Consider the following 72,089-nt stretch of genomic DNA (forward strand, 5'->3'; position numbering starts at 1 on the left):
TGGAGCAAATGACCCTAGTCTTTCAGCTGGGCACATTTGCACTGTGCTGCTGTGATTGTTTGACTTCCCACTGTTAGCCTGACAAACAAACACTGCCTAATGCCATGGCCAGGGCTGCAGCATGACAACATTTTCCTGCTTGAGTATTTTCTCCAATCATTAATAATTTCTTTCAGTCTTGCCTGCATTGGAAACAAGCATACAATGTATGCAAGCATGCACCTGAATTTATTAGCTATATTCTAACACCAGGTTTATTGCTACTGGATCCACTAGCCTGTATTCTTTTCCCAAAATTCTAGATTAATTTCTGAATCTAGTGTTACTCAGAGATATTTTTCAGATTTACTACTGTTCTGATTCGTATGTTTTGGCCAAATGGGTTGTATTCACTATTTCTAGATGTAAAAGACTACATTTTGCAAAGTTGAACTGTGATTTTGAGGTTTGGCTTCCACAAAAAACCTGTCATGTCCCCTTGCCCATTTGTTAGCCATTTCTTGAACTTTTTGGTATGCACCTTATTGATACTATGTAATACTGATTTCTAGTCATATTTTGTCACATTGCAGTACATCAAATACCTTAGAGAGCTGTATGAATTACATCTGCTTAGTTATTTTTAATCATCAAAGAAATGCAATTAGGTTTGACAAATCTGATGCATTTCCCATATACCATGTTGACTGACTGACTGATTCCTGCAATTCTTAATCAATTAAATCACATACCATTTCCTCCTTGAATTTATCTAGGAGCGAGATCATGCAAAATTATGCTCTTTCTGAATCCTTTTCTTTTTTTGTTTTGCCAACACTTCTTACCAAGAAACCTATAATAGTCAGGACGTTTGTATAGAGCAGCTGGGTAGTTGAAAATGCATTAATTAGTATATTATAGCAGTGACACTTATTATTTATTATGCCATCATCAGAGAACACAATTAAATTATTGTAGAGTTGCTATGGTTTCCAAAGGAGATACAGTGCAGACTAATTACCTCAAGATGCCAGATGGTGCTGAATAATTCCTGAGCAAATTCCTTACCACCTCTGCCTATCCATGTTTGCATAGTAAACAAAACATGAATAAAATGGAGGCTGAGAATGTAGTGATTTCCCTTTAAAGGTCTCCACAGGTTTGTGTTTGCCCTGAGCATATTTACATTCTTCAGAATATATTGTCTAAATTTCTCCCATCTGTGCAGATATCCTAATGAATGAACTGCACAAAAAAAAAAACAAAAAAAAAAACCAAAAAAAAAACAACAAGTAAGAAAACTCTGCTGCTGGACATCATGACTCAAAATGTTTCATCTGTACTCTACTTGCAGTTTCAGTATTGTTTGCCACATGTATCCTAAGAATAGGTCAGATAGAAAGATAATTTATCCTGTCCTTAGGGCAAGTAAGCTCTAAGAGACACTTTAAGCACAGTCTATACCCAGGATTTCTATTTAGCCTAAAAACTTTGCAGACCATGTGGACATCCTGAACTGCAGCAATGCAGATGAACATCATTTGGACTGCAAGCCTACAGGGTGCTTCACATAGCAGTGTACATGCAATCACTGGGAATCAAAAACATTACAAAGCTTAAGGGTACTGATGTTTGAGGCCACTCAATCTTACAGACAAGATTTTTTTGTAGATGTGTGCCTGATCTCATGAATGTTTTCTTTTATTTTTCACTGATCACAGTTTGAGTATCTGTAAAACCTTTCATTATGCAACCTGAGAGACATAACTAGTAGCTCCAGGTCTGCACATGCAGTAAGTATCAAACTATAACTTTGCCATCAAGGGATGCAGCAATATGTAAGGCCACAGAGAAAAGTCTTTGTGATATTGTGTCAGAGAGACACATGTCATAGTCCAAAATTTCTGTCTGTCTGTAATGTCAGTGTGTATAACCTGAAGCATTAGGTCAATACAATAAATAGGTCAGGCTTTGGGCAAAGGCCTTTATGCCCTATTTCTTCTACCAGTATCATAGGATTGCAAACACATGGCCATAAGAAAAAGCCTTTTAATTTAGTATATTTGGTATATATTTTGAATTTAAATTCAGAATTGCAGGGTGGTTGGTCTAGGAAAACAACCATAGAAAAACATAGCAGCAAATGTTACCCCTCCAAATTCAGAGCTTACCAATACAGAGATTGCTTAGGCTTTTCCAGATATTTACAGTTATCTAACTGATATTTCACTTTTACAATGCTTCATGGGGCTTGGTTTTCTGAGCGCTGATCAAGCTGTTGGGACTCTGTGTCCTTTTAGCTATCCTGCAGGGTTGCCATGATTCCTGCTATGGGGATGCTAATGGGCACAGCTAACAGAGGCAGATGTGCTAGTTCTGCTTAGGGAGCTTCTGGGCCTTCTGGGGACAAGATCCAGGATCAGTGGCAATGGCTGTGAAACCTCTGAGAAACTTAAGGGTGCCTGCTGCTGTCAGGTGAGGGTAAGATAAGAGGGATAAAAGGGTGCACAGTGTCCACACCTAGTCCTAAGGTAAGTGCAACTTCTGTCGAAGTGAAAGGATGGAACCTGGTGACTTCTAGCACCAAGAGGAAGGATCCTACACTACCTAGGGCTTACAAGTAGAAGACAGGTCCACTATACTCAAAGGTGAAGAGGAGCCAGATATGCCTTCAAGCAAAAGATCTGGTCCACCTCTGGCTCACAAGGAAGAGTTTGGTCAATGGAAAGGAGATGTAAGAGTGGTAAAAAGGTGGTTCTGAAAATAGAAGAAACTGGAATAAGGGGTCAAAACAGGTAAGGAGCTCAGGAGGGGGTGAATCTACTGACGCCAGGAGCAAAGATATCTACAAGCAGTGAAGCTGACTTGTAAACTGAGGTCTTGGCCCATCTTCTGGGGTGCTGGAGGGAGCTCTCCTAGAAAACCCACAGTGTTTTTTCATCATGTCTGTGTCTGAAAGCCTTGGTGTAGGATATGGTAAAGAGAGATGAACTTGCATCCATGTACTAAGTGTTGGTGGGAGGAAAAGGGGGTGATAATTCAACAGTTGTGTGTGTTTCATAATGCTTGAGTGATGATAACTTTAAAATTGTATGCAATAATTATCCAGAATTATGCAGCTAAGTCAGTAATAGTGATATGCCTATTATTTAATTATATTATTAGGCAGTTACTTTCTTAGCAGTGTATTGCTGCATCAGTAAGTGTTTAATCATTATTTCAATGTTATGTATTTCAATCCTGCAATTAAGAGTGTTAGATGCATAAAACAACAGTGTCCAAAGGAAAACATATGTAAAGCAGAAAAGATATAAATATCAGCTCTTACTTTGCAGTGTTGGTCTTTAAGTACAAAATTACTCTTTTCCTTGTCAGACTGTTTGAATATTTAGACAAGAAATTAGCTTAATCAATGGGCATAGCAATCATTGCCTCAGTTCAAGCTACATTTCTAAATGTAATTTAATTTCTTATTCCTGCATAATTTTTCTTTTGTTCTTTATTTCAGCAAAGGAAACAATAATTGAAATGCCCAGATCAAATGAAATATTACACTTTTCCCCTTAAATACTAGGTTGTTAGGAACACTGAAGACAGATAACTTTCTCAGGTCAAACTGTAAAAAAAAAAGCACTGTTAAAGAATCAGCAAATTCAATAGGAATACGTATGTTTCCCAAGATAACACATGCAGCTCTACAGTTAGGTTGAGGATAATACATATAATTCTGGTATAATAAAACTCTTTTATTACAGGACCCAGAGAGGTATGAAATCACTTCTTGCATTACACCATCTATTGATCATGAAACAGCAAATTGCATAGTTTGGAAATTTGGTGGAAAATAACTTGGCTGTGATCCATCTTATTCCAGTCAGAGGAGCGATGCATTTCTTTTACATAGCTGATAAATCAGAACTTACTGAAAAGAAATATGTATATTGATAAAAGTTTACCAGATAGACATTCTAAATAATTTTATTTTACTCTAAAAAGTAGTGTGGAGATTTCAAGAAAGGATCAACAAAAGGCAAAGGCAAAAAAGGCAAAACAGTAAGGCTTGAGTGGTGGGGAAGCGGATGAGCAGAGGATCAGAGCAGTGAAGAAAAAAAAGGACAGTGAAAACTTTGCTTAATATGCAAATATTTCTCCTATGACTACTCTATTTGCCAGGAGTTTTGAATTTGATTAAAAGGCTTTCAGAGAGTTTGCCATAATAAAATATTTGCTTTGAATGAAATCATTGCATATGAAAAAAAATGGAAAATATTATACCAATTAATATCTTTCTCACTCTGCTTGATTTTCTTGTTAATAGTGCCTGAAGGTTAGAGAAAAATGTTTCAAACTGAGGGAAGTTTGGACAGGGAAAGGGAGATGAGATAAAAGGACTTCAAATTTGGCACTGAAACACACATGCAAATAGTTCATTGTATTGAATGACATATGACGAAGAGGTTGTGATACACATGTGAAATACATCAGTATGTGTTGGTTAAAAATGAAAGAACACCAGTATTATTAATTTACTCTAAGGTGAAGTGAGACTTGACTCCAGCTGATGGCACCAAATTCAATTTCTGTGCACCAAGGAAACCTATTAGCTCTTGAAATCTGTTGTCTCATATGCTGCCTAGTGTAGTCTTATGAAGTAAGGGCTGCAACTATGCATCAACAGAAAGGAAACAATCTTAGTTTTCTTTCAAAAAGAAAAATAACAAGATACATTCACTCATTTCCTTCCAGTGAGTATGCATGTGTGTACATCTACTCCAGCTGTAGTCACATGAAACCAAAACTGGGATTTAACCTTCATGTTTATTCAAATCAATTACTTATCAGTATAAAACAGCATTTTACAGCACATAAATATTTTTAGTAATGCAATCATGGTGTTCTTGTGTGGTAAGTTATACCATCACACCATATGCTGACTTTTATCTGAGAATGAACGTTTTTTCAGGACTATAAATGATATCAAATGGTAGGTAATAAGTCCTAAGAAACAGAAATATGCAGAGCCAAAAGTGCACAGATTTCTAAAGTGTTCAGATACGGTGTTTGCTTAAAGCATTCCTTGTATAATTGGGGGCATAATATGAGTTAAAATTGACATCCCTGTCTGTCGGGAAAGAAATTAAGCTGTATTACATGAACAAATAATGGTAATACAGAGCTCATAAAAGCATGGAAAGGCATTCTGTGAGAATTTACTTTTTTTCCTCCAGATTTGACAAATATTATTTTTTTAAAAGTAGCATTTTAACAAAATCTTAAGGCAAATACGTTGTTAAAACTGTAGCTGGGATTCCAAAACAAAAGAACCCTGCCCTTTGTTCTTGTCAGTGTTTCTGGCAGGAATTTTATCCCATTTGCTCGTGTAAATAATAACTTGATTCCCTGATCTACTCTGTGTTTCCCTCCACTGTCAAGCTGCTGAAGGGAGAGAGAACAAAAAGTCCCCACTTCAACCACTTGGCCCTCTGTTGACTCAGTGAGGCTTTAACCCTGTGCTTTACTGGGTGCCTGTGATATTTTAAAGGAAAGAGGGATGGGAACAGCAAAAATAAAATTTGACAGTGGTCCAGAGTTCAACTTTTTCATCATGAAAGACTGGTCCAGCCCTCTGAGCAGTAATAGTGGCCTGGTTCAGGTAAATGCCATACAGTACCACAGTTACTGTGCAGCCTTTGAGCTACTCAGAAACTCCATCTCCTATTATGAGATTTAGGTCTGTCCAAGAAGACTGAAGTGCCTGAGTGTGTCACCGAGGGCCAGGGAAATAGCACAGAATCTGTGTTTGCTTCAACAATCAGAGTGCTTGCTCCATGAGCTGCTGGCATGCATATTGTGTTCACACAACCTTCACAAATCTCCCCTACACCTGTAGCAGGCATTGTGAGCATCCCTCTGAGAAAGGTCTGTGTTGACTTGGGCTGTAATGAAATGTGAAAATTCTATCAATGAAATACTAGGTAGGGCAATAAGGGACACGTGAGCTATAGATTGTTCTGTATCCAACTTCTGCAAAGAATTTCACCCATGAGGTCACTCCTCATCTGGAGTCGTTCCACAGCAAGGGGTGGCAACTTGCCATCCAGCTGTTTCCTGATTAAACAATGTGGATGGCTGATGAATGCTTTTGCATCACATTGTGAAGATATTCTAAAATAAGGTTAGGTGCTTATCCACTGTGGGAATACGGACCTGGCAAGAGCTGATAGTGGAAATCCATGTAAGGAGGTGGCTGATGGATTATCAGATGGCAAGTTGAGATCTCACTGAAGAGAGTAAGTTTTGCTGTGTGAGTTAATGGCTGTATCCTTTGCTGGCCTATCCTTACACAACAGACTGTATGGAAGAGGTTCAAGAGAGACATAAGGTGCTGTGTGCACCCTTTTGCAACTCACCATAAGATCCTAGTTTTGACAGTTCTTGCAATTTTGCTGTATCACAATCACTAGTGACCTTCAGCACGAGATTGAAAAATTTCATTACTCAAAACCTGACTGGACATGGTCATGGACAACTGTATAACTGCTGAAATAAAAGGATTGCATGGAGATCTTAGCTTCTCTGAAAAAATATGGTGGTTCTCCATGTTTTTGCAAGGAAAGGTTTTAAAATAACAAATGATTTTGAGATCAAAGAGAAAAGAAATATGCACCTTTAAAAATCGTGCAATATTTACCCAGTCTTCGGATTTTAAGGGACCTGATTCAGTAGTTTTGAGCAATTAGGAAATGTCATTGATATCTAAGATTCATTTGTGTCACTCACTGGGTCATCCTTAAATAATCTGATCTCTGTGCTAGAGATAAGACATCAAAATGTTTCACTTTTTGAAAAAGTCTTCACCTGCCCAGCTGATTTAGCTTTCATCTGGGTTATTTTTAGACAAAGCCTGCTGCAGGAAAATGAGAAACTCTCCCTCAAAATGTAAGATACAGAAAGATTTGTGAGGGCAAATCTCACAAATTATTTGGCCTGGAATTGAAGTCCCAGAGAAAGGTGATTTTTTGGATGTAATAAATACATGCCTTTGGAGACCACAGTAAGGCATTCTAGTGACAGAACACGTCTATGAAAATTCACTGCAGTAACAGACATCCCAGGTGCCTATTTTATCAGGAATCATTATGCTGCTCAGTGTTCCAGGGACAGTTCTGGACAATGAAATAGCCTTTGCATTCAATGAGGTGACATTTAGTCACCAGGCATAAAGGCCACTGCTTGTGAACAGGGTTTGTTTGAGACGTGTGTGGTTAACTGGAGACTAAGGGTAAATTTTAAAATTAGATGTGCTGCAGCTCAGTCAATATCTTGAGCTCAACATCATTAATGGGGGCTGAGGAGGCAGTTTGAGTTCCTGCTAAGCCTGCTTAGAATTAGGACTGCCACAAAACCTCACCAAAAATGTTGTTTGAAATTGAGCCTTTGAGAATACTTACTTCAAAATGTAAAAACTCAATAAAATGAGACTGTGCATCTGAATTTATCTCTGATGAATACACATCACAAAAGAAATAGTCATTTTTATATGTGTGTTCAGCTGAAGGCTGCATCCTTTGGGAACTGATATAATTCAACTCCATGGAGCAAAGAAATAAGAAATAGCAAGTTAACAGTTCAATTAAAACTTATAAACCCAAACCAATTCAGGACAAAACAAAAAGCCCTTCCAAAAGGCACTCTAACTAGAAAGCCATTTATAAATGAAGCAATCTCACACTCACAGAAAGAATCTTATAACTAAAAGGTGGAAAGGCAATGTCATTAGAGTAATGCTGTGGGGCTGGCAACATTGGAAAAGGCTTGTACAGGCAGGCTCAGGATACAGCCCTCAGACAAGGCTTCTGGAAACAGTGCTGAATGCTGTCACTGTCTCCCAGCAGTGACAAATCAAGGTAGAGCTGGAAATACAAAGATTCAGATAGAGAAATATTATTTGTTTTGAAACAGATTTAGGATAAATAAAAAAAAAGAAAAAGCAATATTTAGGATATAAGCCTTTTGTCAAGTCAATAATTATTTCTAAGGATTTGACCAGAAAGCCTATAGAGAAAATCACATGCAATTTAGTATTTAGTGGAGGAAAAAGAATCACAATTTTCCTTCAGTTTCTTTGCCACTTTTTTTCACCTATTGGATCCTATTTTGGGTTGCAAGTATAAGAAATCAGACTGATGTTGCAGCAGAAGCTCCTGAGATTTCAACATCCAGAGGCCATTTATGGCACTGAGAATTTCTGTGGAGATACACTGTCTTCCCCTTTCATTTGCAGTCTGGTTAATGAGCCTGTAAATTGAACTAACTCAGCTGAAGTGCTCAAAATCCAAGTTGCAATGAAAAGAAAACAAGATAAGAGTGGAGTATGGCAGCTATACTTGGTAAATAAGACTGAAATAATAATAATAATAATAATAATAATAATAATAATAATAATAATATAAACAACAGAAATATGTGACTGAAGATATATATTCATTATATTGTACAAAGCAAACTATTAAAAAGTGTTTAAATGTCAGAGTGGTGAGTACTCAGTGCATCAGTGTTTCCCAGTTCTAAAGAGCAGTCTCTAAAGAGATTGAGTAACTAAGGGGAAAGGATTTATATTTTAATTTTTTCCCTGGTGCTATTGTATGTGCATATCATTTTGGACAATGTTTGGCATCTTTTTTTTAAATACCATATGAATGGCCCAGGGAAGTGACTGCAAATTGGAATCGTAAATAACTAGATTTATGATAGCAACAGTGCATTCAAGTGTGGGGAAAAAGCTGGCTCTCATTGCATCACTTCTTCCAAATGGTTTTGAAACAATCAGTGCCAGAAGAAAAAAAAAAAAAAGTAATCTGTGCTTCCAAGTTTTTCCTTCTTCTATAGATCAAGAGGTGCTTGTTTCTCTGTTGGCAAAGAGGAAAGGAAAGCCTTCCTCCTCTGTTGGTGCCTCTCCAGCCCCGCTGCCCCTGCCTGGGGATGCTGTGTCAGAGCCCGGCTCTGACTGAACCTGGCAGCCCTGCCCCAGCCCTGCCCCAGTGCGTGAATCTCTGCCCGGGCTGCTCCTCTGCACGGACCACGCTCTGAATTTCTGTTGGCATACGGCACTGATTTCACCCAGCTTCAGAGTGGTTTCATCAGTCAGTCCAGACAAGCGCTTGCTGACATTGTTTCCCTGCTCACAATAAGGGTTTCTCCGAGTCAGACTGAGGTGATTCCCCATTTGTTTGCTGAGAAAACGAGCCTAAGTGACTTAATGATTCATCCCTCTTGCAATTACCTCAGCCATTAAGCAGACCAATACCTACTATCTGGTCTTTCTGTGTTTGCCTCTAGAACTCAGTTATGGTTCACTCTCAGGTGGAAAAGTCAAACCAGTCACACCTCTTCTGTGTCCATGAATGGTTCTTCTGCCTCCAGTTGCCATAAGGATTTACCTTTGGAAAGTCATGGCTATTAAACTCTTCCCAGAGGCATGCAAGTGGTATCAGCCTTCTGATATCCTGAAGGCAGTATGAAACGCCATCTGGGAGTGAATATATCTGTATATACATAAATATTTCTGTCACAAAAAATGATACCCACCTTAAGTTAAAAACAGCACAGCACCTCAGGGATTGGATGACATTTCTTATCAGCTGATGGCTGCATGGGGAAACACGGTGTATGCAAATAATCTTCTTTATATAGAAGTCAATGTAATGTTATGTTCAACAACATTTGGAAAAAAAACAACTTCACAAAATTTTTTCTAGTCTCAGCTGAAAAAAAAAATGAAGACACAGAGAACAAACAGAGATTTATCAAGTTTTGAATGAAAGAAACCTGCAGCAAGAATACAAGCAGTGACATTAGATAGTAAAAATAGAGCTAAATGAAAGTCCTTTATCTTGTTTTCATCACTTTTATTTCTCGGTATGAAATGAGACCTCAACTACATTATTATATATTATTATTGCTAGAGTATCTGCTATCTGCTATCACAATAATGATGTGGTCTTCTGGGGAGAAAAAAATGATAACAAGAAAGCACTGAATGTATTTTTTTCTCCCTTGAAAGCCATAAATGACTAGTAGTCATGTTTTTGGCTCAAAAATAAATGTCAAAAATTGTACATAGTGGAATGGTTGAGAGGGGCATGCAAGATATGTGCTTCAAGTCAGATTGAGGGTTTTGGTAAATATTTGGATACTCAGCAGCAGAATTTTCCATCTTGTTAAGATCTAGTTATTAAAATTATTAGAGAGATGTCTCTGTCCTAATTAAGGTGCAAATGAGATTATATACCAAAGTCAATAGTACAGATTTTAATTTAACAGTAAATGTGAGGTAGAGAGGGAGAGGGAGAAAGAAATAGGAAAAAAGAGACTGCGGATCCTGTGGATCCTGTCCTGTTTGTCCCCTTCTTTTGGTCTTAGTGGTGAGTGTCCCAGTATTGTCAAAATGCTGGGCTCTGTCTTGATGGGGTGGAGGAAGCTGAAGAAACACAGAGTTCTGTGGGATTATATTCACTCAAGTTCGCGTGGGAATGCCCAGGTACCTCCCCTGAGATGGGGAGCTTCACATTGGATGTTACTTTGGGTCATGGGACACTTCAGGAGTCTGATGGTTTAGGGCATCTCCTAAGACATCCTAGCCCTCTCCCGTTAGGGAAATTGAGTCAGTCATGGCTCATTATAGCCCATCAGCAGGGATGGATACCTTCGGGCACTCTGCTGAGGGGAGTTTTACCACAGTATGTATGTATGCGTGTCTGTCTGTCTGTCTCTGTGTGTGTACCTATCTATGGGAGTTTTCAGCCATTCTGTAAGGGAGGACATTGGCATGATGAAAAGCACTATCCCACCTCGCAGGATTTTCCTCTTGGCAGCCTTTTCCCTTACCTTGTTCACAACCAGCTGTAGCCTCCAGCCAAGGTGGGCACCTCTTCATCTGAGCTGTTAAATGGTCCATTGTTTGAGACATTAAACATTAACAGCCCAGTCTCTCCAAGTCTGCAAGCAGTAACTACCACAGAAGAATAAATCTGACCCAAAAGGGATCTTACAGCTTACATGATGTTTGCATTGCTTCCCTCAGAGTGAGAGACCCAAAATAACTTTTGCACATCCAAAAAATCTGGTTGGATATAAACCAACCTAAAAAGATTTCTATAACCTAAGAATAAAATTTAAGAATACATAAGCCTACTCACAGTACTTATAAATCCTTTTAATTTCTCTATAAGAATCTCCGAGTAATTAAATTCAAACTATATAATTAAACTTTTGTTGCCTCCTAGGAATATTTGGGAGATATATTTAAATGAGGCGAATCAATAATGAAGTTTAGAGCTCAGCAATAGAACTCAGAAGCTGTTTAACAGAACAAAACAATGTGTGTGGGAAAGACTACCACCTTCAGAATTTAACTGTGCAGCATTCAATGATCTACTTGGAGTTTGTCCAAAATGTTGAAAGCAACATGTAGGCCTAACATACCTACCTTATAAAAAGAGCTATAAGGATTTTGTGTCTGATATGTGCACATATTTATGAGTCAAAAGATGGCAGAAGTTTGACAGAATTTGAAACTTTATTTAGATGATACTACCCAGACAAGATATCCACAAACATGGATAACCTGGAAAGTGTACTTGTGTTACTTAATAAATGGTTATGAATCACATGAGAAAGAACAGCGCTAAACTGAATTTCACTAGAGTGTTAGTTCTTTCCAACGTAACAGAATTCCAGGTCCTTTTATTCCTTATACTTGTCTTATTTATGTATTTCAATCAGCCAAACACAGAAAGATAACCTTTATCTCTAGTGGGAGATAAGAGAAAAAGATGTATGAGGAATTTCAGGACAGATTTCAGGAATCTCTGTTGCTGCTGAAAAGGTTTCATGTGGACCTCTGAGAATGGAAATGTCTCTAAGAAATTTTCATGTTGATTTTTTCATCTTTCTTTGCAATGAACAGGGACTGTTTGCAGTACTTGAAAACTGTCATTAGTCACTTTACAAGCAAAGAGTATATCTCTTCTTAAAGTTCCTGGTTGTTCCTTAGTCATTGAAACAATAATAAATGCAGTATGGATACAGGAGGGAATATTCTTCCAAGTGAATCAGTGCTTCCTGTAGTTCTTCTTCTGAAGCTTTGGTACTTGGGCTGGGACATGTGATGGAGAAGTGGTATCAGATTTTAGGTCAGATTTCAAACAAAGGTGTCGTAAACTAACCAGAAATTATGGGAAGACATTTTCACATTTAGGAAATGTAAGCAGAACTTACAAGAATTAATATTATAATATTTATAATTCATATAATCTTAGAAGATAATTGTTCTGCTATTTTCTTCTAAGCCAAATTGCTTTCTTTCTCAACCCAGGCCTACCTATAGTTTCCAGTGTAAATGACAGTGAATCCAAGCTCAGAAGAGTTTGGACAGAGCAACTGGAAGCATCAGACAGAAAATAACTTTTTTTTTTTTTTTTTAATGGTTGTTCCACAGCCTAGCAATCCTTTAGCTGGCTCTCAGATGTGTTCTGTGCTAGATTCTGGCATCCAGATCTCCTTGCCTGGGACTTGCCTGTCAGCAAGGAGGTGGATTGGTGGAGAAGTGCACGCTCTGTACTTAATCCTACCCCCAAGCAGGATGTCTTGACTGCATGTGTGGCCCCAGAAACTGGTGGTGTTACCTGGGTGGGTGGAGCTAAATGTCTATTTTAATATCTGGCCTGTGCATTACATAAAGGAACAGTCTAGCTGAGTCCATCTTACAACATGCTGTTTTTTGTTCTCTGATGAATTGTTTTTTTTCCCCCCCTGAACTTCTTACATATCCAACGATTTTTTATCACAACAAGGTTTTTCTTTCCTCTATAAATTGCTGCTGTAATGGAAATATTTTTCTGTCATTATTTTTTCCTATTCAACTAGAATACAGGAATATATATAAGAGAGGTTTTAATGGAGCTCAGCATAGGAATTCAGTTGTAATCTCAACTGTAAAATTTGTGTCTACCAAAAACTTTGGCATGTAGCTACAGGCTAGAGCTTCTGGAGAAACAGCTAATGTTTACACATCTCTTATGGGGACCACTTACATGACTAAAAAAAAAAAAAAAAACTACAAACAATGAATTTTTATACCAGCTAGATAAGAGAAGTAATAAAAAAAGAATGCTTGCAATCAGCTATCTGACATGGATCAAAATTTCCAACTGCTATTCTTACTCCTATAGTCAGTAGGTTATAAGTGTTTTCCAGGCCCTCCTGAAGGAAAACTGGTCTTTGCCTTGCATGACTCAGATAAAATGTAACATATTTAAGAGCTGACTTTTCACTCTGTCCAGGGTAAATAAACTAATTATGTTTGGAAGTACCAGATAATGACAGAAGCTTTTCATGTACTGCTGCATCTATGTTTAGTTCAGCAGCTTGACTCCTGCGGAAACCTACTGTGGGAAAAATAGAAATAAATGAACTGCTGAAATGGCTGTGAATGTCAAGTTCAGGATACTAACTGATTGTATTTCCAAATGCTGTGTAGAGCATTCCTCTCTAAAGATTTTGGAAATGGATGCTTTCTGCTCGCCCTAGCAGCAAGGATAGCAGAAAGTTTCCATTTGTCTCCCTAGTCCTTGTGCACTTGTGTGCATGGCCTAGACACAGGTCTTGATTTCCTCATTCATTTAATTCCTTCATTATATAAATGAACAAAAAAAGTACCCAATTCAGTAATGTCAACAGAAATATAGACATAAATATCTTGACATTCTGTCTAACAATTGTTTAACAGAAGTTAAATTAAATCTCCAAATAAAGTGAAATGAGAGTGTAAAGCGCTTGTCATGTGAATAATGAGGTATTACAATACCAACAGTATGCTTAGTTTGCTTTTGTCTGCATTATTTCAATTTAGCAGCTGCTACACCTGACAAAAAATTGCCAGATGCAAGAGTTCTCCAATGGGAACCTGAACATGCTCTGAGTGTCCTCATGAACTTTACTACAGTTAAAAAGTTATTCTGGACCTGCAGAAAAGTAGCAAGATGTTTTACTGATTTAGCAAATGGGAATATTCCTTCTCCAAACAAGCAGGAAATGCACTAAATCTGTCTCACATAGAAACAATTTTGTTAGCATTCTCTGTTCAAATTCTCTGCTTTTGTAATCTCTAAAGTGAGAGCATGCTGTTCACAAACTTTACTTACTTGTAGCAAAACAAATTCAGTTTACACATGCTTTTACAAACCAAAACACCTGCTCCCCGACAACAGGAGGGAAATCCAGGTCTTTTGAATATCTGTGTCCTGATGATTACTCTGCTAATTTTGCATTAAGAATTAGAGGTTGCAAAATATGCTTCTAATTACTACCAGTGTAATAGAGCTGGAGACATTTGCAAACAGTCTTTTGTAGAGTAAAAAAAAAAAAAAAATCATTATCACGAGACATGTCCCTGTGAATTCATACCATCTGTCTAATGATGAATGACACCAGTGTGGATGGTATCAAGTCAGCCTACAGATTGGATATATATACTTAGGAACCTGCAAATACATTGCACAAAATGGCCCTGCACACACTGTGCATCAAAACAGAGGATATAATGTTTTGTGGTAAACTGGTCTATTAAAATGGTAATGTGTTCAGAAATGAAGAAGGCAGTTGCTGATTTCAGCCCATTTTATTTCTTTTTTTGACATTTTTTCTCATGAAGTCTCATTTTGTGATTCAGGTTCTATTTTGCTGCTATTTGAATGCTATGAATTCTATAATTTTTTATACCTTTTATTCTCTGATCCATGGGAATGTCACGAGGTACATTTTTTATAGTGATTTCAAGCAGCACACTCTATACTTCTTCAGCAAAGTGCAAACAATCTTTGCTTCTTAATAAGTTTCTATTCTTTCAAACATTTTGCTACAGTTCAGTGTTATTGATTTGTGGTTCTTTCCTGAGGTGAAGCTCGTAGTGCTCCAAACTTAGTAAAATGGAACACCTCCAACAGATTCTTTACTTGTGTAAGCCGTAGAAATTGAAGCATGCATATGTATGATGAACTCTGACAGCAAGATTTACCTATATATTAAAGAAATTACATCAGAATTATAAATGAGATTAGAGTTTCCTTCTATTCTCTTCTGCTCTTTTCCTTCCTGGTACAGCTGTAATGATCTCACTTGGCATAATATGATTGCTACTTTAGCTTTGTTTTTTCATGATAAAAGTATTAAAGGCTTTGCCTCACTTGACCTAATATCAGTGATTTAAAAAGTAAATATTGAGACTAAGTTTATTACCTAGACTTCCCTACTTTGTCATGGATGAAAGAGGTGGTGAGTTGCCTCTGCAGGTACCTTCTTTCATGGAGTGTGAAGTCTCAGATGTGAGTCTCAAAGTGAATGTTTTTCTTTCAACTTGCCAAGTACATCATCTGCCCCGTGGTCTTTATCCAGTACTGGTATCTTAGTTCTCTGTCAAGCAGAAGCATCAGAAGTCATCAGCTAGGAGAAGCATCATCTTCTTTGTTCCTCTCAATGTGGTGATGTATTGAACATGATAAAATATGTGGATTTTATTGGCAGCCATATTATTTATCACAGCATCAAGGTAATGGGTTGGTCCAGTTCCTTGTGAGATGAAACAAAGTCAGATAAAAAGCAATGGATGATATAGCTTATTTACAAGTGGTTTTTTTTTTTGTTTTTTTTTTTTTTACACAGTGCCTCTCTATTCAGGTGAGATCTCTCTAGAAACACTTTATTTCCTGTGTGCTTTGACTTTATGGTTGCTGGACCCCCTGGCCTCAAATTAATCTGTGGCAGAACATTAGAAGCAAACTAAGCAGAAACAAAATCTAACAATAACCAAATGATTCAGGACAAGAAATATCTCACTGATGCAAAACTCTGCCACATTAGTTTTTAATAGATACTGTTCATTAAATGAGATAAGCCTATGAATGAAAAGAAGTGTGTATAAGAAGGCTAAAAATGATAAGCAGAAATATAATGTTGGTCGGGTGCAGAATCAAACTGCACAAATGGAGTTAGTTTAAGCATTTAAATCAGTTTTAGTCTACAGGAGGAGCCGGGATGCTTAGTCAAGTTTTATCTTTTCTGCTGCTGTTGAGAACATGCACCCAGGCAGCTGGTACAAATATGTGCATCTCAGGTTTTTGAACTCTCAAATGTCTTATGTCATGAATACAACCTGTTTAGAGTCTGTAATCTGTTTACTACTGGATATGTGCACTTAGCCCCAAAGTCACACATTTGCTCACAGAAAGTTCACAGGTGGAACACTAGGATGGAATCTTATGTATGTAAATTCTTGTTCAAGAGGCACACTCCACTTTGCTTAATTTTTTTATTTATTTTTTTTTTAAGAGAAAATTGTGCATATGCTTTCTTACTTGTCATAACCAGATAGAAAAATATTTCCCAGTGAATAATTGAATATTGGAATTGAATAATGGAATTGCCATGAATAATGGAATAATGTAATGGAATTGCCATGAGACTAAACAATAAGCTAATTTCCTACTAACAGAGGACAAGATGTGAACAGTGGAGTGTTTTTAAAATTTGGTAATTAATCAATATTAATTCTGCATTTATTCAACACTACATTAACTTTTTAAGTCACTCAGATAGCATTAAATCTTTTGCACTCCAGACAATACAAGCCTCCTCATTGCCTGCAACAGCAGTAAAATGGTTTCTGTTATAGTGCCAGTTGGAGAAGATAAAATTATTACAACATTTTTGTGCAAAATATTTCTGTTATAGAAGCTCAGACTTTTTAATGTGTGGCAATTAATTGAAAAACATTTGGGTTGCATTATTTAAATAAAAATTAACATTAACAAAGTGAATTACTGCAAGTATCCAAGCCACTCAGATAATCATGGAAATACTATGATAGAGTTAACTTTGGCATAGGTAGCAAGCTAAATAATTTCTCCAGGTATCTTGCAGCCCTGCTTAGATAATTTCATAAACGATACTATGTAATATTCATTCTTCTACAGAATGTTCTTTGTTATGAGTCATATTTTAATAATAACTAACTATATTTCTTGTCAAAACTCTTGTGGGCAAGTGGCTATGGCACAATCAGAGTGATTCAGCATCCTCCTCCTCAAATGAATTTCACGAAGATTCTTATAACTTTATTCAATATTAGTACAGACTTTGATATTTGATGTTTCTCTTCTTTGAAAGATAAGTAAGAATGTATTTTAACTCTTGTAACTTATTATTTCTACCTATTTTTTCTTCATTGATTATAGTAGTTAATAAAACATTGAATCATCTTATTTAGAAAGAAGTGTTGCAAACACTAGTGCTATGAAATGCCACTAATAATTTTATTTCCATTCTGTGGATGGGAAATAAGATTTGAGCCTGCATTTCTGAAATCTTGACCAGAAAGTCTCAGATGCTGGAAGCTCTGCAGCTGCTTGTGAGTGCAGACATTACCATTCTGGGTTGGCTGAGCATCTAGGGACTCATTTCATGCCTACACCTGTCAGGGGGCCACAGCCTTCAGGAAGCAATTCAGTATTCATGAGTATACAGAGAAAATGAAGCTGTAGAGAGTGTCTAGGGAATGTTTGCCAGGAAAGAGAGAAGGGGACTGAGTTCTTAATGCTGCATTTTTCTTTAAATGAAGAAAACACAGAAATAGCACTGTAAGTAGGAATCATCATGCAAACTCAGAAGCAGCTTGGGGGTTTAAGGTGCTACTACATGATATTGAGTAGACATAGCCAGAAACTTCAAGTGTGGGTTGGTTATTTTTACATCTAGAGCTGGGTGCTGAACACTGGCAACCACTGTGATTCCCTGTGGATGAATCCATGTTACCCTACTTCTTATTGTTTATCCTTGTCGCCTCAATTAATTAGCTTTCTCTTACTCCTTGCTCACATTCCCAGTCTGCGACAAAACAGAACATACGCCGTGGTTGTTGTGTGGTACTAGGGACGGCTCAGTTTTATTTAATAACATTGTGTTACTCTGTGCAACAAATTCTGACTAATTGCTTCTCCACTGCTCTGTCAGTCTGTGAAAAGGTCAGCATCGGAAACCATCAAGTTGGAGCTCCCTGCTGAATCTGCATAAGGTTGTGCAAAAAGAAAACTTTGGTGAATGAGATTTTGCTGCTAGGCAAGTTAAGTGTTTTGATGAAAGAGGTGTGCTCGTCGTTGATTCAGGTGCTGAAGTTGTTAATTTTCCCCCCAGGTACTATGAACACAAACAGTTTTAACTTCATAGATCTTGCGAAAAACTCTTCCTCTTTGCCTTGTTTTTAGCAAACTAAACTGTTTTCATATAAACTTGTGTAATTGCTGTTATTCGGTTTATCACAGAATCAGAGAATATGAGTTGAAAGGGACCTATCAAAGTCCAACTCCTGGCCCTGTGCAGGACACCCCAAAGGTCACACCTTGTGCCTGAGAGCATTGTCCAAATGCTTCTTTAACTCCCTTCCCTTCCCTTCCCTTCCCTTCCCTTCCCTTCCCTTCCCTTCCCTTCCCTTCCCTTCCCTTCCCTTCCCTTCCCTTCCCTTCCCTTCCCTTCCCTTCCCTTCCCTTCCCTTCCCTTCCCTTCCCTTCCCTTCCCTTCCCTTCCCTTCCCTTCCCTTCCCTTCCCTTCCCTTCCCTTCCCTTCCCTTCCCTTCCCTTCCTTTCCCATGGAATATAATTTCTCCCTTTCTTGCTTTCTTCCTTAGTGCTAAAAAGTACACAATGTCTTTTTAATATTTAATTAACGAGATCACTTTACAGGTTTTAGTTTAAAGGTAACCATAGCACAAATGCATCCATTATTAACTGCAGAACAGCAGTGGTTTCTTGGGCACCCTCTTTAGTTTAATATGAGAACCCCTGTCAACAGAAAACAGCGCTGATATTGTTGTTAAGTGTGACAAACTGGCAAATGCAATGGGCACCACGCTGGAACAATGCAAACTGCTGATATCAATGGAAGAGACGATGTTCAAAGGCGAGGTGAAGGTGGACAGCGAGAGGCTGCTGAGGAAGGTTCGGTTCCGCGTCGCGTCCTCGCACAGCGGGCGGGTGCTGAAGGAGGTGTACGCTGATGGCGAGGCTGCCGACTCGCTGGACTCCGAGTATGCCAGCAGCTCAGAGACTGACCAAACCAGCCGGCTGAGCGAAGTGGACGGGCAGCAGAACGGACACGTAGGGTCGGAATGTGATGAAAATGATAATGAGCAGGATGACTTGCTCATTTTAGTCAGAGCCACCAAAGAGAAGGGGTTTGGTACAAAGAGAGTCAACATCCTCAGCAAAAATGGCACAGTCAGGGGAGTCAAGCATAAAGTCAGCGCCGGTCAAGCCCTTTTTGACAATTTGGCAAAAGTATTTCAGGTAGGTGATGCAGATCTGCTGGCTGTAAGCTGTCTCTCTTTGTCCCTTTTAACTGCAGACATTGTTCTTCCCTTTGTTTAAACAGCTCTCGTTTAGGATTTCTCAGTATTCTGTCTCATTCCCATTGCTATCCACTTGTACAAGAGGGGCCCACAGGTCCTTCTAGTATAAAACAGCTCCACACTCCATATTGATTATGAACTTTGCTTTTCAAAATTGACCTAATGTTTGCTGGATAGAAACATGTGTGTTGTATTTCCCATGTCTGGATTAAGAAAGAAACATAACAGAGAATTTAACTGGGGCTTTGCTGGAGGTCTATACAGGTCTCCTATACAGGGATGGGTCATGTTTCCACCCATATTATATTAATTCCAATGAGTTTAGGATGTTATCTACTAGTAAATATGTATACTTGCAAATTCCATTCTGTTTAATCTGCAAAGTAGATCAAACTAGGTGCAGGGTGGCAGCAATGATGGTTTTCCCACATGAAAATTTCAGGGGAATGAAATCTGAGTCGGAGGTCTCTTTTATTAATGGCTGTTTTCTATTTGTTTCGTAGAAGGAGCAGAATATCTGTATATGAAACAGTATATGCCACACTAATGCCTTAGTCAGAGAAACACAGGCCTTCAGAAAAATCAAGATAAAAGTTCTAAAATATTTATCTCATATATATAATTTATCTGTATATGTTATTCAACCCTTTCATTCATTAATATTCACACAGATAGCAGCAGGTGTGCAACCAGACTCTTTCTTAAGTACTTAGAATCCAGAATTATTACTTTCAATTAAATTATCCTGTGACGATTTCGGGCCATTATTTTAAAACTTTTATACAGTTTTAAATCATGGGGGATTTGATATTAATGACAAACCTTTTTGCATTTTGAAATTACTTTGAAATGAGGTAATTTCATATTACATTAATAAATGGCAATAGATTAACATTCTCTTACTTCTGGAAATTAATTTATCCTCTATTTTGTACCTAAATTAACAGTCTTTTTGTCAATATGAATGTTCCTGTAGAAGCTGAAGTTTCAGAGAAGAATTTCCTGTTCATTTTTGTTCTTTATGTCTCATCATATAGCACTCAAGTAGTTTGCTGTCTTTCAAGCTACTCATGGAAGAGTTTGTCCTTAATTCCTTCTTCTGATAAAATTTACAACAAACTCACTTTTTAAAAGTAGATTTGAATTAGCAAGTATTAACTGAGACATGTTTTGGCACTTCTTCAACTTCAATTCCACTGTTCTGTGCTATTTCACTACACAGAGTGCCCAATTTCACCCCACTAGCCTCATTCCCTTCTAAAAGCTGTCTTCTACTACATTAGTAACACTAAACTAGGAAATTTGAATCAGCTAAATGAACAGACCCATCTGAAAATCTTAGTTATATGCATCTTAATTAGTGTCCCTGCCTTATTGATTTTTCTATCCCCAGGTTTAGGCTGGAAGTTCTTCAGGAAAGGCCTGTGGACTGAAATCAATGTACTTTGATTCTTGTATTCCTAGCAGAGCTAATGGTGGGACCAGTGTTATTTCCATGAAGTGTTTTGACAGAAGAAAGTATTTTCTTGAAAGCAGGCCTATCCATCTTATAACTTCAGAAAATTACATGTATCCAAGTCTAACATAGAATTCCTTAATTAAAACATGTAAAATAATGACTAGTTTAAAAAGTGGTAAGGGCTTTTTTATTGACAATATTTTACTGTGAAAGAAAGGAGAAAAATTAAATTATCAGATAAAAACAAACCAAACAGTTTTACATACAGCATATAATTACAATGAAGAACTCTCTGCTACAGGGCTTGAACAGCCCATAAGAAAAGGCAGGTTTTGAAAGTGGATAAGGAAAATATATGTGGAACTGAGAAGTTTCTTCCTAGGCAGGTCTAGATTAGTGATTACCAGAAAAACTGTATATTCTTACATTAAGCACCTACTGGATCAAAGATATCTATATATTCAACAATACAGAGAATATAATAATTTGAAGTTTCTACACAAATTCCCATTTCCCCAGAGATAAATTTCTAAGCCTAGTGAAAAGAATTTTTTGCATATCTTCTATGCCATAATCAGCCAATTCTGTATGCCACACGGTGAGCACAGAGGAGAGCAAAACACAAAGATTTGCTTTGAGATGGATTTGAAACAGCTCAATCCTAATGAGAAATATGATTGAAACACATCCAATTACAAATGAAATAATGGCCTTTAGAATGTGATTAGAGGATGAGTTCTAGTTTTCTGTAAGCATGTCTCAGGCAATTAATTGAGCTGTAATACCAGTTAGAGAACAATAGGAGTTCTTCTTTCAAAGATTTAGTTCACTAAGTTATATAGAAAGATGTCTGTGTTAGCAGGTACAACACAGAATCTCTTGATCTGGGCATTTTTCTAAGTTACCCCCTTGATTATGTGAAGTCATCTCCAGTTACATGTTTCTCCTAGATGAGCAGCAGCAAATGTGTAACAGCAGTCAAGAGGAGAGTGCCCCTCCCTGAGGAGAGTCCATCTCTGCCCCTTTGATTATTCAGCAGCAGGAACTTGTATGAGATGAATTCATTGTATATTTCTCAGTCTTAAGTGCCAAATCAGTACTTTTGATCTCAGGGTATGCACATGAACTCTTGACAATCCTTTGTTCTAAGCACTGATAAATTCTTGTATGCAAATGTTTCTTATTTAGTTTTTACTATAACACTTCCTAACTAAAACGTGCATGTAAAAAGTCAAATACTGAGTGAGCCTGATTGTCCTGTGACCCTGAAACTAGGGGTTATTTCTTACTGTAGCATCAGCATTCTGATTCTTCTGACTCTATCTGCAAACTCCTTTTATATGATATTTCCCCAAATCCCTAGAGGCTCCCTGTGATAGAGCAGAGATTCTTTAAAGCAAATCACTTTACTCAGATATTTTATGGTTAAGCAGGGATTCATTAACTGGGCTTCATTATGTTGTGTAGTCAGGACCTTTGATTTTGTCTGTTCAAATACCTGTGCTAAAAGCACTCATGTATTTTAATGTTCTATGGAAATATTTGGATTTGTGAATTTTTTTTTTCACACTTTCTTACTACAGCCTTTCTACAGAATTGGTTCAGACACTTTCTTCCCGCAACAAACTTATCTGGAAAAAAAAAAAAACCCACACCTTCTGGAGCTTATTTCAATTTTAGGAGAGTGATGTAATGAAGGAAATATTTCTAGAAGGAAAGGTCTTTTTGGGTGTTGCTGCTATATGATACAAGCCCGGTCTGAGAACTCGTATCTAGTAGAGGTGTGTCCCCTGCTACATCTTCCCACAGTCACACACTCAGCACTTCCCTCACCCATTCAGTCCATGACCTCTCGTTTCCACTGTTCCCTGGGGAGCTGAGTCCTTCACATCACTGTCCAAGGTCTGTCTGTGTCCCCAGAGGAGAGCTGCTCCAGCGCTGCGGCAGTGAAAGGTCTCCCTTTAGGTCACCCCAGCACACCCTGGGGAAGCTGCTGCCAGGTGAGTGGGAGCAGCTGTGGCAGCGAGGCCAGCACAGCCATGGGGATGGAATGTGGGACAGAGCAGGACATGTCCAGGGATTTCCTCAGCTTCAAGGCAGCGGGGGGAAAAGAGGTGAGGAAGAGACCAGCTCTATGGATGCTTCAGGACAGCATGGTTTCCATGGCAACACCTCCAGCCTTTTCCTCCTTGGGGTGGATGCTGCAAAGAGACTGTTGACATAGCAACCACATCCAGGCGGGGTGAGGGAGTGGTGCGTGGGGTGGTGATGGGTGTTGACACAACAACCGCTCTGGGTGGGGAAGGTGGGAGGGAGGTCACTGGTGGTCATCTGCGGAGGGCAGGGATAGTCACATGTGCCACCAGCCTCAACTAGCACCTAACTTGGGCCTGGGGGTAGTCTCCCACAGTGCTGGAAATACAGGTGTCAGACAGCTGGGAGCAGTTTATTTGTGAGAAACACACACTACTGAAAATCCCGAAAAGCAGGAGGGAGCTGAAGCTCCCAATCTCCCTGTTCATGCACCTCCTTGGTATGAATTTTCCCTGCTGAGACTCTAAAACTGACAGCATTGGCAGCTCTGAAGCTGGGTACGTGACTTGCCAATTGTGTCAGAAGCATAAGCCCCTTCTCTGCATATCTGAAGTAATTGTGGTTTTATTTCAGTATACTACCACAAAATTCGCGTTCTAGTATTACAGTACTGTTTAAATGCAAATGGATATGAGTATTTCCTGAAATTTCTGTAAAAAGAGTAGAGAAATAGATCTTTTTTCCTAGAAAAAAATATAATTCTCTTCACAACCAATTTTTATGACTAAACCATTCCTCTGTCTATGACCGAGTCATATAGAGCAAAAATCCTTGGGTTGTCTAATATATTACTAGGTAGTGCAATGATCATTTTATGCCAAACTGGGTTTCCATGCCAATGTACAATGTAATGGAGCTCAGCCAAAGGTTTTACACAGGTCTCTCCTCCTTTTCCATGTTTCAGCCTGGGTATTTTTCCTCCATTGCCATACTTACACACTCCACTGACCTTCCAGCCTCCTCTGAAAGGTCAGGTTCTGCTGAATTAGCTGCAGAACTCATTCTCAGGCAAGGCTTGCTGACGTCTATTGCGAAAGAGCAGGCGTGGTTAACAAACCTGATGAATGTCTGTGAGCATTGCTTCAGAGAGGATACAGGTGAAGAGTCAGACATAACACACTCGATCTTTACAAGGTTTCCAAGCACAGTTTCTCAGGTAGAGCTCACATTTAAGGTTGTGAGGTGCAGGTTATTATTCAGCCTGATGAAGAGTGAGCTTATTAATGTTTAGAGAGAAAGGCAGGAAAGAATAAAGAATCATGTGGAAGTTTGTTAAGAGGAGAGTTTTGGGGTGGTTAAGAGCACTTTCATCTTTCTTCATTTGTAGGTGACCTGGAAAAGTGAATACACAGCAGGACTTGCAGAGCTTACAAACTGATAGGGTTAGCTAGTACCACAAAAAAAAAAAAGTGAAATACAGCAGCAAAAACAGCCGTCTTTCAAAGAAGTCAGAGGATGCAAAGTGATGTTAAGGAAAGGTTCTTGTATAGCAGTACAAGCAAAGGTTTTTAGGGTGGGTGGCATGCTGTATATCTCTTCAACCTCTGGAGCATATATCACTACAATCCCCAAAAGTCTGGGGAGATGAGAAAGAGATTTGTGTTTTCACTGGAGAAGTCTTGACAAGACTTGAAGACTTGATAAAGAGATGTGTCTCTCTCACTGATCAGCTGATGATCGGTGCTGACACTCCAGGAATCGTTGGACTATTTGAATTAAAAATCCTCTTCGAGGACTGGACAAAGACTGTAAAAACTCTCTTGAACTTTGGTTCATATTGTCCTCCATACACGCTACTCTGACTTCCAAATGGACATAGCTTACAAAAGAAAACTATGGACTGGATTGATTGTATAGAACATTTGGTGTAGTCATGTCCCTTACATAGATAGAGATAAATACCAGTGAGCTGCAGGTATCTGAGTTACAAACTTCTAGTGTATTTTCCTAGTGTTAGCAAGTCTGGAAGATGAATTATTGAACAGTGTTGAACTGAAATCCACTGGAGAACAGAAAAAATTGCAATGACATGGAGGATCAAGGGATTATGAAAAGCAGATTTTTGAGTGTTACAGGAAATTCAGTTAGAAGTACAACTGGATCACTACTGGAATGGGCATAGCATTGCTTCACCACTTGCTTTGTACCTTCAGAAGAGCTTTGATCTGCAACCACACTGTATGGGACAGTGATTCAGCTAATGCTGTTGATTATGTCACAATTATTAAAAGTGGTTTCCAGAGCAGATGTCTGAAGACACACACTGAATTAAAAAGAGAGATTGTCATGTCTGTGAGCTTTTAACTGGAACCTGGATTTGGTCAGTTCTGAGGATATTGGTTTTTATTTTTCCCATGTTGTAGAAATCATTTGTAAAACACTGAGGTCAGACAAGTCTATTACTAGACTATTCAGGACATTTTAGGATTTCTGTTGGACTTGAAATATATATTTGTCATACACTTGATAGGATCAGTAAATAGATTTTTAAGTACCTAAACCTCTGAAAGTGATATACAAGTTTTAAGTTAAAAAAGATTGGGCTGTCTCATTTTCAAAAAGTGTAGATATGGGATGTCTTGACTTCTCAATATACTCAACATTGGGAAGCTTACCAACAAAACTGTGGTTAAAGCATCACATTTTTAAGACTGAATCAATAACTGAAGGAAAAAACAAAACCTATAGGCTTTTATGCTGGCAGCCTGACCAACAAGTACTGGACATCTGTCTAACCTTCCAGTGCACTGCATGGCTTCAAAATTATTCTTGCCCTGAAGAGTCTTGAACCTTGTCAAAAAGAATGAAAAAAAGGATCCATAAATGTGATCAGTGTTCTTGAGACACTGGCCTTGTTCTTTGCTTGGGAAAGAGCATGGCAAAGAAGGAGTGGTGTTACTGCAGTAAATTTGTATATACAGAATATGTAGTACTAGAGTGAATCAAGACTTTAGGTATAGATTCAAAAAACTCACAGGCCTCTGAGGAAGGAGTTAGACATCCAGCTTCAAAACTAAGATTCTCCAAACCTCTCTTGGTGCCACCTTGCCTCGAAGGCACCGAGAGCCTTTCCTTAATGAAAATTTTCCCTAATGCTCTGCCTTGGCCTCGTACGTCAGCATGTCAGGATTGACAGCACCTGAAAGTTACTTCCTACTTGTGTCCTATGGGATCCATAAAATAAGGGTTTCATTGTCTCTTCCACCTCCATGATTTCATGCAGTAGGTGTTCCATGAGCATTACTGGTGGATTGGCTCCTACACATACTGCACATAAGCAGATGCTACTTTTTACAAATTGTGTCTGCAGGAGGCAGTGGTGTGAAATGTACTTTGAAATACAGTCACAAGACAGCAAGTGAAAGTTGTTGGAGCAGGAATAGAACACAGACTTGCTGATTCTGAACTTGCCATATCAAATACTACTGTGCTCTTCAGCATCATGCCTTCCTTCCCTCCCTCCCTCCCTCCCTCCCTTTATCTCTTAAGCACTATAGTGATCACATTGCTCCCGCATGGAGGTATCCTAGAAAAACTTGCAGCCTGTGACTTCCTTGTTAGGGAAAAGAGGTAGAAGGGAAGAGAGGAGGTTGAATCTGGTATTCAAGACATAAGAGATTTCAAACAATCATGTTCTGCCACCTTGTTTAATCCTCTCTCTTTAAACTGAAAAATAGATTTGCTTACTTTTTGAAAGAATGAGTACAAATGCCAAGTGGAGGAAAAGGCTTCCTGGTTGTACTAAGTGGGATTCCTAAGTCATATTGGCCTCAGGAAATTCTCTGAGCTGAAAACAGTCATAAAATGAAACAGTATTATTAGGAAATGCCATATATGCTTTCCAGACTCTTACTTTTAATCATCTATGTGGTAGATGACCTGGAATACCAGACGAGCACTGGGTCTCATCCTATGTACTGCTCTGGGACTCTTACATAATATCCCCTTGTGGGGCTGCTCAATATGGTGTTCATCCTTTGAATTAACATGGAATCGTACTTCATCTTACTTCAAACTAACTTGGGAAAAGGTCATGTTACACAAGAAGCCTATCAAAAATATCTTAAGATGCTTGCACAGAATTTTTTTCTACTTATTCTAAGAGTAGAATTTTTTTTCCTGAATTGGCCTCTTACAACAGAGATGAAAAAGATTAACTGATTAGTCTTAATCATTAATTAGTAGCAGTAACTCTTCTCTTTTTGCTATCTCTGAAGCTCAGCTTGGTAACTCAGCAGGAAAAATAGGAGAAAATGTGTTTAGAAGTATTCTTATAACTAGGACTATCAAGAAAATTTGGGGCTATTTTTTTTTACATGACAACCTGCTTGCCAGTTTATTGACCCTGAATCTTTGCATGATTTCAACACAGCAAATACAAATTTTGTGGAACACATAAAGATGAAATAAATTACCTGTGTGCTTAATTCTTAGCTCATACTTGGTCATTGACCCTTAATTTTGTGTACAAAGAAATTACTCTGCAATCAAATATTCCATGACTCTCACTTGAGTGTCTTAGGTTAAGTATGTTTTACTTAAAACTTTACAAACATGGAAACAAATATTTGGCTACATTGGGCCAATTTGTTGGCAGAGTGCACAGCTGTGCAATTGCAAAAATATGATAATAATGAAGTTGAGAAACAACTTCTTTATTAAAAATTTAAAAAAATTCTAACAAGTGCATTAAAATCCCATTATTGAGTTTAGAGATCTCAAAACTGTTACAGTTCTGATCTGTGATTTGAAAATACACTAAGCTAGAAAATATAAATGTATATGTGCCACAGGTATTGTGTTGGTAGACTGCTCGAGTCTGTCAACAGATTGCTGTGATATTTGTCTACAGGGGTTGGCAGTTTAATACATACTGCACCAAAACAAGGTGCATGATTAACAGCTTGACAGACAGAAATGGTCAAAAAGACAGTTTTTTTTCTTGCCTAGCACTTTTGCCTGTAACTGCAATGTCTTGTGGCATCATAATTTTGTAGTTGAAATATAATAAAACATTCTTTAGAATGGAATTTGCAAAAAGAAGGAAAAGGGTATGGCTTTCATCCATGAGCACCTTTCCTGTTGCTGCAACATCCATTACAAACTAGTACAAAACAAGAAGTACAAAACATGAAAATCAAACCTCAATGTATTTTTTCCAAAGCTTGTAAGAGGAATAATAGATAGGACAGCATCCACAGCCTGTTGATTTTGAAAAGAAGCTGTAAAGTTATAACTCCCCATCCAAACAGGCAATCTTGTGGTTTTGCTTGATGCAGTAGTTATATTGTGGAGAAGCTGCCACAGCACGACTCTTTATAGCCTCCATCATAGAAAGCAACAGAAATGGTCACAGATGAGCAGCTGGAGTCTCTGAGGTAGAGACTCATTTCACGCATGACAAGAAAGAAGACAGAACAAACATCATTCATTGCTGGTATGAATTGTGGAAAGCATTTTAACAACCTTAGTACCATTATGCTTTGGAACTTTATCTAGAGACATCATCCATCAATGTCAGATGAGCATATCTTCTATATTGCAGTAAAACCACACACAGACTCCTTCTTTCTCCATTTCTCAAAAAGAACTATAAAAAACCTTTCTGGGCAGTATATGCTCACATTTATAACACCATGCAGTGTTATGAGCTTCACTGACAAATTAGCCAACGCTGCTACAAAGGCAAAGAAAGTTTCTTTGGAATTCACCCTTTTTTCAAATACTACTGATTGCTAATTATCTAACAAACTTTACAACTATTAGGAATTGTAAGGAATCACACATTGCTATCTAAGAAAATCTTGTTTCCCCTTGAAAATTCAATAAGACAGAAGGAACTCTGTCTCTGAAGAACTTACAGCTTTTTAAAGGAAGCAGTATTGTTCTGCCCAGCTGCTCATGTCTTGCTATTTGTTTACTACATCTAAATGCAAAGCACCCTCCCTCCTAGCCCTACAGGCAACTACAAAACATTTCATTGTTGTTCAAGTGGAGAATGTCCTAAGAGGCAGACTGATAGACACAGTGAAAAAGGAGAGCTTTAAGCATTATTGCTTCTTTCCACCTGTCACAGGTCATAATTTGCACCTTGAGAACTTCCCTTTCCAGGTGCTGGCTGATGAGATCTCTGGTGAGACCCTACCTGCAGTGCTGCATCCAGCTTGGGGATTCTCAACACAGGAGGGAAATGGACCTATTGGAGCAAGTCCAGAGGAGGGCCACCAAGTTGATCAGACTCTCTTATAGGGAAAGGTGGAGAGAATTTGGTTTGTTCAGCCCAGAAAAGAGGGGCTTTGGGGTGATCTGATTGATCTGATTGTGGACGTCGTGTACCTGGAAGGAACTTAGAGGAAAGATGGAGCAAGACTCTTCACAAGAGCATGCAGTAACAGACAAGGGGGAATTCTTCAAATATAGATATAGATATAGAATTAGATATTAGGGAAAGATTCTTTACTGTGGGGGTACTGAGGCATTAGAAGTGCTCAAGACCAGATTGGATAAGTCTCTGAATAACCTGATCTAGTTGAAAGTATCCTGCAAATGAATTCTGTGATGCTTTCAATCAGATTCACCCGCATGCAGTAGGTAAATAGGGTTGTTCTTTCAAATCCCACAGTGATTCAAAAATATAAGCACCTACTCAGACCCTTCAAGTTCAAACTTAAACTGTCATAAGGATTTGAAAAGCTCCATTTCTAAAGGACTTGTTCAGGAAATACATTCCCTTCATCTAACTGGTAAAATATTGCCATGACAGCTGTTGTATCTGCTGCATGGTCAAGCCTTTTGCAAACCTGTCTGCTCAGTGGATGATACTCTTTTGCATCCTCATGTGGATGACTGTGGGGTGGAAGGACACTTTTACTGGCCAATATTTAAGCTGAATGCAGAAAATTAATACTATAGGATTTTTTGTTTATTTGTTTTTATTTTTATTTTTTTTAGCTGCTCCCTCCTGTCTGGGAGAAGTCTTGAATCATGTAGCTCCTTCAGACAGGTGGTTTCATAATCAGCCACTCCAGCAGCTCTCTTTTGAAGAGATAAAGGCAAGAGGTTTCTAAAAAGGAGAGCAGTCTAGTGAAGTTTCTGACCTGTTTTTTATGTTGTCTCAAATCTCATTTTGGAAGAAGGTGGTTCAGCTGGCAGAAATGTAATCAAGTATGGTGTTTCAGCATTGTTTGAAGACATGATAGAAATTAGAGTAAATGGTGTTATTGATTTTTCTTGCTGCACCGTATTAAATGATATCTGTGCAAAGAAGCCATTGAAATGTTATTCCAAAAGAAAAAGCAAACAAATTATTTAATAATCTCAGCTTCTTCATTTGTAGTCTTATTCCTGGAACAGAACACATTTAATTCTATGATATGATATAGATTCTAGCCCCACTGTAACAACATTATTATATGAAAATTATGATTATATGAAAATTTTATTTAAAAAATACACATCTCTGAGCAAAATCTTCAATCAGACTAGAACATACAGCTGCTTACACTGTCCTTGGTAAAATATTAGTCCAGCTGCTGGTGTGATATATACAGAATAACTAACTTGGTAGCTCTTTTGAACAGCAGGTTTAGGAGCTGGTATAAAGCATGCAGCATGCTATATTATGATTTTCAGACATCATATCTATATGGTTGAAAACCAAAAGAAAACAAAAGTTTATAACTTAGAGCGTTTCCAGCAATGAAGTCTATAATTCTGCTTCATGAAGTTGTCTTGTATTTTGCTCACAAAGGTCTGTCCCCTTTCATACAAGCCCAGCAGCCACAGTATGGGCTATTCTAAGGTAGAGCTGGTTTATGTATGCTGTCTAGGAGTTGTATCTGCATAAAAATCTCATGCTGTCTGCCTTTTAAAAAATTTATTGCTCACAAAGAAATGAAGCACTTTAAGTGTGCAATGTAGATGGATCTTTAATTTAAAAAATGGATATTGATTATATAAGTAATAATTAACTACTCAGAGTTTGAAGATGAAGCTACCAAATTTCTAGGTATTATTAAGTAATGAGATAGCTGAGAGCATAGTTCCAATTAGGTTAAGTAATATAGAGGGGAAACAAGGTCCTTCATCACTCAGTGCTAATGCAGGACAAAGTAGTGGTATAACCACAAAATACTCCCATGTATTGAGTGATAGGGCTTTCTGAGAAGTAGGGGTTGAATCAGCACTTTGGTGCACTAATCACACCATAACTTTAGGTCTCTGCCTCATTCAAAGACCTGTGCAGAATTCATGACTGGTTGCAGAGTGCTTTGTGATCCCAGGTGAGATAATGCTCCACGCCCATCTGACAAATGGTTGTCCTTTTCCTTTACTGTAGTGCAAATAACAACTCCAACCTTCACACAATAGCCTGTTTTTATCTCCACCCACGTGAGTAACAATTTCAGCTACACTTCAAGTTGTATGAAGTGTCAGGAAAGAAAAAGTACATAATGTGTTGGGTGTTTGCAACTGAAAACTGAGGGAGAGGTGTGGTTTCCCTGATTTGCTCACCATTCCCTGGGAGTTTCAGGATTTTAGTGCGTCTCATTTCAACTTCCGTTTGTAGGAGTACAGTAAAAGACAAAATAACTTTTGACAGAAAGCTGCTTGTTGGCTGAACATGAAACTACAGGGTGTATCCCAAATCAAAACCAGAATTAATTTAACCCTTTCCTCTCATTTTATTGTTTAGAAAGGTAAATTGTGAAGAATAGTAATTTTCAAATTTTCTCTGCTGATTACGGTTGACAATGACACTTTATTTCATTTATGCTGTTACCTTCTTTAGTTGTTTTTTGAGTGAACAGTTCTGTTATACATAACAGACTGACTGTAGGGTGAAATTAATCCATGAGAGTCTGAAACATTTTTCAAATGAAATGCAGGCTATTTTTGACTGAGCTAAGTGTGACTGATCAGAACTTTCCTGAATACCAGTTTTCACTTGCTGATTCTCTCTAGCACTAGGAAAATCACCAGTTGCAACACTGCTGCAAATATTAAGAAGTAGTGGAATATTCTGTTGTGTCCTGTGATATTCTGGTATACTGAAAGTAAGTCTTGGGAAAACAGGCCCACTTACCACACAAAGCAGAGCTGACAAAGAAGGAAAAGCCATGTGATATCATGAGCAGGATCTCACCAGCTCTTTTATTGTCCAGTCAGATATATGATGAATGGCATTAGTAAGAAGCTCAACAGATTAGAATGCAGTTTTCATAGACCTCTAATGCCTGTTAATTAACCAAACGAATTGACATTTGGGAACTATAAATGGGATCACTGCATGCATTAACTGCACCTGGCAATGTTTAAATGTAAAATGAGTCAGAGATCCCTGTATGTATGTGTTACTATTATGTTATTATTAGCATTTATCAGTCTCTACAGCAGTCTAAGGACAAGAAGGGAATATTTCAGACAGAATAAGGAATAGGTGAAAGAGAAAGAGGGAAGGGGTAGAAATTCTTTTTTAAAACTTTATCTACCTGCCAGAAAGCACTATACAGGGTATTCCAAAGCTGCTGCCAAGTTAAAAATAAATGCAGACATTGTAATTTCCATGAAAGCCATTTGCTGCTGATTGTACAAGTCTGTTTCTCTGCAGTATGGAATGGTCTATTGAGTAAAGTAGTGCTTACAGACAGATGGGGTCAGGGTTCACAAACTAGGGCTTACTCAGTCATGCTGTTTCCTAACTTTTCCACATGATCTGAGACATCAAACACTTTTATCTTTATCTGTCTATCCTCAGCAAGGCCTGTTCTAGTTCACTTCTGACTAAAGCCATTCTTACATACAGAATATTCTCAAAGAGGATGTGAGGTGGCCAATTTTTGTCCCCAGATAGACAACCTAGGTTCAAACACCTAGAACAGTGTGATAAATAACAAGCAAAATGAAAAGCTGCTCATGACAAGAGAAAATAGGATTTGAGCTCCATAACTGCTGCTTCAGGCAAATGTATTTTGTTTCTTTTTCTAACAATTCATGATGTCATCATGGGAAATGGTACATAAGTAAACAGCATAATTACCACCAAATCTGAGTATGTAGTAGGATTAAACATTCCCTCCCAAGAGAAGTAAACATATTTGAAAAATCTTATTTACATTATTAGAGAGAAATCTCCAAAATAATTTAAAATGTCAACTGACAGTATGAAAAACAACTATGCCACAAAAATAGCTAGTAATTTATTCAAATATTTCATACATACATCCAAATATAAGCAAGTCTAGAGATGTTTAAAAGCTCATTTTGGTCAAGTGACCAAACATTAAGCATTTAACAGAACACTTTCAAGTGAGCTTACATGCTCCCTTCTTTATTTCCAGCCTGTCTTGTTTTGAGTAGTACCAGAAAGCAGAAAGGCCCAGAAGGAAAAAAAAAAAGGCAAAAATTGAACAATGTTTTTTAAACTTGAGAAAAAGTTCAATTTTATCAAAGTTCAAATTGAATTTCACTCAGTCTATTTATTCCTGTTGCTAGTGGTAAAAAATTGAAATTAAATAAACACTGATCGTCAGTTGAATAATAATTATTTTCTTACTTCTACATATAACTTATCACCAAGTGGTAACTCGTAACTGTAAAGCAATAGGAAATTAAATTATGCAATCTAGGACAAATCTTCTAAGAATGGACACTTATTCTCAGATTTCTGGGGACTGTAACTTTTTCAGAATTGTGTAATTAATACTAACATTCTTCTCATGACCCATCTGGGATCCCTTGTTTCAGTTCTTTGGTCTTCCACACTATTTACAGGCACAGCTTCAGGCAGGCAGATGCTATGCAGCTCAAGACATACATTTTTAATTTACTGATAGCAGCATTTCCTTAGTTGACATGCTGTAGACTTTCCCCCCCTCTTTTACATTAATTAGTTTCTTTTTGCAAGGTACACTGAAATAACAATGACCTTCCAGTTTGCCTGTTCTCTGTGTTGTCTCTTAGTAGACACAGAAAACATAAGAATGATAAAGTGTGAATGATTTTTGCTTTCACGTTAATTTGATTTCCCAATTTCCAGACACTTTAAAATGCCTGTGTGTTACTCATGTCCAAGGCATGTTGCATAAACTGCTATGCTGCTGTTCTGTGAGCAAAATTTTCAGTAAGCTGTCTCCAGATAAACAGCTGAAAATAGTCAAAGTAGAAATTCAGCTCTTTCCTTGTCCTTTATCACTGATGTAATTAAGTCATAAACCCTCCCTGGGATAATTTAAAAACTGGGTCCCCTTAGTTCCACATAGATCAGAGAAGTTACTGTAGCCACAATGAGTCTAATATGTAATGAAAATTCAAGCCAAAATTTAGTCCTAAATTAACATATCTCCAAATGCTCACAGGATTCATACAACAACATAATGTTTGTGTAGACATCACAACTGTGTGCAGGCCTGTCACAACATCAGCCATATCTGCATTCTTCTTGCACAAGAGGGAACTTGCAGTTTGACCATTAATATGGAATGCTTCATAGCAGATTTCTTTGGACTGGGTGTGAATTTACAGCAAATTATTATATATAATCAAGTACTTAATGACTTTTGTAAATTTTGTATCTGATGATTTTTAAAGGAATTCAACTTACATCAATCAGTACAGGAGATGAGATAGAAAATGATGATGAGTGGATATTGGGATTTAAAGGGTAAAACACAGTAGGTTATTGGTGGAGGAAGCAATCCTCTCCTCTCCTCTCCTCTCCTCTCCTCTCCTCTCCTCTCCTCTCCTCTCCTCTCCTCTCCTCTCCTCTCCTCTCCTCTCCTCTCCTCTCCTCTCCTCTCCTCTCCTCTCCTCTCCTCTCCTCTCCTCTCCTCTCCTCTCCTCTCCTCTCCTCTCCTCTCCTCTCCTCTCCTCTCCTCTCCTCTCCTCTCCTCTCCTCTCCTCTCCTCTCCTCTCCTCTCCTCTCCTCTCCTCTCCTCTCCTCTCCTCTCCTCTCCTCTCCTCTCCTCTCCTCTCCTCTCCTCTCCTCTCCTCTCCTCTCCTTTTTTACACATACAAGAAAAGATAAAGCTGACCAAGAGCCAGAACTAGTGGAAACCGAGGGCATGGCAAATGTTGCTGGCTGGGTTGTAGATATTAAATTAATTTGTTTCCAGAAAATCCTGAGCAATAATTGCACAAGGTCTGTGACTGAGAATACAGGGGATTGGCTGGAGGGAAATAAAATATAAACACTGATATTGTAGAGGGAATTCAGGAGATAAATCACATGCTTGTGGAGGAAACTGAATTTGCCTGTGAGATGCTGGAGAAAACTCTCTGGTAACTGGATTCATAGAGATATCTTGTAGGGAAATGAAGACCTCCGATTCTGGTTTTAGAAATATTGTTTTGGAGCCTGAGAAGCTGATGTGTTGGCTGTGGAGAGACCAAAATAATTTTAAGTGCTCTGTATTTTCATTGTTAAGATGGCTAGGTAAATGTGTTCACTTGGATTCAGAGTATTCCTCAACAAACCTACCAGAAAGAGAAGTAATACTTTGAATTCAATACATTTTAGACATAAACTGCAACCAAGAGAAAGTGCCAGAAAGGCAGAGTTCATCTGAAATGATGGCATTGTACACTCTCCATGGCAATGCAAGGTGATGATATCCATACAAAAAGACAAGATATTTGTGACACTTTCAGTGAATATAGCTGTCCAGAAACCAGGAAAATCTATTCACCACAAATGCCCCTAGCTCCATCTGGGGACATCTATCTGCTTAGTGGTGTGAGACCTGTGGTAGGCTTCTTTCCCATTTTGATTGATTCATTATATGCTCAGCCACGCTGAAACATAAAATGGAGGTGCCATCTACTCCTGAGCTGGCACCACGGAAATCGGCTCCAACCCACTCCTTTAGCCCACCTGCAGCATGGGCTTGTAATTTTGACCTTATGTAAATCTCATGAAAAGGTAAGGGCCTCACTTAAATCAGTTGTCAGAACTTAATAGTTGTCAGAACTTCAGGTATGGCAGTGAAGTACGCTGTCTTGAGAGAATAAAGCCAAAAGTGAGAGGCAGCAGAAAAATGGCTTCCACACGTGAACAGTGTTAGAGGAAATAAAGTCACTCCTGGAGGCATGGCAAAATTGGGTGTTCATTTTAAACCTTATTTTAAAATTAATGACTTTGACATAGAAGAGAGATGAAGAACAATCAGGCTTTCTGGGGGGAAAGGGAAGCTTATTCTGCAATCTGGTTAGATCTTTGAAGTAAAGAAAGAAAAAGGGATGAGAGAAGAGTTTTCAATTACAACTTGAATTCAGAAGTTTTGGCAAAGACAGATGAATGGGAGTACATAGGAGGTTTTTTAATACTGTACTTCAACAACACTTGTTGATGATCAACATTGATTTAATGCTTTTGTTCATTCTTTTGATTGCTGTTTAAAAATACCTATATTTTGACTGCATTTTATGGTGAATTTACTTTGTTACTCTTTTTTTAGCTAAAAGAACAAACTGCAGTGTAATTTTCACCTGAAATTCAGTTCTGACCACAAGGTAATTTGAAGTTTTGCAAAATTTGTGCAGTTTTTACCATTCAATTTTCCTGAATTTCGCTCTTCGTCTGTACCTGACTGGCACAGTCTAGCTCTTAAGAGGTGGTAATAAAATTTAATAGGCACTTCCAATCAGTGATTATTTTATGCAAAGACCCAAGAAGCAAATCGGAGAGTTAATACATCCCATAACACTGTAACACAGTTGTGCAGAAGTATGAGTTCCAATTTCCTGATCCAATGATTACATCAAACAAAGAAAAAATGTTTATATTGCCACTCAGTGTTCAGCTGAAAGCCATTCATCAAACATAGCAGATAATCAAACATCAGGAACACTAACTTATAAATCTCCTACTAGCACTGCACCTGTGGAAAACAAAGGTTTCCCTGGTTGGATGCCAGGTTACAGCATGCTACAATCACCCTTGCCATACAGATTAGGCACAGAGGGGAAATATGGCATAACCCCATGCCAAAGAAAGTTCATTTTAGGACAGGCGCTGACTGGAGTTTGCACGATGTGGAATTATAGAATCATAGAATGGTTTGTGTTGGGGGTGACCTTAAAGATAAATTAATTCCAGCTCCCTTGCCATGGGCAGGGATGCCACTTGCTGGATGAGGTTGCCCAGAGTCTCCATTCAACCCTGCCTTGACCACTTCCATTGAAGGCGTATCCACAACTTCTCTGGGCAATGCTGTGTTCCATATAGGCAAAAGTAGATATTAAGCATTCTCATATTAACTATACTGTAAAACAACCATGAAAAGCAAAAACTACTAATCAGAAACAGTAGTATTTTCCCACTGAAAAACTGAGCTTGTTTTGCTGGAAATAAAAAGCTTGGTGGTCTAATGTTTTTTTCTGTCTCAATGGAACCGTTTTGAAAACACTGTGTTTCTAAATAAAGTAATCTCAACACCTTTTCTCTTGTATAGCAAGCCTTCTTACTCTTAAATGAATTGATGAGGGGAAAAAGAGGATAAGAACAGGCTGTTTGATGAACAGCATCAGAGTAATCATTAACTTTGCTCTCTCCTTTCCCAATGAGCTTGTTTCAGAGATGACAAAATGCAGTTACTAAACTAATAGATGAAAAAACAAGGCTGGAATGCACTGAGTCCCTGTCACTTGAAGGCTGAGAAACACTCAAACTCTCAGTGAAAATGAAGATCAATGTCAGACAAAGCAAATGTACCTCCCATGTGGTCTGAGACCATTTTGCTCGCCTGACAAGAAAACACTGAATTTGGTAAAATGCATACACTGGCTCCAATGGAACTTTATCCAGGTGAATAGTCACTTATATGTATTTGAAGAATTGTGCTCCAAGAGATAGAAAATAATTTTATGAAGTATACCTCCAGTCAACCTTCTTAATGACAAATACATTCCCTTTGCCTAGAGTATTCTAGGAAATGGTGCTGTTTCATTCACTTTATTTAGTGAATGCCTTGTGAATTCTTTCCATCACATTTACTTTTACAAGGCTGAATTTTGTTATCAATTAGGATTGGTTAAAGACCTCTAAACATATGTGTATTGTGAACCAAACAAATAGATATAAAATAATCATCCTAGGGTAATTATTTCTATGGCTTACCGTGACTGATAAACTCAAAGGAGCCAAAGCAATGGGACAACACCCAATTCCTGATTTGAAGTGCTATTTAATCCAGGAAATATTTGGCTACAGAAACCTATTTTGTAGGAGGGATCATAATGATTCTGAAAGGTGGTATTTGAGGTTTCAACTGTCTATTTTGGTGTGAGATCCCACAGAACTCTTCCCACTTTGAAAATTAAGGGGAATGTTATCATATGCCTTGCTGAAACTTGGCTTAGATATTTTCTGACTGCTGCCTTAATGTTGTACTGGGAGGTTCCTGCTGTAAATGACAAAGAACTGAATCTCTCTGTCCTCAGAAAATTAATGCATAATATTTTTGCATGGTGATTGCAATGGTTGATGAAAATTTACTGAAATAATTTTCTCTGGTTAATGCTGTTAAGAAAATTGTACTATACTGAATTTTGTGTTGGATTTTTTCTGATGCAAAAGAAGTCACATCATAATGATGTAGACAGAACTAGGGGGAATAGTTTCCTACAGAAAAAGAGTAGGTCTAGATTAGATATTAGGAAGAAATTCTTACATTGGTGGTTGTGAATAGGGTGCCCAGAAGTCCAGAAAAGCTGTGGATTCGCCATCCCTGGAAATGTTCAAGGCCATGCTGGATGGGGTTTTGAGTGACCTGATTCAGTGGAAGGTGTTCCTGGCCATAACTTGGGGGGGTGGTGGTGCAGCTAGGCAGTCTGCAATGTTTGCTTCCAACCCAAACCATTTTATGACTCTATGATTTTCTTTGGCAGTGGAAATTTCAAGGTTGTAGGCAGTCCAACTTTTTACAGGCAACAGGATTACATGTGGGACCATGTGTCTGGCTCTAATATTGTATTGATTTTTGTTTTGTGCTCCATAGTATTGTGCTTTACTTGGTGCCTTTATAAGGCTGATGTGAGGGGAAGAGGACACTAGCAAATTGAATCACATAGATCTCTGCAACAGTTAAGGGGTATTCAAATAATAGCCTATTATTCAAATAATAGCCTCTCTTAGCCTCTTCCCCACACAGGAGGCTCTTCCTGAAGGGACTTACTACAAATGTCACAGGACAGTATAGGGACATCTTGTCTGGCTTCTGCTGAATACTGGATTGGTTCAAAGAACTGCACAATGTGAAAGGAGGTTGTTGGACCCTCCTTGTTTTGGCTCCTAGTGTCTCATGTAAACCTCTTAGAACAAAACTATTTCCAGCATCTCCTGCCTCTTCCCCTTCAATCTTTGTAAGGAGTGTCTTTGTGGAACAAAGAAAATATTATTCTTTCTTACCAAACAGAGGAACATTTCCAAGGGTCTTCCCAGACACTCTCTTTTTTTTCTTTTTTTTTCTTTTTTTCCTTTTTTTTAAAATTTATTTGAGAGGAATTTCTTGGAGATGTCAAATTGGTAAATATGAGGTGAGAGAGAAATAAGGACTGAGCAACCAAAGAGAAACAAGCATTATATTACAGTGTTTCTTCCCAGGAGAAGGGCAGACTAGGTTAGAGTCAATCACAGATTTGCTTCTGACTTTCAAATGTTTCATTTCATCCTATCACATGCTGAATAGCATAAATACATTCATAAGAACATACTGATAGAACTTTCAGCACTTGATAAATAAAATCCAACTGGAAGTGGAGAGAGAGCAATCTTCTTTCAACTAATTTGAATATATTTTTTATTTATTTGAAATAAATTTTGTCCTGGCTGACTTCACAGCATCGCTGTGCCCTGTTGAACAGGAGCTGCTTTTACCCCAGAGTCAGAGCTAGACGTATCACACACTTTGACTCTAGAGGCTACAGAGGCAGAGGTCACAGAGTCCAGCAGGAGACCATGAGCCCTGGGGAGATAACCTGCTCTCTTATCAGAGCTCAGGTCACCTGTGAGCAGGCTGTAACCTGGTTGTGTGAGTGTGTGCTGGATGAGCAGCAATAAGGATGCTGGGAGGTGAGCTCAGCTTTAGTCTTTCTACCCTCTGAGCCTGCCCATCCATGGCTGAAGCATTACAAAGAGCAGGGAGAGGTCAGGTCATGCCCTGTACTCCTTTGCTGTGGTATTATAAGTACTTTTTCTGCTTTGAAATGAAAACACTTTACTATCTCTTGAACAGCAGTCTGTGCAGAAGATATGGGGAAAAGCCTGCAGTGGCAGAAAAAGAGACATGATATTGTATTGCAGTATCTGAGGAACAGAAAGGGTAAAAACACATACACATGGTGTCAGAGGGTAGAAAGACTTCATTTTGGTTTTTCATATTTTAGTATACTGCCAAGTGATTTTGGGATAAAAGGAACAGGATAAATATCACATGTATTATTATTATTACTTTTGCTATTGTTCCTCTGACATCCCCAACACCGATGTACAGTCTGAAAAGTAGAAATGAATTACAGACATATATAAATATGCTAAACCAATATCCAAGGTATAATTGCATTCTGCATCTATTTCACACTACAGCTGAACAATTCTAAGGATGTCAACCTTCAGGAGGTAAAACTGTGCTATTTTACAATCAGCAGTATATGTTGTGTTTGTAGATAAGAGAGACAAGAATAATCCAGGAGTTAGAAGATCAAAGAATTCAGGTTGTTGCTGGATCACAGCCCTTCTCTGTAACTGTGCCCAACTTTAGCCCTATGAAATGCAAACAGGAAGAGAAAAAATGTCCCACGTCCTGTGTTACAACAGGCAGAGGAGCCTGGGCTCCTACACAGCTTTTTGAATTTTGATATATTCCTAAGGCTGCTGTTTCTAGATGGGGTGAGTTACAGCACACAGCACGACAAAAGCCACACAGGTATTTGTGCTCTTTTAAAAGCTGAGAAAAACAGTGACCTGATCACTCATTTTTGAGAAAGCAAAGCTAGTATTTGTTTGGGTGTGTCTCAGACTCTCTACCTATCTTGTTTAGCAGTGCAGCTCTTGGTGGCCTCACTTGTAAATTGGTGTCAGAGGACCTTCTCAGCTTGCTGATAGTCATGGGGATGGCTATTGGTGATATCATTCCACTGCCCTAAGGGGGTCAAAGACGACAAGACCTACAGTTTATAGTCCCTGGAACTGCCAAAACTGCATAGGAAAAACTGTAGTGTTATTTTAAGAGAAGGCCAGTACATGCTTTGACTTGAGCATTCGAGTGCTGTGCTGCAGAAACCAGGCTCCATTCTGTGGAGCGTTTAGAATATATATGGCTTCCTGAATTTAATGAAGTTCTGAATTTTACTGGATATTGATGTAGTGCTGGGTCCTTGAAGGCAATGCAAACAGGACTGAAGTCTTAATGTAGTAAAGTACTTAAGAGAGAGTGTAGATTCAAATTTACATATGCACTGTGCTTTGTTGTGTGAGAGCCCATAAAGGGGTGGACTGCAAACAATGAAGTGGAAGAGAATGTGATTCCATATGAAAAACGCACACCATGGCTGGGGACTGTTTGCAACAATTTCAGTATGTATAGACAGATCTTACTTGCCAAAGAAAAACATTTTACTTTGGTAGATGAAATCTACCAAATCAATTCTTCCTGAAAAATGGCATTAAAATTTTAATTGAACCAGGCAACCAACAAACAGAAAGGACTGGCTCACAACACCGTTAACATTGTTCTGTGTGGTTATGATGGCAAATATTGTGGTTTTTGCTTAAATATAGACCTTCAATCTTCAGCCATCTCATTCAAATGTTGCATGTTTTCATATAATCAGTGACTTGATGAAAAATATGTTTTTCATAAAATGCTATGCATTTTTAAATATGTATGTTCTCATGGAGAATCATGTAAAAAAATTGAAACATTTAGGTTATAATTTTTGACTTTCTATCAAATTATCTTTCAGAAAATATTTACTAATTTTAGTATATATTTTAGAAATCTTTTAAAATGCAAAAGCTAGTAAAAGCTTTTAAATCTTGTAGAAATTAAATGCTTAAATTTTTGGCACATTTTTCCTGAAGAATTTCATCAGCAAGAAACTCATAGCTATTTTCTTCTCTTCATTTTCTTAGCGTAAAATAAAAATAGAAAGTTCAAATCAGATTGTGATCAGATTATTGTTAAATCATAGTTCTTCCTGTCCTCGGTTACTGATACAAATTCAAGCTAGAAATGACGTAATTCCAATTATGAAGTAAGCAGCTTACTTCAAAGTTTTTAGACATGCAAGCATACATTATATATATATATATATATATTTATATAAAACTCATTTTCTTGTGCTCAATAGTTTTGTCAGATCACGAGTGTTGCATTTACTCACTGAAGCATCTCTGGCACAGGGTTAGTAATGTGCTCTAGATTCCTGTCTCAGCCTACTAAGTGAAGCAGATACTTCTGCCAGCCTGATAGTATCTAATTACAGAGCCAAGGGGTGCATAATTCAGCAGAACACTCTGAGATGCTGAAAGATGATATTGTGAGACAGAGAAGGGTATATCAGCCCTTGATTTAGATTACACTAGCAATTCAGTATTGCATGAACAGCGTGCTGAGTGTTATACCTGAACATAGTAAAAACCTTTAAATAAGTCATATATGATAAAGCATTTCAGTTTTATCAAAATACTATACCAGCACATTTTTTTAAATTTATTATGTCATTCTTTAAAAGAATCAAATGTAAATTTGTGGGTGATGCTTTCACTGACATGAATGATCTATGTATAGGTATGTTAATAGCTGCTCTTTTCAACTGATAGGGTTAAAACACATACTTTCTTTCTAGAAAAAGGATTAAAAAAAATGCCATGACTACTTTGGTACTGTTGCTCTCATGGTTTTCATTTGCAACCAAATAACAATGAGGTTAATGTCATGAGTATACTATTCCTCTCACTGATGGACGTCTGTTTAGTTGTTTGCAGACATGGTCATATACAAAGGTTTTCAAAAAGCAAATTTCACCTTTGTTATAAGAGCAATCACCTTATGCCCCAAGGGATAGCAGTGGTCCTTACACTACAAGCAGAAAAACATTGTCTTGAGCCACTAATAGCTATTAGTCATGCTGCAAAAATACCAATGTTAAGTTTTTGGTCCAAACATGAAAAGCTACTCAAAGTCAGCAAGACAGACAAAAATGCCGTAAAATACATTAAAGAAAATCTGTAGTGTTTAGAGAGTGATTCATGGCAAATATGCTGAGGAATTAATTTAGTATTGTTATTCAACAATTAATTTTATAAATTCCCCAGAGAAACAGAAGTGAAATATCTGCTCAGACTGGTGGAACTGGTCAGGGCCAGGGTAATTATGAGACTGATAGGAAAACATGGACACTTCTGCAGCTGGACCCAAAAGTCAGGGATAAGATATAGTGGGGAAAGTCTGAACCCAGAGATATTAATGAGAGATTTGTGGTATTTATCTGGCTTTCAGAAGCACCATGGAAACACCTGACTGTTGTACTGTTTTTTCAGAGCTTCTGAGAAGTCTGTTATTATTGTCAAGGCAACTGTTATAGAGAAAAGGCAAATTCTAAAAGACAGGTTTTAGGAGTGTGGTTCTCAAATATTTCATATTTCTGAAGCTCTAGTAATATACAACAGGTTTTTTTTGAGACACTTCAAAATTTTCAAATAACTTGGAGATTCAAATATTCTGTAATATATTTGTTTTACAGTTCCATTGACTACTGGGATTTTTTTAAAAAGGTACAGGGTGTTTTATTTCATTGACCACCTCTCTGTTTTATCATTTACTTTGTTTTGTTTTACTGCCTGTCTCTGTTTTTTTTTCTTTTTTTGGTCATATTTTCATGTTTTTATTTCCATATTTAGTTCTTACTACTCTTGCTCTCTCAGTATCCTGACATTTTAGGTTTTGGTTTATCATCTGGTTTGGGTTAGTTCTGTATTTTCAGCCCTTTTTCAGTCCCCAGCATCCCCTCATTTTGTTGCTCATCTTCTTGCTCTATTTAGCCTTCTCTTTTTCATCAGCAATTTCTTTCTTTCTTTTATGGTGCCACTTGATAATGAGCTCACAAATTTAGCCTCATAGATAACATCCCTCAAGATTTGCCCAGTTAAGGATTATATTTAGTTGCAACAATGTCAGATGGATGCCTCTGGGATGGAAGAGAGACGGATTTCCCTCAGCTGTACATCAGGACCAGGAGGGACAGGGCTTTGAACAAACTGGAGAGGTGTCCCTACTCCTGACAGAGGTGTTGGAAGTTGGATACTTGGTCCCTTACAACCCAAACCATTCAATGTTTCAATGATTCTATGATTCCATGATTTGCAAAAGCCCTGACCGACCTGATAAAGAAGTTTGGGAAAAGACTGAGCCAGGCACAAATTAAATAACATTGTGGTTTTTCATGTTCAATCATGAACAAGATTGAACTGTTGAAACAGTTACTCTTTCTCTCTAGACAGAAAAAAAAAAAAGACAGAAAAAAAGCACATCCGTTCCTTAGGCTGGAAGTGGCAGCTCTGCTGTGAAGTGATGCAAGTCATGCTACTGGCTTTGCTGGCAACTTGACACTCCCAAGAAAAGTGCAAGCTCTTCAGGCTGAGGCAGTAAAGCAGAATGTGTCCTTATAGTCTTGGGGAGATGCTAACATGGGGCTGTTAAAATAAGAGCTGTAAATGATGTAGAGAATTGTTACTAAAGAAACTATTTCCCTCTGAAGACTTAAGTCCCTTCCTTGGCAATCTTTCCAGACAGGCACTTTCTCTGAAGTATAACCTTGGCCCATGTGCACAGGATTTCCTGAATATGACACAATAGTTGCCACCTTAGGCCAAATGGCATCCGTAAATGTTGCTTATAATCCGAAGAGAAAAAACCCTTGCAGCAGTATTAGAATAGTAAAGTAAAAAGCAGACCTTTATTTGGAGGGTTCCAGGTGGCCAAGTGGTGATGGGCACACCTGAATGGATTTCTACAATTTTTATGAGGTAATTAATTAGGATATCTAATGGGTACATCCAATAGGAGATTCAGTTGCTCCAGTAACTCAGCCCTGGAGTTAGTCCAAGGGAGTCTTTGCTACACTTCTTGTTATGACTTCTCAGATTCTGGTTGGGAAAAAAATGTTCTTCTTGTAGGCACTCTTCCTGACAATAAGACTAAACAGTATTTCAGGAATGTATTACAAGGTTAGCTTATTGTTCTACTATCTAGGGGAAAAGGGTAGGAAATGTACTGGAGCTACAGCCATACATTAGCTATCTAAAAATATATGAAAAATATATGAAAATCTTAGCGAGCATAAACTTCTTGCTTCAATGAGAATTCCACCTACAAGAAGTGCAAATAAGTGATTAATGTAAGTTGCTCCATTGGTACATCCATCTGTCCAACTTCCACAACTTTATTAAAGTTTTGTCATACCCACTAACCAGAGAGCAGCCTTCTGCTGAATTTCACCTAGAGTTTTATATGCATGAGGTGATTCTAATTTCAAGTTTGCAAGGCAAAATTATAAAAGTTCATTTTCTAAAGTGTCTTTCTTTTAGAAAAAATGATTACATTGCTTGGGACTTATTAGGTTTTTGCCACAACTCCAAACTAGGAAGGAAAAACACATTGTTTACTGGTTTACTTCAAAAGTGTAATCTGGTAATTAACTATTACAGTTTGCAGCCTTTATATTGCTTTGAAAAATAAGAATTAACAGAAATTCTTATTATAACCCCCCTGTTGTTCATTACCAATATGGTTTTCAGACAGGTTACAAAAAGGATTTCTTTCAATGGTAAAAGTCCTTGCAAGGACAAGTTGTGTACATTTGTAACACAGAAAACAAGGTTTTTGCCAAAATTTCCCTGAAGAATAGTTTAACCAATGTCCTTGATACTTTTCAGGGCAAACAATAGTATTTCTTCACTGCCATGTTAGGATAAAAGAAAGGAATAAACAAAAAAGTGACTCTTTGTACACCCTTCCACTTGATATCTTTCCGGATCACTTTACAACTTTCCATTTTTCCATCTCTTCTGCTGCTTATTTATATGCTGTAGGGACACCCACAGTCCTGATGCTTCACTAGATAATGACTGTCTATACCTATGCTGCCAGTCTCTGATGTCTGGGAACAAGCAGCATTAGACATTAGAGCTATGGAGGAACAAGAGCTTCCATCCTGTTGGATAGTTTTGCACTTCAAAATGTGTTGACACTCCAAAGAGGAAGAAATGAGGAATATGTAAAATTTTCTATGTAATAAATATTTTTTTAAGAACCTCTTTTGTTTTCTTATGAAAACAGCAAACTCATCTTCCTTCAAGCAACCCATGTGTGGTTACTAAAATATTTTGCAGTATTTGTGTAGAGTACTTGTCTTTTATGGAGAGAACGAGTTAATTCTCTCACTTGGAACATGCGAACAATATGCTGGAGGAGAGTCAGTGCTGCAGTAGCAGTGTAACAGATTTTCGCCCTGGAAAACAGGCTGCAGAAAAGTAGCCCATTTTTATAAAACTTCCTCCTAAAATAGAATTTCTGACATGTATTCTAAGAGAAAAAATATTGACCTATCACAACACGGTTCCTTTCCTGATTGGGAGATGAAAGCCATGGCTACATATGTTGGCAATTACCCTTCCAGCACTCTATAAGTGATCTGTGAAAAGCAAATATTTTTCCTGAGAACTCTTGACTATATAAAAAACCTTGTAAACACCTCTCTAAGCAGTATATACTTTTTTGAGGCTGTTCTTTGTTATTTAGGTAGTAAGATAAATCATGACTGATTATATCTCAAAATCTGCAATGGCATCTGCCATTATTTATTCCCCCATCAAGGTTCATTTTCCATACAGTGCTACAGTGTAGTAGAGGTATCCTTGCTTTTTATTTTCTAACTTGTGTTTTGACTCCTGGAAAACTGATGAAATTATAAAATACAATTTGCTGAATACAATGGATAATTTGGGCTAATTAATACCTGTAGTATGTATACTATCTAATTTTTGTCATCCTAAATAGGAAAGCAATGGCATAAATTTTACTTATGGAACAGTGGAGTAAAAAGTAAAATCTGAATTGTAGTGTGAAACTTTTTCCAGCTAGCTGCAGTAGTTTTTTTTTTATTGGACATTGAATATGCACAAAATATAGTTTTTATTGTTGTTTGAATGTTAGACTAATTTGTTGTGGAACTATATTGAAAACTAGGAGTACATCTGTACCGTCTGTAGTCATAATCTAGTTCAGCACTGAGACCTAAAGTATTCAAATTTAATATTTGGTCATGGACATGCTAAGGATTAGCTTAGGCTCTTGTCCTGAAGCAGATTGCCAGCAACATCTAATATCACGAGTTTAGTCTTAGTCTGGGTACTATCAGACTCTGTTTGTGCAAACACAAGTGATTATATTAACAGAATCAGACATCAAGGGAACAGTGCCAATTTATTCACATTTGGAATTCCACCAGGATCTAAAATATATCCGTTTCTTGAAAATATACGTTGACTCACCATCTTTAAGACTTTCCAAAAAAGTCAAGTTGCATCTTACTTAAACAAGTTAAATTGCCTTAAATTGCTGTTTTCAAGAAGTTCCTTCCTCCTGTTTCATCTTCCCATTTGATAAAAAGTTTAATGTTGGATTGTGCTTTTAAAATGTTGGTTTTTTTTCCTAAATAATATTTTAAATAAAATTGTTCAATACTTGGATGATATTAACCCTTAGCTTAATGTAATGCAAACTATTTTTTTCCCCAGGTCTCAACAGTCCCAGAGTTTGGCCGCATAATAATTTATACTACCAGTCTTCGTGTGGTGAGAACCACTTTTGAAAGATGCGAACTGGTCAGAAAGATATTTCAAAATCACAGAGTTAAGTTTGAAGAAAAAAACATTGCTCTGAACAGTGATTATGGAAAAGAGCTAGATGAAAGATGCAGAAGTGTCTGTGAAGTTCCCTCACTCCCTGTTGTGTTTATTGATGGCCATTATCTTGGGGTAAGTAAAGCATGAACCGATGTTTTATTTTACAGCTGGGAAGAGCAGATGAAAGTCTTGATGAATGAGAGGCAGGATTTTTAGAAAATTGCCTACAATGCTGCAGTGATGGTAACAAGCTAAGACAGAAATTCTTCTGTAGTATGCACTGCACAGATCCTCACTGATAAGTTTGATCTGAAGATGCAAAAGACAACCAAGGAGAAAGTACCAGGAGGGGAGTAAGAGGCAATCTGAGATATGATCTGTTACTTTAAAAACATCTTATTTTGTAGTTGAAACCGTGAAAAATTGATTTATTTTCCTCATGAGAACCTTTATGTATGATTGAGCCAGGAAGATGAACACACATAGCATAAACCTGTCATACAGTAATATTTGTGTTGAATAAGAGACTAACACTTTGGGGTGTCAGACTTCAAATACACACGGAATTTTAGATGATGTAGTCTGTGTCAGGATCCGTAGTCAACTGAACTTATTTTAGATACAAAATTGGTTAATACTTACTTTTTAAAAAGCTCAGCTGTAGAAGAGAGAGAAGAGTCCAAGTCTGCCCTATTGTAAGACATAAACTCCAAATAGAAAAATAAATCCGAGTCTGTACACAGTATTCTAGGTCTAGAAGCCTACTGACATTCAAAATCACCTTTTCGTTGAACCTGTACTTTTGAAACGTATTTCTCATAGACAGGAAAAAAATATTCTGGAAAGTGGCACAAAGAAAATAGTTTGAAAACTCAGAGAAGGTATTTGTCTTGAGTGGTGAAAAGCTAGCAATTAGAACCAACTGTGAGACTGTGATTTGTGAAGGCAAACTCTATTTAAACACAGTGAGGTTACTGTGTTTGCATCACTTAAATCTTTCATTTCCACAAAACATTTAAATAACAAAATACAGTGTAACCAACAGTCAGGGATAATAAATATTTGGCCTCTGTGAACACTTCGTCCTCTTTTCCCCCATCTCTTCCAGGCTTTCCATGTGTTCTGCATGGGTTAGGCTTTGCTTACATTTGTTGTAACAAAAGCATTTGCTGACCTGGGCCTTGCCAGACCACTAGAGCAGCTGTAAAACCACCTCTATGCAGAATATTAGCAAACACTGATTTTTACTTCATTAGAGAATATGCTTTTATCAAAATTCTAATTTGGAGAGCTGTCCAGCCAGCCAGAAGTAGAAGTGTTACATTCAAGAGCAGTTTAAAATTCAACAGGATTCAGACAAAGATTTGCTCATCTAATTATTATATTAAAAGTATAAGTAGTGAGTTATGATTGACTCCAAGAAAATCTCAGTCCATGTATGACCAATTTGTCAAAAGAATTCAGATAAGATATTGAAATGGATTAAATAAATAATTTGCTTAGTGTAGGATATGCCTGGATACAATAATTTTGGTATGATGGATGGCCCATAAAGTCACTACCAGCTGGGTTTTTTTCATTTCTTTTTTTAAAGGTTGTGATAAACTTGTTTTCTAAAAGAGGAGTGAGAGTGTAAAAACCAATAAAATCTCATTAAAACTCTCTAAGTACAGTATGCCATTCTTGGGAGAGGTATAGAAAAGAAAGCAAGTGAATTAGGAAGATAGCTTTCTATGGAAAAGACAAATGTACCTCCTACAGGCAAAGAAAACCAAAATAATTTAGTGCTCTGATCTAGACACATTTATTGCAGCAAGGCAACTGCACTTACATTGTGTAGTACAAGAAAACTAAAAGCATTGGGCTGCTAAAAACCAGGAAAACCCCCAGATATGGGATGTGTTTTCCCGCTTCTTTTCCTTTCCCCTTCTGTTTTTTTTTCTTTAACTTGATGAGGCACTCTGTAGTTAGCTGGCACAAACTTTAGTTTAATGAGAGAATTAAAGTTATTCCATGTAAGAGTGACACTGTCTATGGAAAATCAGCTTTGCAGGCAGGAACTGTGCATGAGACAGTTCCTCTGCTCTGCACGGGGTTTGTGACTTCCACACTGTCCAGTGACTTTCCTCTTGGGAGGCACTGCTGCTTTCTGCAACACCACTCTGGTGTGCTTCAGCTGAGGTGAGATGTGCTTCAGCATGATGAGAAAGCCAAGTTCAGGGCGAGCAGGGCTAGCTTGGGCAGCGCTCTGTGGCTACCAGCAGAGCCCCTGTGGCTGGTGGGATGCTGGGGAGGGAGAGCCCAGGATGAGCCTGTCACTTGCCCTGGCAAGGGACCTGTGTGCGCTCTTTCTGTTTGGTAAATGTGGCGAGCCCCACTATCTTATGGCATTGATTTCTCTGTTTTAATACGTCTTCACAAGAGAATTTGAAATTCATTTATTTAGGGAAATAAAGAGGGGTGCATGTTGAGAAGGTCTGGAAATGAAGTATTCCCCCCGCTCCCAGCTCTGTCAATTCACTTTTGAAGACATGCATTGTGACTCTAAAGGCAGTATGTTGGCTGGAACCTGTGCTAGGCTTGTGTTTCATTAAAATGCTATTGAGAACTAATTAAGAATTTGGTCTCATTTTAACAGTGGATATTTCTATAATGCTTTTTATAATAATTAACTTCTGATATGCAAATGAAACACAGAAATACCAAAGCCTGGTGTGACAGTAAATAAATTTTCTTTTCTTTTTCCCCTTTTTTTTTTCTTTTTTTTTTTCATTTTGAATATTTGTTTCCTGAAAAATCCCTCCCTGAAGGAGATTGCATGTAGCAGTACAAAGAATCTATATTGAGCTATGCAGCTTTCAGTGAGTCATAATGAGAAAAAAAACCCCAACCCTGAAAAAAAATGAACAGTTTTGAAAGGTGAAAAATTATTCTTAATGAGATAAAAGCAACAAAATCACCAAAACCCAGCACATGTGCATCTGATAGAGTATATTGTACCCAAACTACTCAGAAGCACAGACAATTTGACCACTGGAGGCTGTGGGGATAAATATTCACAGTGCTATGGAATTTATCATTGCCTGCACAGGGACAATGAAACAAATTCATGACTTGGGCAGAAGCAATAAAAAAAAATAATATTTAGCCCCTGTCAAGGAAAGTACTGCATGCTGCAGTACAGCAGGGCACTTAACCTTCTCTTTTTTTTCAGGACTGAACCATTGTATTTTTTGACACACACTGTCTAAATACCAGTTTGTCAGGAAATTGCTGTTTCTTTGTGCTGCATGCTCTTTACTGGGTGATCTAATCCCTTCTTTTCACCTGAGGTTGTCTCCATCTGAAATGGAATTATGCCATCTGCTGGGATACCAGTGCAGAAAAAAAAATTACTTCCAAAAAAGAGAAAGCTACGCAGAAAAAAAAAAGATAAAGTGGAATGTTCATTTACTCTTATAAATGCATTCAGAATTGTTAAGGGTTTATGTTATGCAAAGACCCACTCTCCTGGAAAAGGGATGCAAATAAAACAGGCAAATAAGTCATTCTTTGTAAACATGCTCTCTCACAAAACAATATTTTAAAAATACAAGTATTGTCTTTTTTTTTTTTGCTTGAAATATGTGATTGAATTCCAGCATTCACTTGCCATACAAACCTCCTTGATTTTTTTTCAGATATGTGAATTTAAAACTGTTTTTTTTTCTGGAGAAAAACATCTCCTGTTTAGTTTTCACAGCTATAATGAATCCAAACCAGCATGAGATATTTTGTAAAATTATTTTATTTGACACATTGGTTATAATCCTTTCCAAAGAATAACGAAGCTTTTGAAGCTTTGAAGCTTCTATTTTTGTAACTGACTTTTAGAAAACACGCGTAAAATATTTTTTTGTGAAACAGATAACAGGAATTAACAGTTTCCTTTAAGCTGATTTCCAGTGGAAATGTTTTTGTTAAATACATTCTTCTGGTATTCACTTAATAGGAGGATATGAATGGCTCTGTGACAGTAAAACAAAAAAAAATATTTAATTACTGCATTCAGTCACTTAGCCTTTTCCCACTTGCTTCCTGTGTTTCGCAGTTTAACATGCCAGGAAATGCAGGGTTAAATTGCTTTTTACGCCTCAACCTTTCCCATTCTTTACATAGCAAATCCAGAATTTCTGGTGCTGGTACTACACTGCAATGTCAGTGTTCTCAGGCTGTGGGCTGATTTCCAGGCAGGATTTGCACCCTCTGTGTATGTGCTGCCCGGGGCCCCTGGCTGTGAGAGGAGGGGGGCTGCAGGCTGGAGGGAGTGTGAGCGGTGGGCAAAGGCAGGGCACACACAGCCCAGCTCCTCGCTGGGTCACACCGATGTCACACGAGCCACTGGTGGTGGAATGTGTGAGCACATCTGTGCTGCCTTAACAAGAGGCCTTGCTTATGTGCTCGGCAAAATAAGAAATAGGGCATGCAATTTATCTGCACTGCAAATGTGTCCACAAGAGGGATGTTGCAGGGCCTGGATGATTTTTCTCAGTGTATAAGGAATGATATGGAAGAGAGGCTGCTTCCCAAAACCTGCAGGTATTCTTGTAAAGCCAAATGCAGAGCCATATATCTGTGTTCATTCCTTGATGAAGAATTACATTGTGGAGATGGTAGTGCTTTATGTCCAAGATAGGTAGCAACAGACAGAGTTGGTGCAGTAGAAAACTTAGTGGACCTTGTCCTAATTCTACAGTTAATGGGAATTATATATGGGAATTTAATATTTGAAATATGATGTTAATTTCTGGATTTTCTCAAGGGATAATTGGGAAAATATTTTTATTAATTAAAAGGGTCTGGAAAAAATGTTGAGTAATTTAGCCAAGTCTGTGGCATTTCCTTGCCAATGGAATATCTGACTACAATCCCTGGATTCGTTCAGCGTGGTAGAGATTCAGAAAAATTAGTAGACAAAGGATTCACAGGCTTCTGCTTTGAAATTTAAAAAAAGGGTATAAAGCCTGAAAACTCACTTCTCCTGAAGAGTATGCCCATTGTCCCTCATACTCCTTATGTTACTCTCTGAAGGGACAGACTATTTAAGGCTTCACATACCTTTCTGAGTAACTGCAGACTGAGCACAGCCTAGGAAGAAAAAGAAAGGCATCACTTCCTAATCAGAAAGCAGCCATTGGACTTACTTAACAGCTGCTTTAATTACTCTCTTAATTATGGACTCTGTGTTAAGACTCAAAGATCCTGAAGGAAGGTTAACCTCTACAGACTTTTATTTATTTTACTTGGGGCATCTATTAATCAGAGAAGACAGGGTGGAACACTTAAAAACATTTATAGCCATTCTGATGTTTGGGTTTTAATTAAAAAAAACATCGATTTCTACTTTGAGAGGAACCCAGCTACTAGCTGAATGTCATCAGAAATATAAATCCTTTAAAATATAAATCTATAATGGGAAAACTGTCAAATTTTTAATTACTGTGCTGTAAAAGCCAATTAGCATTATCATGTATCATCACAGTAACATGGGGCTGAAGTCACAGGAATGCTTTTCCCTATGGCACCAGAGAAGAGACCTTTTCCTAAAAGGGGCAAATTGAGGCTTGTCTAGCTTAAGGAATTTGGGGAGCTGCAATCCCATCACCAATAATGTTGCAAATCCTTCATGTCTCTACTTCAGATGAGCAGCACAAGCTTTGTCTTAAGCTGCTGCAGTGTATTCAGACCCCAAGCTAATACTCCATGGGCTGCCTTGGGCAGTCCTCACTGTTGTGCCAGTCACTCCCATTGCCTGCTCCTCTGTGTGAAAGCAGAGAGATGACAGGACAGGAGTGAGAGGGGCAGCAGTCTGCTAAAAGCTGCTCTGCTGGGGACACAGGCAGCCTAATACATGTGTTGGAACTGCTGCACTCTGTCCATGACCTGTAGTGGATTTCAGTAGAAGAGGCAGCACAATTAGGCTAGCTCATCAGTCCCCTATCATCTTCTGTGATTAATTAACCACAACTAATTACCTTGTGTGATACTTCTTCTTTTAAATATCTATTTGAAAATATAACACTGTAAGAGTAATGTCCACTGGAAAAGTGGCTCTTCACATCTGCTAAAATATTAACATTTTCCTTTTTAACTAAAATAAAAATAATCAAACACACAGTCAAAAGTGCTGCTGTTTTGTACAAACCTAGAGCAAAAAGACTTTCTACAGGGAAAATAACCTCAGTAGTGTGTCATAAAAAGAACTTGTAAAGGTTTGGTTTTCTTTAGTTGGCTTTTGGGCTACACACTTGTAGCCTCAGTAGTCCTCAGCAAGGTCCTGTGAATGGCTGGATGCTTAGGGGTATGTTAGAGGCACACATGTGTTCCCTGTGCTCACCAGCAGCTTTTCCTGCACTTTCCAGAAACCGTGAGAGGTGCTGGTGAGGAACTGGGGCAGACTGTGGGCAGCTCAAACTAGTGGCACATCTGAGATGTGTGCCAGCATCCCACTGCATCTCAGCCCCGTGCCAGTGTCCCACCACACCTTCAAGTTAATGCTGGAATTAAACTTAGAGACAGAATTTAACAACCTGGATATGCAGGGACCAGCAAACTGGGGCAGCACAATGGCATGAACTCACCATGTGTTGAAGATGTGGCCAATTGCCCTGGCAGCAAGTAAGCCCTGGGTATCTGTACCTCAGTTTCCTCACCTTTTGTTGGATTCTGGTTAAAAGCGTCTGCAAGTATTTCACAATATTTAGTATTCAATGAAATTGGTTCCCTTAGTGAAATATAGACTTTCAAATGTGTTGCTCTAATTAGAAGAGAAGGGAGCAAAAAGTTCCATATGCTCCCTGACACCTTATTTTTTCTGCAGGTCTCTTAGTGTTTACTTTCAGAAGGAAAACAATCCCCAACAATTCAGTAGAGCTTTGGTTCAGGACACAGAAACCCCAAGAGTCCTAATGTAGTCAGACTAAGTTATTACTGACTGTTGTGTCTAACTTTATTGTTGTTAGAGTATTCAATACTCTTTTTCTCCTTGTGTTATACATTAGGCACATTATGTCTTAATTCCCTGTTCAGCTACCAGAATATTTGAAATACAATCCTCTTCTCATTTTGCTGCATTCTCTGAACAGTTGTATATTTATAAAATTGTAGTTTTTTGACATGATAACTAGAAATATTTTTTATTTTGTCGGGAAACTACCCTGCAAAATAAAAGGAACGCAATTAGAATTTCCAAGCTGTGTCACTTTTTACAGAAAAGGTAATGTGATACGTCACCTCCTAACAAACTTTAGGAATTACTCTCAGACCTCTGATTAGATTCTCCTCTCTTTCTAGGTTTATTAAGCTTGACCTAATTGCAATATAATTAATGTGAGTCAAATTTATCCTCAGCCTGTTTAAAATTTCAAGACCAAATCTTCTAATCATCTCTGTTTTTTTTTTTTTCATGGCAACATGGCTGACATTTTTCATCTTCTTTTTCCTAATAGGGTGCTGAGAAAATTTTACTAATGAATGAATCTGGGGAACTGCAGGATCTCTTAACCAAAATTGAGGTAATTGTATTTCTACATATAAGTATAGGGAATATACATTTACTGCTTGTAATCAAATACATTTTCTTTTTTACCATTTCCTTTTCTTCTACTATAGACTGATGATCCCAAATGCTTTTTTTGTTTTACTCTTTTTTACATCCTCTTTTGGAGTGGAGGCCCTAAAATGTTATTACTTAGCCTAATGTGTGTCCTAATCTTGGGACAAAAAGTACAGATATATAAGACAAACAATGTCAGACTACAGGAGACTGATAACTGCTTGCTGAATACGACCACTGCTTATTTGCCTTTCAGTGTTTTTTTGGTGTGTTTGGTTGGTTTGTTTTTTTTTCTTTCCCTCATTTATTCTTTTTCTCAAAAATGGTTTGCTACAATTGCAAGGGGCAGTCTGTTTTTTTCATTGCTGGAGATGCAGAAAGTGGTTCCACAAACTGCCATCTGCTCAAGGAGGAAATGGCCATTGTGCAAGAAACTGAGCTAAAGCAATTTTGCTCTGTTTTCCTAGCTTTTGTTAGTTCCCTTAACTACATCTAAAGGTATCTGTATATTTACAAACCTAACAAGCAATAATGAATGTAAAGTTTAAACATATTCTCTTAACATTTTGAGATTATTTACAATAATATTCAATAAAATAATTAAACAAACAATGAAACAAAAATTATGAAAGATGGTAGCACACCTGAGATAAAAAGAATGTTAATTTGACATATTTCCCATTGTTGTCCTTGGATGAGTAATTGGAGCTGTTTGCCTTGTCAAGAAGAGAAGCACGTTTATGAGCTACAGAACAAAAAGAAAAAAAATGCCTTGTTTGCATGTTTGTCTGAGTTTTCAATAGATGAATCATATTATTTGTAGATTTGTAGAAATATTTTCAATTTTTCTTGATGGTTCTCCTACATTTTCTGTGGGATTTTTCTCCGGTAGTAAGTTGCCACTAATTTTTAGTCGCACATAATTCCTCAGAAAACAGTAGCAGGAATTGTATGGATTTTTGTTCTTTGTGAATAAACCTGCAAAGTGCTTACTCAGCAGTGCAATGCTAAAACACTCAGTGGTAAGTACCAAAGTGACATACCTTTCCTTTCTCTGATTTGAACTTTAAGGAAATCATTAGATAAATTAGTTGCACTTTCAGCAAGTGAAACTTGAAATTGTCTTTGAAATCTCTTCTTCTATGCTCCACTGTCTTTAATCCAATAAAATGATAGAATACATTTATTGTTTTACTTGGAAATTGGGACAACTGAGAGGCCTCGAGACTCCCTTGAAGCAATTTTCTCTCGGTAGAACTGTTGGACATGGATAGTCTGTCTTCTTTATGCTTAAAGTTTCAGCATTCTACACCCATACATTTGAATACACCACTTATTTCCTTGAGTACTACTTGTCAGAAGATATGAATTGCTTTTTGATATCATCAGCTTGAACTGTAATAGGTATATTTTGTTCAGCATGAACATGCAAATGTTGGAAGTCATAATATCTTAACATAGAGCATAGAAAACATAACCTCACCATAATCTGCCTGGAGTTTGGATTCAATCATTGCAATACCTCCTAGATTTAATCTAGACCTAGACAACATCCAAGTGATGCATGCAAGCTATCCTTTAACTTGGTATTTTGGCAAGTATAAATGCATGCTACAGAGGTACAAAGTGACCGGTGAACCTGCAGTGAGCCTCTCCGACATGACATGTAGGTCTGACCAAAGCAAAATGTAGACTTACTGCTCTTCCATGGTGGTTTGCCATGGGCTGGGGTGGTGGGTCCTGACCAAAATGGGAAGCAGGATATGTATTTTTACCTGTCCTGGGGTCCTCATTGTCTTAGACCTTATGGTGGTTGATGAGGTAACATTTTTGTCTTTCTTTCATTCTTTGAGCAGAGAGTCCAGCATCCTCAGGAGTGCCTCTCCTGTGGGGGCTTTGGTTTCCTGCCGTGCTCAGCGTGCCATGGGAGCAAGATGTCCGTGTTCCGGAACTGCTTTACGGACTCGTTCAAAGCCCTCAGGTGTACTGCTTGCAATGAGAACGGGCTCCAGCGCTGCAGGAGCTGTGCAGGCTAAAAACGGCATCTCCACGTGTTCAAACAAATTTTATGGTACTGCACGGGTTTGTAATAGTTTCTTTTTTTTTTTTTTTAATTAATCAATTTATCCAAAACAGTAAATAAAAATCCATTTGTTGTATACTTCTGGTTTGAGCATTTGAGCTTTTTAATCTTCAGTTGTCGACCATATAATGAACTTTAAAATACATCTTTTTAGTTTCCTTATAGAGAAATTTGTAGTCTGGAAGACTTATATGAATTCTTTCTTTTCCGATATTGGATCATCAGGAATCGTATGTGTTTTTGAGTGCTGCACTCAAAATTACTACAAAATTAAACTTAAACTTCAGATTATTGAGCAGTGCTGTTTCCAAAATCAGTGAGAATAAAGATTTTGTATTGTGAACTAGCCCAAGACTGTTCCAAACAGCACTTCTCTGAAAAGCCATTATGGCTGAATTCTGTCCTGAATTCTATGTGGCAACAGAACTGAAACATTTCTTGAAAGTCCTATGAATCAGTTTTCTCTTTTAGTACTGCTTTTTCTTTGTCACAAAATTAATGTTGTTAGACAAAAGTACATAAACACATAATATAGTAGATGTTCATAACTGTGATAGTGTCTCAGAGCTTTATGATTCTGTATGCCACAGTAGATCTTATAATGATTCAGTGAGAACACCTGACAGCTTTATAAACTGCATATAAAGTAATTGAGGATGAGATGTCAGCTTTTTCATCTTAGTAATAGTTGTGGTTTGATGACTATCCTGGTATGATTGTTTCAGGGCATCTGTTCCCCAGGAAAGCCCAGGTCTATGGCCAGGCAACTCCAGTACTGTATATACCTTTGCCAGTTTTGGTGGGTTTCTCCAACACAAGCACAAGAGAATTAGTCAGCAATTAACCTCAGTGGACTGTGGGCTCTCCACACTGAATATATTCCAGTTTGGAAGTGCATTACCATTCATGCACTTCCACAGAATACTTTTTAACAGGGTAACTTTAGCGAGCCATCACCAACAGCGTATTGACATTGCACACCTGCCTCATTTTCCTGCTTCTCATTCATGTACTGGGACAAGTAGTGGAAATGTAGTAGAAAGCACCTTGCTGAAATTTGTGTTAGCTAGAAAAGGCTTCTCTGGTAGTCATTTCACCCTGCCCAAACTGCATTAGCAAGTGTTGAGCCATGCCATTTATGCTTCTTGACTCATTCTTTGTAAAGTTGTGTTGACTGGGCTTTAGATAATTGTGGTTTGCTTTACTAGAGGTTGTTTACTCTGGTTGGGTACCCCATTTCCCTTCCCTCTTTCCCATATAACCTTCATTAATTTCTCTGTGATTAAAAACTCAGATATTCTTTCAGTGTTTTGGGCACATCACAGCTGGGGTATAAACCAGGACAACTACAGCTGCACAAAACATGGATTGCAAAAAAAAACCCTTCTGAAAACTTTTGTTTTTCTGATGCCTTATTTTCCTCACCTCAATAATTAGACAACCATCTTTCCTCCACCTCCCTCCCACTTGCTGTGTCTAGAGGTGGTAGCTGGTGCTGAAGAGTTGGACAAATTGAGCTTACTTATTCTTTCAACATTTGAATCTAAGGGATTTATGCATATTCTATTACATATTGAATGTGCAGGCTTGAAAGTGCTTGTATGATCCTACTGCTCCTACAGATTCTACCTTAGGGCTCAGAGGAAGCATCTGGATCTTTGGCATAACATGAGAGAAATTAAAATTTATACAAAGGCTATCCATAATGCTTAGCAGAACCCGAGCTATAAAACTCTGAATTACAGAAGTGTTTGGTTTTTTACTGCATGGGTAAGAAGAAAAGAAAGAAAATACATCACCCTTCTTTAATTTAAGAGTTGTGTGCCTTCTATTTCTGGCTAGTATTGCAGCCCAGACTGGTATAATACAGAATGAAAGGCAGCATGAAGCAGAATACTGATGATTAGAAAATCATCATGTCCAAAGCATGAAAACAAACTTTTTCAGTTTTTTGCTTTATGTGGATCTAGAGAGTGACAACATTCACAGCAGTGAATACTGAACTCAAGATGACATACTCAAATTCACCCTTGAGGGAAATTACTAGTGAAGAAAATGCCAGTGCATTTGTTATACTGTAATTCCACAGTCTTCAACCCTGAGAAGACATATTGCTTGATGAGATGTTTCATCTCACCATTCACCCACTGAAGTACCATTTCACCAAATTCCTATGGCTTGACACAGTATGCTAAATATTTTCAGTTTCACTGAAAACAAAATCCCTTCATTGGCCTGGAAGAAGTGTTTGAAGCTGGTTTTCTTGCCATTCAGGCAACCAAGCTTCTCTTCAGAGTAACACAAATGCACTGAATCTCATTTCTTTCCTGATTTATCTCCAGGGGCTGTGGAAGAAATCTAGAGAAACTGTCCTATCCAAGGCTCTAACCCTTCAGAGGCAGTAAATGCCAATGAGCAAAGATAATGCAAAACCTCCTTAGTTTTCTTTTTAGAAAGATAAATGATGAAAACAAAAGGATGCTTTACATAATCTTCCCTCCCCCACCACCTCCCCACCCCCCCCACCAAGGATCTATATGGGAGACACAGGGCACCTAACACTGACAAACATAGGACTCTTCAGGCACTGCATATTTGTTGGTGTACAAGAAAAAGATCTTTTCTCTTCTCTCTCATCAACTGAATTACTAGCTTTTTCTCTCCTTCTCTCCAGCTTTATTTTTCTTGTAACAGCCTGTGTGAAAAACAAAACTTTTTCCTGTACTGTTTACAATTCTGCTAGGGTTTTGGGTCTGGCTTCTCAGTTCTCCCAAGCCATCCTATCCTAGAAATACTAAGTGTGACAGAATGACATTACAAAGGCAAGCCTGTTGAGGGATATGATGGTTTCTAGCATAAGAGATGCATCAGGCAGCTAGCAATACAGCTTTTAAGTCAGTCTGAAATATAATGAGGTATGCAGCTCTGTTCTGATTTGCACCAGTAGTGCATCTTTACTTCCAAGGAGTTAGCAGCTATCTCCTCTGCTATAACAAATAAGACTCACCCAACTGCATCTTTGTACGGGAAATTTTCTGTTTCTAAATGCAACAATTTCTGCTTCTCTTATTTCTGCCCTCCTGACAAGGCTGAAGTAAGAATCTGAGTAAATGTTCTCTGCCTGACAGCTCAGCATATTTACATATATGACAGCCACGATCAGAAAGCAAGGCAGTCCTTAGGCTGCTTCTTTGCAAAAGTCTTTATGAGCTTAAGGAAGAGAATGGGTTAGAGTCTTCAGTCCAGTAGCTTGAAGCACTCTTTCCAGTGGACTGCATATCTGAGCATAAGACTGTTCTTTAATTCTGTAGAGAATTTTGCTGTCACAGGAGCAGAGGGTAAGAAAATTTCTTACTCTAGATACTGAGGACCACATAAAGCAGGGTGTTCATCCTTCTCCTGTTTTTTTTTTATTTTTTTTCTTTGTAATGAGTTATTTCAGAGCAATTTTCTTCTCACTTGCACTAAAAGACTAAGGATTATAAATTTTATTTAATACTGCACTATATAATAAATGTACTTGGGTTTTTTCTGTTGGGGAGTAGTTTGCTCTTTTAACATACCAATGGGCATAAACTTTCTGGGTGAAAAATCTGGGCATTTTCAGTAAGAAATAGTGTATCTGGGGCTTGATTTCCATTCAAACTCCATGTTTCCATGGTATATTCTTTCTAAAGATACCTAAAACAGATAGACTGTCTTATATGTCAACAGCCTACTGTAATGAAATATTTTATATAAATTTGGAATAGTGAGAGTTTCTGCAGGCAGTGCTGTAAAAGCAAGCTTGGCCTTTTATATAAAGCTAAAAACTACATCAGACATAGATCTTAGTGACCTCCATACTCAATTCTGAAGTTTTCTGACCTCAGACATTGTCCTGTCTCAGACATGGTCCAATGAGAGCCATCTTATTGATTTAGAGTCCTGGTCAGCTGGGTCTAGCCTATCTTCCCTTTACAAGTGAAGTGCTGTGAAATATGGAATTATGCAATTAACTCTACACTGTTTATGGTAGAACTTCCTCTTTAAAAGTAAGAATGTCGTGTGTCTTGAAGCCCTTCAAGATGTTATTTCACTCCATGATTTATCTCTCCTATACCTGTGAACTCAAATAATGAATAAAAAGGATCTGATTGGTCTTGAAATAGGACAAGTTAATTCAGCTGTAAGTAAATATGCATTGTAAGAAAACTTTCTGCTTTTGACTTTAGTGCCCTGTGAAAAATGTAATAAGAATTTCTTGAGAATTTTGAGTCTTCATTAATGAAAATAAGGAATGAATCTCACTTGAGTTTCAAAATTTTCATGAGTGAATATCTAATGGAAGACACTTCAGGTACTGTTCCTAGCTATTACCACTGTATAATTGCATTAAAATGCATTTTAATCTCTTAGCTTGAGATACATTATTTGACCACAAAAGCATTCAACAGGAAATGTTTATGCCCTAAATAATTTAGTAAGGAGAAGAATTAAGGTTGCTTAGCTTGAAGTAAGTTAGAGATGATAGTAAAGGACATTATAATTCAACAATAACTTGAAAAGTAAAAATTATTGGAACTAAATCTTTATGTTTAATCCAATTTCTCTTTCTTCTAGCATTAATTTTCTTAGGGATAGTGAATCAGAAAATAATTTCTTTAGAAGGAAATGACTGGAAAAACACTTGCAGTTTAAGCTTCTAGCTTATCAGCTCTGCTTTGAAAAATTGGCTTCAAATGAGCCAAAAAATTTATGAAAACCAATAAATTTTCCACTCAAGAAAAACCACAATGTAATAAGACACATACTACCATTGCCTTTTTGAGGTCTTATATTTTTGCTACTGATGGAAAAACTATCCTATTGAAAACAAAGGTTTATTTAAAAGAAAGAATAACCTGAAATTTATTTCAACAAAAATATTTGTCTTTAAGTTGCCTGAAATTTGGAATTTTATATAAAAGAAATATGCTGCAGGGTAATGCCCTTTGGCAGCTGACAGAGTTATATTTTGATCTGAAGAAAAAGCCTGTTGTGACAAGATAAAATAAGCAATAGCTATATGACCAGTCAGAGGAGTTGACTGAAAGTTGCTGTTTTCATTATTGATTGTGATCTGTTCAAACTAGGCAAATAATGATCAATAAAAATTAATCAAGCGTCATCATATAAATGTGAGCACTCATCAGCTTACCACTTAGAAGTGGCTATTTTACTTTATGAATATTTAATACAGTGAATGCACTCTTGTCTGTAAGATATGAGCAAAATTCTCTCTGATTTCAAGTCAGGTAAATTATAAATGAGTGAGGATGACAAATATACAAAACATCATCTAAATGTTAATCCTCTCTGAGCTAAATCCCATTTACCAACATTATACTATTTATTTGGTACTCTGTCCCTGATTTGAGCCAACATGTGAGACTTTGAAGAACATCCATACAATGTCTTTCCCTCAAATTTCATTTGCAAAATAATTTTCCCCATCATATCACATATGGGAATAGGACACAGTAGGACAGGGATGCTGTACTCCAGCAGAAATCCTCCAAACCTGTGGGATGATGCATCTAATCCTTGTGCATCAATAAAGCTGCACAGGCAATGAATGCTTTATACGGCCTCAGGGATCTAACAGACAGAGAGAACATCAGATCAATACTGCAGCCTCCACAATTAAAGGACTCAGTATAAACTTATTTTATTTTTTTTTAAAGTATAAGCAAAAAGATAATAAACAGTCATCATCATTGCTCATATATTTGAGATATGGCAGTCATTGCTTTTAACATTATAAGAAAATTATGCTGTCTCTCATTACAGCTTGATGGTAATAGCTGATGCTAAGTTTTCCTTTCCAACATAATCACAGAGTAAAATTTACTAGAACATTATCAAACATCAGAACCGTACTTTTAAATATAAGTAGAATATTATTATCATTATTATTCCCTCTGTCATTTAGGCTCTTGCTCAGAAAAAGCCAGAATAACCAAAGCAATATTAGCAGACAAACCTATCAGAAAGTTTAGTCTGTAATCCTCTTCCTCAGTGATGAAGAGAGATGTATTAATGTCTTTTCTGTGGAATGCAGACTTTCCCAGTAGAGGTCCTTGCTGTTTGATGTGGTACTCTTGTGATATCCCCAACATTGCCCACAGTTCTCTGAGACAGGCGGTCCTGTGCTGACTTTTTCTGCACCCCATGTTCTTTTGCCAGTTTGGAACATAATGATCCTAAATTTTCCAGTCTTTTCTTGTGTTCTGAACTAAATGTACACATCCTGTATCAAAGAAAAGTTAACAATTAAACCATCTCCTTTTTTTATAACCACCAAATCTCATCTTCTAAGACATACTTCATGAGCAGTATGGTTTGAAAACCCTGGAATATTTTTCTGCTTATATTCTCCACTCCTTTATCAGGTCTGTGATGGCAATAAGTCTTTCCCATTGCAGCTTATACTTCTTGCAGTGCTTCTAATGTTCAGTAATGCCAAATTTGTCATGTCACACTTTATCCTTACCTTCAGACAACTTGGTCTATCTGCTTATTGCATGACTTACAGCCTCAGGGCCTACTCAAAAATCCTGTTGTGCTCTCTTGGACATTTCCTATCTTCTGTCTTTTCTGTACTATGAATTATTTTCCACAACATCTTGCTATACAATAACTTGGTCTTAGAATTTGATCCCAGATCACTTGCTGCATCCCCTCTCCTTCAAATTGTTTATCTGTCCTGCTTAATGGAGATAGTTTTTCCCACACTTCTGTCCTAAATCCTCAACTGGTCACCTTTGTCCTTCAGATCTGCTGACATCCACCCCAGGGGCACTATTAACCTACTGCAACCAACTGTCTTCATCCAATACACCTACAGAGAAACAGCAAAAAGCCAAAGCAGACAGCATCTTTTCAGCTTTACATCAGAGTGAGCTTTGTTTTTTTCAAGTTATACCAAATCTCCAAAGCACTTTTCTCCTAACACGGCATTTCATGTTGATAATGACAGTAATAATTACAAACTGATAAAGGACTACTTGGCTTTGATTCTGAAAGTATTTCATAAACAGAGAAGATCAGCACAACAATTCTAAACGGAAAATCAGATTTAACATTCCTGTTTTAACATCCCAGCTTGCCACAGAGGCACAGAATCTAAGTCTCCAAACAAAAACAATTTTTGTTGATGCCCAGATTCATGTAGATGCTATGAGGCGGATATTGGAATACATTAAGTCTTCTACCCCTAAAAAAAATTTATTTGAAGTAATTATCTTTCTTCAGTAAAAAGTTTTTCTACGAGATTTATACCTGTAAACCTAAGTCTCTAACTTTCCTTCTTTCCTTCCTCTATGGTGTTATTAGATACCTAGAAATAATTAAACGTTAAACATAGATATAACATTCACTTTAACTTTTAGAATCTAATTGTGTAGAAAAATCAAATGTGTTGCAAAGTACATGAAAATTTATCTTTCTGTTGCAAATTTGTTCTTAACATGAAACAGCAAGTTCTCCATGTCATCTTTGCTTATTAGAGATAGATGTCAACAGTGACATGCTAGTAGGAAGTCTGGTAAGTTTTTTTATCTTTATCAGTATTTTATTGTATGACATGAAATTACTATTAATATCTTCAGCAGCCATTTTATCCTGAGTGTTTTTATAAGACAGTACAAAAGGATCAGACTTACTTAGATTTACCTTTCATAAAAATAGAGGGTGTCACCACTTTTTAGACATTTTTTTCAATTTTGAGCACTGCACTTGTTATAGATTTTCTTCTCCTGTAAGTTGCAATTGAAACGGACTGCCAATATTTTGTCATTTCACACAGAATGACGAGAATTTTTCAGTGTTTTTTCTGTTGACCAAGTACTAGAAAAAGCATCTTATCCATGAAGGACAACTATTATCTTGATTGCAAGAAAAAGAACTTAATGGTGACGCATTAATTGGAAAGAAAAATATCCACCATCCTTCAGGGATGAAATAGTTTATTCGTTTTGCTATTAAATGAAATCAACCAAATAAAGATTTATTACCTAACTACATTTTAGCTTCCTACTCCCATGCACTTTTGTTCTAGAACTTGTTATACATGCAATTTACTCATAAAGTTTGCTTTCATTTGAAGGAAGATTATGAAAAACTGGAAGCATTATATTTACCACAAGTGACATCAGCTATTGGCCTAAGCCCTCACATAGTTAAAACCAAAACTTAGCAAAGTAAAGCCCCACTTTTATTCCTTTGTTTCTGCAGAAAATAACTTGAAACTTTGTGTCATTGTACTCAGCAATTTTCTTTTGCTACTCTCACAATGCCACATTGCCATTCTCATTTTTATTGAAAAATTCTCAGAAGTGGGCCCAGAGTGGAAGAACCGTTTCCTGGCACAATACTTATGGGTTCCTTTAGATTCTACTGGAGCAGACTAATTCACATTCTCCACTAGCACTTTTAGTCCTTTTCCTTGGGGAAAGACTGCAGCACTTCAGCAGAGGTTTTGGGTGCTGTGTCATGCCCTGCATGCAACCATGCCTTCTGCAGCCCAGTGTGGTTAAGTTTTGGATGCTGTAGCCATACTGGTACCTCTCGTAATATGGCTCTGTGAATTGGCCAAAATCTGGGCCATAACTAGGGACACAGGATAGATCTCAGGAAAGGTTTCTGGTTCACAAAATAAACTGAACTACCTGTAATGTTACCCAACCCAAACACGATTACCCTGATTTTTTTACAGTTTTGAAGTACCTTCTTTTAGTATTTTACTATATATCATCTATTTTAAGCTTAGAACTTCCTACTAGTAAGTTTGTATAGACCTTGAAGATAAAAGATCATAAAAAACCTTCAAATAAGAAACAAACACTTCCATTCACACCTGAAAATAAAAAGAAAATAAAATACAATCTGAAGTATTCTGTTTAGAATGAGAGCTGGTATATCTTCAGTTCCCTTTTCTCAGTAACCACTTCATTTCAGAAAGAAATGTGAAGGGGAACATTTTTATCTATACAAAATAGATATTTAATCAGTAGCAGTGTCTATACTTATTAAGTAAAAGATGTCTACTAATCACTTTATATGCTGCAAGAACAGTTAAAGTGATTTATCCTGGACCATATGCATACATGGACACTGTAGGACAATCCTTCTCACAAGGTCCCATGTTCAGCCATGTAACTGCAGTTCTCTCTAATAATATTTCCCCCAGAAATGCTTAAATGCCAGATCTTATACATGAAAGAGATTATACCAACTCAGCTCCTAAACCAGTGAAATTTAGCCTGTTAAGTAATTTTTTTTTAAAAAAAAAGCTTGTCCAGAACAAACATAAGCTGTTTATTCAGTCATTTTTTCTCATATATCTTCAAAATAACCACAAATTAAAGTCCCGCTACAAATGCATAAGTTCACATCAGTAATTTAATAGTAATAAAAATCATGCCTTTTCAAACATTTTCCATATATTTATCTGGTAGTTTTCCAGCTTTTCAGTCACTGCACAAAGGACAGGCTCTTCACAAGCTTTCTTTCCTCTTGCCTGTATGTATCTCATCTCAATGACAAATAGAATGCTTTCTCTCCACTATATTCTCAGTGGCACAACCTAACAGAGTCCTACACAAATCTTACACCTTCCTCTCTAAAGCTCTGGAAGGCTCCTTACTACATTTTACTGTGTGTGCTAACTTCTTAGTTTTTCTTTCTGTTATGGATATTCTTCAGTATTTTTCTTTCTTTTATGCCAAAAACCTTGAGTTTTTCACAGGGACATGCATTTTTGAGAGAAAATGCAAAGAAGTAATAACCTTTGTGACCTGTGCTGGGGCAGGATAACTTCAGACTCATTACTACTTGGATAGCGAATTATACAAAATGATGATATCTTGCCTAATTTGTTGCTTGCTGGACTATTTTTTGTTCTGGAAGGCAGCTATGAGACAACCCAAGTTCATCTTGCTACTCTGAATAATGTCCCTCTGAAATACATGGTGAAAGTTTGCTTTGGCATTGACTTCTTGACCAGTTTCCTTTAGGTTGTATGAATTTGTTGATTTGTTTCTAATTTCTATGGTGTCAGTAATCCACCTAAGATAATTAAATAAGCAAAACTTTCGTGTCCTACATCAAAGCTACATTATGTAACAGCTGAATTCCTAATGATTTGAATAGTGAAAAAGTTCCTTTGGTGCAAAGCATCACTGGCATGACAGCCTCCTTGTGTAACTGGACAATTTTTTTTCCTTTCAATTAGAATGAATTAAGTTTTTTATAACAGGGAAAATTAACCTGATTAAATTTACCACAACCTTATAACAAATAGAAATTGCTGCCTCAGTCCAGCCACAGTGATCATGTTAAATGCTCATTGAAACTAAGAGCATTCTCCAAAATGTCATTTAAGTAGCTTTGATGTGCAACTGCGCTAAAAAAATCACATATGTGGTGACAGACACGGTGGTCTCATGTTGCCTGTAATAAAAACAATGAAGCTGAGTTGCATTCTAATATTAACTGCAAAAGTTCCTGCTGTGAAATTATAATATCACTGTTTCGTTAGTTTTTTTTCTTTCTGTCCTATGATATTGGAACAAATCACTGTCCTGTGCAAAGAAATTCATAATAGCTACAGCAGAAACCATGTCCTTTCTCCTTAATAGAACTTAACTTACGTATATTTTTATTTCTAGGGAGGAAAAGGACTGAATAGAGTAGCCTTAAACTAGAAGTTGTCTAGTAGGGAAACCAGAATAGACAGAGACTGTGAGACTTGCAACGGGGAAAAAAAATATGATACAAATTTTAAGTTATGCCATGCAGCCTTTTATTGAGTTTCTAACAAGCTTAGAATTTTTTCTATTGTACCTACAAACTTTGCATGACTGTAGAAGATCAGCCATTAAACTCAGAAATGCAGTTTTAGAATTAATTTTTGGCAGCACTGAGTCCTTTAACAAGAGAAAGTATTTGAGACTGCACAGAGTAATAGGTGTAGATAAAACAGATTGGGCAGAAATGTTGCCCAGATGCCTTTAAAGTTATTTGATCTAGAGGCAATCATTTGTTGGTCTATTTTTACTTCATGGGGAAAGGTCATGGAATCCCAAAAAATATTGCAGGAAGAGGACAGCCTGCACACAGTAATCATGCAAAGATCACATGTCTTCTGGCTTGAGTGCAATAGAAATTCTGGCACAGCACAAGTGATGTTGAAAGACTTTAAAGCAATCCTAAAGTAATTGGCATTACAACCAAAGGTTGAAGTGTTATTTAATATTTAATTCTAGGCAAACTAGAGATATCTTTGAGGAAGAATGATTAGCCAAAAGTTGTCACTGCATGTCTAATCATGCTAAATGATATAACTATATCCATAATGTAAGTAAGATGGAGATTGCTGCAAATGAGAAGTATGATGAGCAGGACTAAATCATTACTGTTTTGTAATGATGATGATGATGATGATGATGATGATGATTTCCTTTGGATTTTAAGTGCCTGACAAAAAGCAGATGCTGGTTCCACCTCTCTTAATCCAGGGGGTTGGTCTCCAATTTCCGATGCTCTAATCTCATGATTTAAGTGCATATCATGTGTCATAAGAGATCACAAGTTGGAAGAGCTGGCTGAATTTTAATGATGTGATGGAAGAAATTCCCTCTGAGAGGGTTCCTGGTGATCCAGTGCCATAGCTCAAATGCCAAAGCTATGCAAATAATCGTTGCGTCACTTGTCCCTAAATATTTATATGTATTTTCTTGGAATAAAATACTTTCTGCTTAAATCTTCCACACCTCTTGTCTTGCATGGCCATAGCACCTGAATTTACAGCAGGCTCTGGCCTATTACATTACCTAGTATATCAATCTGAAATGTGGCACAGGGGAACTATGTAGCCTCTGCAATATGACACACATTGGAGCCATTATGTCAGCAAGTCATGATGTCTGTGGAAGGCAAATAAAATATTGACTGTCAAAAAAATCCTAAAACTAATGCTGGTCTCAATTTTTCAAGGTACCTTGTCAGCTTAGGCACACATTTATTACAGACCTAGAAATCAAAAATAATGTTTCATGATATTTTGGGGATTTGGCTGGTTTTCCATCCTCAAAGATAACATAGTAAGAATCAGGGAATGAAAATAAATAATTTGTCAATTGCTAAATCCTTGGAACACAGTGAAATAAATAGGTATTACGGGCAAACTCAACTTTTTTCTTGTCTTGAACTAAAAAAACAATAAAAAACCAGCATTTTACTAATAGGGCAATACAAGAGATTGATTTTTCACAGTAAAAAGGAGAGCATATTCTAATTCCAAAAGATGAGATTTCATTTTAGAATGAAGAGAATTATTTGGAATATATCACATAAGCTTAGAGGCTTGAAGAAAGCAAAAAATAATACCTCCACGTCGCATCAAATAAAATCTAAAGCTGAGGCTGTCCTTCCCTACTCACTTTTTTAGTCTTTTGGCAAATCCAGGCTTGTTGACAGAGCTGTTGAGTACCTTTAGCTTGAGCACCTCTTGAAGGATTTCTTGAAGCACCTTTCAGAAAGGTCCAAGGTGAAGATGTAAGAGATCTGAAGTGCTCCCCTTTGCTTTCTCACTGCTGGTCTAAATTCTTAAGGCAGACAAAAGGTAGGCAAGAACCTGTCTTTGGCAGGATTGAGATTAATGCCTCTTTTAAATCTGCACCATTTCTTATGAGTGCCTCATGTTTGATTTTCCCCACTTGGAAAGCACAAAGTTGTGTGTAGGTGGAGATACAGACAAAAACTCCTTTGTGTGGTTTGTGCTAGGAACTTTCACATCACAACAGCTGTTTCTGGAAGTATGAAATATAGGGCTTGTAGTGCTGGCAGTGAACCACAGGGACTAGAAGAAATATTGCCAACAATATACAAGAAAACAGTAATACCACAGCTTTGATGAAAACAGCACCTGGAGGACAGCAGAGGAAAATGTTCTTCCTAGTATTGCCATAAATGAGAGCCCAGCAGAGTAGGTAGATGTCCATGTGGAAAATGTTGTATATTATCAATGAACTTCTTTCCTGAAAGCATTTTATTGTCAGGAGTTTTACACATAGCAGAAGCAATTCAAAATGGTTAGAAAGCTCCTTAATTACTGTATTGTTCACACATTGGGCAAAATTTGTGGTCACACTGAGACATCTAGTGATACCATGGACCTCTTCTTACACAGTGTTACGGTACACTTTTGTCATATTTTTGTCTTTTCTGACAATAAAAAAATGCACAAGAGCAAAAAATCTGCAAGAAACTGGCTTGCTGGTTGTTCAAGAGTGTTTTCTGCAGTCCCAGTTGTTTCTGTCCCAGGCAATTCAGCTCGGTATGCTTATCTTCAAGCCCTCTTTTATTGTGATTGCAAAATTGTCATTGCTTTTCCCAAAGCTTCACTTGCTTCTTGAGGGCTAAATCTGTGTACCATGATGTAAGAAGGAAAGATCTGTTTACTTGCTTGCTGCTTTATCCACTGGCAGCACAATTCCCTGCTTCCCTATTCTGTTACTCAGAAAGCTTGTGTCACTTTGATAAAAAATGAATCACAAAGAAAAAAGGCACAGTAATATAAAAGAAACAATTTCTACTTGAATAAGAAAGAGAATCTGGTGTTCCCAAAAAATCTTCAGAACACCATAAGGTTAAAAGTGGAGGACAAAGCGTCCAGCTCTGGAACAGTGGTTTTATGTTGCCTCAAGAGTAATTAGTTGCCTATGGAAAAGGGCTGCTCTTTTTCACAGGAAATATATTACACTGACACAATCCAAACAACATGACCACTGGACAAGGAGAAGTTTGATGAGCATCAGCAGTAGCTGAGGATCTTCATTCACAAGCAGTTACACAGAAAGAGAGGCATCCTTGGCTGAGATTAAAGGGCTAGATAATGAACAAACTCAAAAGGGAACTACATCTTTTACTCTAATGTCTTTAAGCCATAGCTTAAAAGAGTCTCCTTCAAAGAAATAGTCTTCTTTAGTGAGTCAGCCTTTTCCAACCTAGAGAAACAAACAACTAAATTGTTGTTGTAGTGTTTTCTCTTCTGACCCATGAAAATATTACTGCATTTATGCTAGCAAAAATGCTCCAAATAAATTTTTAAATGCTCATGATTATTTGGATGATGGAAACAGGTTTGAAAATGCAAGAGTGAATCTATAGTCTTTGGACAACTGTAAATATATACATATATTTTTTTTTAAATGAAACCATGTCTCAAGATATCTTAAGTAGGACATGGGTATGTTAATTATAGACAAATTCATAAACATATATATATATATATATATATATATACACACATATAATAGATATACTATTGGTATAGCATCTATAAGTATAAATACAGACATAAACAAAAAAATTACACTATGAACAACCATATGGACCTCTTTAAATCTTCCCTTTAATGTTTTGATATGCATCATTATTCTCATATTTAGAGTGCATGCTCTTTAGGGCACTGAATCATCCCTTACAATTTATGTT

At 37.5% G+C, this 72,089-nt stretch overlaps 1 protein-coding gene across 1 annotated transcript; it reads left to right on the forward strand.

Moving 5' to 3' along the window:
* The first annotated feature begins 18,965 nt into the window (after positions 1 to 18,965).
* On the forward strand, positions 18,966 to 58,087 carry GRXCR1 (glutaredoxin and cysteine rich domain containing 1). Its single transcript, XM_062493485.1, has 4 exons — positions 18,966 to 19,394; positions 47,803 to 48,024; positions 55,380 to 55,445; positions 57,343 to 58,087. The coding sequence occupies exons 1-4, from the start codon at positions 18,966 to 18,968 to the stop codon at positions 57,520 to 57,522; spliced, it is 897 nt and encodes a 298-aa protein (XP_062349469.1). The 3' UTR covers positions 57,523 to 58,087.
* The last annotated feature ends 14,002 nt before the right edge of the window (positions 58,088 to 72,089 follow it).

Source organism: Cinclus cinclus, chromosome 5 (assembly GCF_963662255.1).
Source record: "Cinclus cinclus chromosome 5, bCinCin1.1, whole genome shotgun sequence".
NCBI lineage: Eukaryota > Metazoa > Chordata > Aves > Passeriformes > Cinclidae > Cinclus > Cinclus cinclus.

Excerpts from the sequence above, each read along its gene's own strand:
- GRXCR1 (XM_062493485.1), top strand. The coding sequence starts at position 18,966 with ATGGAAGAGACGATGTTCAAAGGCGAGGTGAAGGTGGACAGCGAGAGG. Across the intron at positions 48,025-55,379 it reads TTGATGGCCATTATCTTGGG|GGTGCTGAGAAAATTTTACT; the intron begins GTAAGTAAAGCA and ends TTTTCCTAATAG. Across the intron at positions 55,446-57,342 it reads ATCTCTTAACCAAAATTGAG|AGAGTCCAGCATCCTCAGGA; the intron begins GTAATTGTATTT and ends TTCTTTGAGCAG.